The sequence below is a fragment of the Anolis carolinensis genome, chromosome 6 (genome assembly GCF_035594765.1).
Source record: "Anolis carolinensis isolate JA03-04 chromosome 6, rAnoCar3.1.pri, whole genome shotgun sequence".
Taxonomy (NCBI): Eukaryota; Metazoa; Chordata; class Lepidosauria; order Squamata; family Dactyloidae; genus Anolis; species Anolis carolinensis.
In genome coordinates this window covers 104,385,841-104,457,929 of record NC_085846.1, presented here as the reverse complement: position 1 = coordinate 104,457,929, position 72,089 = coordinate 104,385,841, and the positions used below count along the sequence as shown (strand labels likewise).

Here is a 72,089-nt window from a genome sequence, read left to right as displayed (position 1 = left end):
TTGACCATAGAGGTGCACTGGAGTATCTAGCTATTCCTAGATCTCTTGGTTTTTTTCTTATTCATGATTTTCCCACTTTTGTGGGGTCCTGCATCATTAACCCCAGTGAATGTGGAGGGTACACTGTATATATATTAAGTATATCCAATGTCATCTGAGATGTTATCTGATGCAATTTGACTTCACAACGTACCTTCGGGTGAGTTTGCAGTTATAAGAACTAGAAACTTTTTAATGATTAGCATCTACTTACTAACCAATAGCCTCGTTTTCTTGGGTTATCAAACTGGTTCCAGCATTGTAACTTTCTTAGAAAGATTTAACAGGATAAAGTGCATGCTTGTAACTTTCAGAAACTTTTCCTTATGGTGCTGCATTTTCTCTGCTTTGGACTCAATCAATAGTAGTATCTTATTAGATAAATGGGATGGAAAAAAGAATAATACGAGAACTACCTGTAGCACCTCATTATCTGATTTTCCCCAATTGATTTTTTAAAAGTAATGAACAGGTAAGTTTGTATTATCTTATCCATTAGAATTCATCAATAGATACCATTGTTTAGGATTCTACAATATAGTTTATTATTGATTGGAAGTTTTGCTACTCTGAATATAATAAGACCCCAGCATCCACAGGGGAGGTGTTCCCAGCCAGAACACAGATTCCTGAAACCATAGATATGATTAGGCACCATTAATTAAATGACCTCACTTTCAGTCTCAGCACAACATAAAGTTGTATTGAAGGAACTAGACATTCCTATTCTATGGTAATTTCTGGAAGCATATTATAGAATCATCTGAGGGACCAAGATGAAGCCTAGAAAGACAAATTTCCCCTGGAAGTGAATAAGTGAATACACAGAAATGGGCTTCACAATTATAGGTCTCACTCTATATGCACTTTTTGTTTTGTTTGGTGTGTTTGTTGCAGGGGGAGAAAAAATGATTTTGGATAGTCAAGCCTTATAGTACAACAACTATCTCATACTGTATTATTATACGTTATGCTCAGAAGATGTTAGAAGGAAGAAATGGAAGAGATAGCAATTTTTTCCTGAGCACGCAAAATCTTTAATTGTGTGACAACATAGATTTGCAGTGGTCACATTGGGAGTGTTGGGGAGGAAGAAAAACAGAACCTTCTCTCCCAATTGCCCCACTTTCGTTCACTGCTGTTAAATATATCAGACTGGAACAAACAAAGTCAAAGATGCCTTGGGCAACAAACGGGTTGATAGTTGATTATGCTCCTGTTCTCTTTCTCTCTTGTGTTTGGCTGTCACGGATGAAATAATCAAAAGATCCTCACCTTCAAACTTGACAAGAGAAAAAGAGAGAGAAGGGAAGGGAGAAAACAAAAGGAATTAAAGAGGGCTAGGTTCTCTCTGTTCATTTTCTTGTGCTTTCTGACCTTACATCCTTGTCAATATGAGGCAGGATTCCAACTGGATGATGCCTTATTTCAGTCCTGTAGAGGAACTCAAAGATATATCTCTTCCTAGGATCCAGCTTGTTCTGCTCACTGCAAGAAAGCAATATTTTCCCCCTGTTCAGGGAAGACTTTTTGCACATTTTCAGAACTGACTTTTGCACATCAGGATAATGCCAAATCAGGATTATCTCAGACCCTGAGATTTCAGGCCAAAACCTGAAACCTAGGAACCATACTTTATGACTTCATATAGGACAGTGGTTCTCAACTTGTGGGTCCCCAGATGTTTTGGCCTTCAACTCCCAGAAATTCTAACAGCTGGTAAACTGTCTGAGATTTCTGGGAGTAGTAAGCCAAAACACCTGGGGACCCACAGGTTGAGAACCACTGATATAGGAGGTCCTGGTGGTGTCATCGCCCATCATTGAAATTTAAAAGCACCAAGTCTTAGAAAATATGACCAATCCTCTAGATTTACAATAGCCTTCTCAACCAAATTCTGAACAATGTCAAGACTTTTTGGTTGAGAGAGCTCAATATTCTGGTGAAGCAAAGCCGTTCAGCAATACACTACTCTAGTTCTTCCAAACCTGAAGCCTGCCCATCCCAGCTTCAGTTCATAGGCTGACATGGAAAATTGTTTTGACACTAAATTTATACCATCACCATATTCAGCTTGTATTAAATATTAAACTAAATTACATAAAATGAAGGCTATCTACTTTGGATATACTTCTGCTGTCCTTGTGTGAGACAGTTTTATGTTAACCACATACCAAATCATGCATTTCATCATGTTAATTCCCCACCATCACATTACATGAAAGAGCTGCCAAAGAACAAAAATTAAGTGAACTGTCTTACGAGAGAAGCATTCCTAATCCCAATAAATTCCCCTTGCCTCCTCCACTAATGTCTTTTAAACCTGATACAGGCCACATCTTTTCCCCTTCATTAACATCTCCATGCAAAAAACACACACAAAGGCGCTCCTTAAAGCTTCAGTAATCCACATGTTAGCTTTGACTGCCGCCAATTTGTCCCTGCATTTCTGTGAATGGAGGAAAGCAAGTGTTGGATTGTTTGGGAATGTCCTTGACTAATGGTTTGCCATTGCTGAGACAATAGGACTGGCTTATGATTTGCTCACTACAAAGATACTGCAGATAATGCTTTGTACATTCCATTTACTTAACTTGAATGCCCTTTGCTTGAGCAACTAATTACATGTTTCTCTCCAAAGTCTTGGCTGTAGTTTGAGAGTCAATTAAGATAAATGTTGTTTTTCAAAAAAAAAAAAGTTAGGGAAGAATAGACAAAAAGGGCAAGTTTCAATTTCAGATGCCATGGACAAGAGATCCAAGGAAAGTTTGGATTTTTTTCCCTCTTCATTTTCTCATATATCAAAATGAAACAGTATTTGATTACCTCTACTCCCATTTCCCCTTCTCTAAATCAGCTTCAGTGCTACCAAAGTTGTCTTTATAGAATATAAAAATGGCAAAAATAGGAAAGCAACATGTTATTCACAGAAAGCGTAAAAAGATTTCACACATGTTATCATTGTTGGTATATCTTCACTTGTTTAAAATAGATTCACTTCAAGTAACCTTTTTTCTACAGCCACTGTTCCACTGGGTTGTAGTGGTCATTTCATATTTAGACTTTTAACATTGCAACCTGGAGTGACCGCATTTATATTAATAGTATGATTGTCATAAAAAAGTGTGCGTATCACTTATTGACTTATGGAGAACGTATCAATTCCATGGGGTTATCTTAGGCAAGCTGTACTCAAAGAAAAGATAGAAACCTAAATATCTGATGGGATCAAATCTCATCTGATCTTGTTTGTACTGGAACAGGAGACCACCAATAAATAGAAATAGGTTTCAGAGGAAGGAACTGGCAAAACCACATTTGAGTATTCCTCAAGAAAATCGTACGAAATTAAATAGAGTAATCATATGTTAACAGACAGCTTGAAGATACACACATACATATCAATATAATAATACCACTGGGGTCCGTTACTCAGTGTTAACTAGAGTAGCCTATTGCTAAATTGTAAGCCAACTCACAACTAAATCCAGCGGATTCAATAGCCCTTCTTTACTAGCAGTACAATTTAGGCCCATATCAGTACAATAATAATCGAAACTATTCATTTCACTTCTAGTATTTTAACATGTTTGATTCATCACAAACTTGGCAATATCAGCATTATTCAGTTGATATTATTTATAATAAAACATGTTAGTGTTTTCTGTTGAATAAACTGAATTGAATCTATAAATGCAAAGTTTAAAGAGTCAATTTATTGTGTTCAGCATGTTGGTTTAACCATGAACCAAAATTTCCACTGGGATTATATACAGAGGGGGAGAGAGGCATGCACACACACATATTCTCCAAGTCAAGTAATTTTGAAACATTTTGAGTTCACTGTGATATTACTCACTAAGCCATCTGCAGCTCCCCAAACCCACAAATGCTTCAGTGATGGACAGATTGGACATAGTTTTACATAAACCCTTCACAGCTGTTCCTACATTTTTAGGGACTTAACTCCTTCCTTGCCATGATCTTTTTTATCTATCTGCATGCCCATTCTAAAGTAATGCCTGTGCTATGAGAGTGTATAAAAGGCAAATATGTTGCTGAGCACTGTGGCCACCTTGAATTAGCATCCTATACTGAACAAACTATCAGGCTCTCTGAACACTGTGTACAAAGGATACCGCTTTGGTGGTCTTGAGCCCAAATACTCATTCAAGAAAACAGATGAGTGTCTGCACTGCAGGACCTTGGGTTGGATATCTAAAATGTATCAGTTGAAGACCCATTTGCATCCATTGTGATCCTTATACTCATCTATTCATCCTGAAACCTGTTTTGCTTTCTGGAAATCTTATCCATAATAGGGCATTTGCAGGTTTAGCTTTTGTGGGTTTTATTATTCATGGGATTATTTATATCTTCCCTCTAGGAATATCTAGGTCCTCCAGGGTATCTCAATTATCAACATCCACCAGAAGTGACCATAGAGTCATCCTAGAGAACCAGGCATGTAGCGGGGGGGGGGGGGGGGGGGCTTGAGGGGCTTCCCCCCCCCCGAAATTCTCAGGGTGGTCCGCGAAAAGGCCTTACATTTATTATTTAAACTGATATGTTTATTCATATCATGATCTGATCACCATGTTCAATATATCCCATATGTATGGGGGTATTGGGATAACGATATTATGAAAGGTTTGCTAGGGTAGATCCTCTCTCACCCAGACTCAGCACCCCCTCCCCCCCCCCGAACCAAAATCCCAGCCCCACCCGAATCAAAATCCTGGCTACGGGCCTGTAGAGAACCTAAAGATTTTTAGAGATAACACTTCCCTATGAAACTCTAAAGATTTTTAAAGATAACACTTCCCTGTGAACCTCTAGTTCTCCCAGCACATTTCTATGGTCAACTTCCAGCAGAAGTTAACTATACAGTCACCCTGGAGGAGCAAAAGAATTATAGGAAGATGTTCTCTCAGGTAAAAAAAAATATTCTTTATTCATGGTTTTTCCACTTTTGCAGGGGTTCTACACCCTAATCATGGCAAGAGAGATTCTACTGCTATTCCTCACCAAATTTAGTATTATAAGAAGTAACAAATAATTTTGATAATTTTATTTTCACTATGACAAACTCTTTAAGAACTACAGTTTTCAAAAGTTATTCATTCAACACAAAATCTGCTTGGGATTTTTGTGCATAAAATAGCATTTCCTGCGCAGAAAAATCCGCTTTCTGTGCAGAACAACCATATGCAAATTTTGTGTTGAATAGGTCATAATATGGAAGGATTCTCATGAGTTCAAAATTCTTCTTGTCAGGGTAATTATGAAGGTCCAGGGGATCCAGGGAGGGGATCCTCAAACTTTGCCAGCAGAAGCTCATATTGGACTATATTTTCTTCCACAAATGGATACAAACCATTTATGCAGTCAGCCCTTTACATTCACTGGGATTAGGAGCACAACCATAAATATTTTTAAAATGCTATTTTTAACATCTGAGAATCTCGGTCATCCGGCATGATTCTATGCAGAACCCCTGCAGGAAGTTGACTGTAGAATTGCACTGGAGAACTGAGAGAGTCCCATAGAGAACATTTTTATCAAATCCATGAACAATAAAATCCACAAATGTGGAGGGCTAACTGCAAAGCTTACCAGTAATCCTCCCAAATGAATCCTCCCCTAATTATATTTAATTTCTTTAACAATATTGTTCAAATGTACAGTTGAAAATTATTCCATGGACTTCACCTTTCTAAAGCCATCCTTCAGAACTGAAGGTGCTGAGTTTGCCACCCTCATGCTCCTCCAAGTGATCTGATATCCATCTTTCAGTCCTGGAGGTCTTGTTACCCTAAGAGACCTCTGTGGGTTTCTAGCCTCCATTTCTCACTGATATTTCACAACATGTGGCAGAGTCCTTTGCTGCGGCTCTTTTTAATTCTGTCCTGGGCTGAAATTTAAGCACCAAACTCCAAGTTAAATATTTTGTTAACCTCTCAACATACACAAATTCTGTCTAGCTTACAAATGAGTTTTTGATGTTCTGGTTTTCTACAGCTGCTGTGAACTGGGCCTCCCTCCTTCTCTTATTGATAATCTCTCACTGTGAAGGAGATGATTGAATGTTGAGTTTAAAATGAAAAAGTCAACAAAAAGTGCTCACTGGAACTCCTTGTTTACACATTCTTAATGGAATTCTCTGTGCTTCATTATCTGTTGGCCTGTCTGTCTTCCAAGCCATCCATCATCTCAGTGTTGTCTAATGGATGAAGTATTGAAATGGGTCTTAAGAGGATCCAGGTTCTAGTCACCACTAAGTCGTGAACTTCACTAAGTGACCTTAGGGTAATCATTCTTTCTTAGGCTAACCTTAATCATAGGAGCATTGTTCTCAGGATAACGTGATAAGAGAGCAAAGCAAAAAGGCTGTCTTCAACTCATTGCAGAAAAGAGAATATAAATGCAACTAACACATTTAAAAATGCAAATTAGTCATCTTTGCATGTAGACTGTAGGAAGAGCTGCCATGCACTTAGTGCAGAGTGCTAACTTAAGTGTCCACAGATCTAGCAATGCAATTATTCATGCATTGGATTCCACACCACTAGAAACTCTGATGGATAAGCATGCAAACTAGGAGCTTTTTACCTTTTGTAGACTTCTTCTCTTCATATATCAATTCCAAAATACGTTTCTCCAAAACTAAAGACACCAGAACTTGTTAACAGGACCCTGATCCATTGACCATTCTGACCATGCTCAGGTTCTATCTCCTACTCCCCCTTTCATGTCTTGGCCTTGTCATTGCCTTAGCTTTCTTCTGGTGTATGAAAAGGGTTGTGGACAATCCTCTCCAGTTTGAGTCTTATGAAGATTGGGACCTGGCCCCAATCTTTGAAAGTTTTTGGATTTTTTAATTCTGGATCAGGAAGACTCAACTGTAATGACCTGAGCATTTGAAATTATTGTTCCTACCTGCCCTATCCTGTCTAAGTACATTGCCTAGTAAATTATAGAATTTGCCTTTGCAAGATATGTTGAAGGCCATTAACTTTCAGGTAATTATTTAAGAAAGCCAAACTAAATTGAATGAGCTCTGGGGCCTTTTGTTCCCAGTGAGAATTCTAATGTATTGATGGTTAGGGTTCTGGTTAGTAACTTGGAAAAGTTACTTTTATTGAAAATTCCAGAATCCCACAGCTACCACAAACTGTTTACCTGAAAACTTTTACTTTATGAAATATTTTTGCATGAACAAGAGTGACATCATGCCATGTTGTTGTTGCTCTGATTTCATGCCACAGAATTGATGAAATGAACTGCTAATATCCCCTTGATGAAGTGAACAGAGGTTTGCCAGAATGCCATCATCAATGCCATCATCAATGAAGGGGGAAAAGAAATGTCAAAAATAGCACTGTGAATCTTGCCTCCCCCTCCCACCCCCACCCCCAACACATCCCATCACAGTTCATAAATCTCTACCTTGTTTGGGAAGAACATTTACTTTTACTGATTCAGTCATTTGTTTTCCTTTCTTCCCTTTCAGCTCGAAGTGGCTTCTGTCACCTCAGTGAACACCTGTGGGCTTTCTTATTAAATAAAAATAAAATGAACATTTACGAAGTAAAAGCTTAATAGTGAGTATGAAACCATTTTTAAAAAACAAAACTATTATTGACTTTGGAGCCAAGATTCGAGCACAGAGAAATGGCTTGAGAATATTTCCCAAACTTTATTTGAACTCCAGTTTGTAGCACTGAGCCAGTATATTCCATCTGTAGAACTCATTCACTAGAAGCAGAAGCTGTTCAAATGGCATTTAGGGATCTTGTGGTGATAGATAATATAGTGGTGTCTGGTTGAGCAAACCTTTTAGGCCTAATTCTTAGAAAGAGAAGATGAAGTGATAAACCTCTTTCTGGACCTTGCATTTGGGGAGATGTCAGCCTCACATGGCACTATAATTCATACACATAAAATCCTTCACATAGAAATAATAATGTTTCAGAAATAATACTAAGCTGGTGGACATCTGATGAATTGTTCATTTACACGACCTTCTATCCACCATTCAAAAGGAAGCACTTCTTCACACAGTACAGAATTAAATTGTGGAATTTGTTGCTACATGTTACAGTAAAGGCTTTCAACACTGGCGGATTGGATAAATTAATGGAGGCAGCTTGGCTATGTAAGACCTCCAATATCAGACATAGTGTGTTTCTGTTTATCAGCTATTGAGGAACAGAAATGTACCTATTTCAACTACAGTGTTGAGATACAGCTAACATGTTAGAATGTAATTTGATCGAAAGATTCTGGAACTAGTGGGCATGAATCATACTTTGCCCTAGAATGGCTATTTGCAATTACCTTCTTCTGAAAGCAGTAGATGTGTGGTTCTTCTTCACACATTCAGTCAGAGAATTGAATGTTGTTTTTTTGGGGGGCTAAAGGTCCAGAAAACATAACTTTCCCAAGCTCTGTAGTCAATATGTGAGAGGGATAATGCCTCTTGTTACTCATGCCTCTTGTTTCCTCAGGAGCTGTCCATTCAAAACTAATCCATTTCTTTCACCAACTGAGCTGTAGGTGTGATTAGACTCTCCCTAAAAACTCTTGTTCCTCTGCTATTCCAGAAGTATGTATGCCACTCAGTATCATGGTGATAGCTGGTATCAGGGCCATAGCCAGAAAAAAATTTCAGGGGGCGGGGTTTGAAATTTTGGGGGGGGGGGGGTTGAACCCCAAGCACCCCCACCCCTGCTACAAACCTGTCAACATCTGCTTGAGATAGTGCCTGGAGGGACTCTTAATGTTTTGCATCTCATAGATTTAGCATGGGGATTTGGTTAACCAGTTAAAATTCATGAGTAAACCAGGGTTTTTTTTATAACCTGAAAAATTTCGGTGGGGGGGTGAACTCCTAATTCCCCCCCCCCTCGCTACAGGCCTGACTGGTATATGCTGTTGAAAACCCACTTTTCCTTCTGCAGGTTGGAGATTTTGAACCCAGAAGAGTAATAGAAAAGTGATCATATTTCAAAGATAGAGGCAAGGTGGAGATCAACTAAACAGGAGCCAGTTTAAGAATGAAGTAGGTAAAGTTGGATATGAGGGACAGGCAGACTTTTCCGATTAATGAAGTTCCACTGGAGTAACACCTTAGTTCTTCCAGGAATAGAGAGGACACAAACGGAGGCTTCCAAAGCTTAGTACCCAGGTGTTCCAGAACCGGAAGAAACAAGTCCACCATCACTAGGGTATCAATGAGGTTGATGGAATCAAAAGAGATCATAGGGAGTTGAGCAGTATTCCTCTGAGAATGAGACATCAAACTCTGCATCAGACACAGCACTCCTGGATCACTCATAGCTTGGATCTTTTGCCCAAGGATCCCACTTCTTTCCCTCACATTATCATTTCCAAGGGGCATTGAGGGAAGACCTAGATTATGCACCAACTTGGTTGTTCAAAAAAGCAACCTTTTTAATTGGACAACAATGCTCACAGTTTGCAATTCTTTTAAAATTCAAATAGAGAAGCATTTACACATCATTCATATTTCCCAGCATCATGTTGTATTGACTATCTTTCAATTCCAGTGCATGTTGTCATGCTACTTTCATCCATAGTTCCCTATGTTACATCCTGCAAATCATCTTGGGAACATTTCCATGTGTGTGTAATGGGGGGGGGGAGATAAATTGTGTGAGCTGTACTGAAGGGGGACTATTAGCATTCACTGAAAGAATGGGGAGGGGGCAGAAAGGCCAAATCAATGGTAGTAAATGGATACTTGATAGGAAAAAGTCCCGGACAACTTGAAATGGCTGAAAGTGAAATCTTAAAAGTTTAAGCTTCCTAATACTTTTACTCACCAAAAAAGAGAGAGAAAGGGGCAGGGTATGTGTGAGAGTTTTTCTGCTGCTCAATGCTGTGCTTTTCTATAAGCATTTGTAGAGTCCTATTACTGGGAGAGATCTTAAATTCCATCTAAATGCAGCATTCATCTCCTTGACAGTTTGTGGTGAATTGCCGCTTCTGTTCTCTGTCAGTATGAATTATGCATGTTTGGAAAGAAGCTTCCAAATTTCAATTAGTGCATCTTAATTTTCTCCCTTAGACCAGATGGACCTTGTTAACAAAAGGACTGGGCCTATCTCATGGAACATCAAATTGTTTTAATCAATCTGAATCGAGATAAATATTTGAAGCATTAAACCTATCTACACTTTTCCCTTCCCCTCCTTCCCCCCTTGCTTTTACAAACTTGAATCCACATATCAACAGGACACTGTTAAATTTATTACTTTTTTATCCAATTAGAAAGCAGAATCCCAGAGCACTAATTGGTAGGCACATAAAAGATTCTACATGTTGCCTAAGCAGCAGAGAGGCAAGGAAGTTTAATTAAGCCATAACGGGCAATTTGTAACTAATTACAATTAGCAGGCTTTGGCCTTCAACATTGCAGTGCTTTACTGGCATGACAGGGCTGGTGTTTTTTTTTTAAAAAAATATATAGTTTATTCAACAGAAGAACCCTCAAATATGTCCCCAAAGGAAAGAATCATGGAGCTCTGACTACAGAACCTTTCTACTGTCATTTAAAATCATGCGGGGGTTGAGTCAATGAAAGAAAATGCATACCATTAATTGATTTGTGTACAATGCTGAGAACAGATAAAAGAACACAGCTATTCCCTAATTTCATAGGTTGAATCAGACTTTAAGTACCATTCTTCAAGGAAACTACTTGTTAGAATAAAGGCTGCCACTAAAAAAAAGGAAATAAAGAAAGAGAAATACTCTTCTTTTCACTAGAAAGTCTAATTCTAATTATATTGTATGGTCTTACAGAGCAGGAAATGGCAAAACAGAGGTTTCATCAGGTGACAGACCTGTAAAGAAATTTGGATGGCCCAGTTCTGCATAATGGGTAAGGTCTCCCAGTTATATTTTCCTCATCGACTAGTTTGCAGTCATGGCTGCACATGAGTAAAACTTGATAATGCAAGTTATACAGAAATGGATGAATGTGGAAGAACATTTTCTTTCAGATACTGTTCTATAAAAAGCTATAACATTTCAATATTTTGCCATATCCAGGAAACAAGTTAGGTTTCAATATATCCCTATGTGGGAAGAACTAAACTTCACATATTCCTCCAATTAGTGTTGGAATTCAAATTTGTGATCAACCATTCTTATACTGGATTGAAACTACTTCTCCTTAAAGCTGAGATGGTACCATAACCCACAACAGTTCCATTTGGCAGGGATTGTCTCAATCAATCCTCTTTCATCCCACTTTTCAGATGCTTTTAAATTGTCCCACTTTCCATCTCCTCCTTTCACAGTCCCCCTTTGCCCTCATCTTACTTCAGCCGTAACTGTAAAAGTAGTTTACATTCAACTAAGTGGGGAAAGAGAATAGGGGGTGGGGGAGATCCTAGCACTTCCCAGTAAACTCAGGCAAAGCAAATTGCTGTATCTTCTCCGAGCTTGTGCACTTTTCTCATTAATAATCTTTGCACAATCTGATGTTGCTTGGCTTGGTGTGACATGGTTTTGATCTATGAGAAGGCTATGTGGTAGGCAAGTACAACATGGTTTTAGAAGGCACAGCATGGCAGATACAACAGCCTTTTCCTCTCATTCTCATAACACTGGTGAAGGAGTTCATTCACTTAAGCTAAAAGGTTCAGGACAGATCAAAGGAAGTACTCCTTGGCACAGCTCATACTTAAATTGTAGAATCTGGTACTATAAGATTTAGTGGATGGCTTTAAAGGGAGATTAGACAAAATTGTGGAGATCAAGGCTGTGGCTGGCTAACAGTCAGGATGGTTATACATCACTTTCAGTATCAGAGGAAGTTTTCTATGGGACACAAGCCAGAGAATACAGTTGGATCCATGTCTTGCTGGCAGACATCTTATAGGCAAATGCTTGGTTTCACTGTGGACAGAATGATAACGTAGGTAAGCCTTTGGCCTGATCCATCATGGCTCCTCTTACATTCTAAACACTAGTGGTGTGCATTTGTATGGAATTGTTGTTTGTTTTGATTAGTTTCATTCATTTTGTATCAATTTTGTATTTATCCCCATTTCCAAAAATGGGGCGCCTATACGAATAGAATTTTCATCTTGCTTACGAAAAAAATGAAAGTTTTCAGACCATTGGCGGCAATGGGAGGGCCTCTGAGGCTCATCCCCCTCCACTCAGTGTTTGAGATACAGGGATGAAAATTGCCACACACTGAGGGCATTTCGACCCCTTTTAGCCCACCAACTTTTAAAACGTTTGAGTCTTCTCCAGAGTAATATTGTTATTAATAATATTATTATTAACACCCATTGGCACACATCAGCTTAGGGTCCCATAGTAACCATTGTTATTAATAGTAATATTAGCTCCCATTGGCACACATCAGCTCTCATGGGGAAGCAGACCTCTCTCAGACTCAGCTTGGGGTCCCAGAGTAACCACTGTTATTAATATTAATATTATTATTAACACCCATTGGTATATATCAGCTGTCATGGGGAAGCAGACCTCTCTCAGACCCATCTTAGCTTCCCAGAGTAACTATTGTTGTTAATATTAATATTATTATTAACACCTATTGAAACACATCAGCTGTAATGGGAAAGCAGCCCTCTGTCAGTACCTGCTTATTGTTACGTGGCGTGAAACGAAAGGAAAACTAAAGCAAGCACATCACCATGCAGCTTTCTCTTTCGTGTCACCTTTTGTTTCGTCCAAAAATGGCATCTTTCGTTTCATGCATCCAGATGGACGATACTAAAAGAATAGACGAATTAAACAGATGAAACAAATATTGCGCACATCTCTACTAAACACCATCTTCTCCATGCTATAAACAGTTGCATCTATTCAATTTGGCTACTGTAAATTAGTGTGTCTGCTGGTCCATTTTTAGATATTTCAAATTATACTCATTTCTTCATCTCTGGGATGGAAAGAATTTGAGATTCAAATGTGGGAGAAAGTATAACACACCAATTTTCCCATTCCTAGAATACATGTTAGGCATTTTTCAGAAACAAATTCATAAATTACAATCTACAGGAATCAATCGTAGTTATCTGATAACTAATTGCATAATATGTGTGCCCCAGCTTACATACATTTAGAATTTACATTACTTTTATTGCAGTCGTTGCCAATTTCACCATCCAGAACAAAGTTTTCTCTCTTTTGTGTCAGATGATCACGTGCATTGTGCATGAATTTGATCAGAATATCTCTTCATCATTAATACATTTGATCCGGATAACTCTTCATCATTAAGACAGAATGGTCTTTCCTGTAAATATTCTTGTAATTTTTTGAAAAGTTCAAATGTTAATAAAGTCCTGATAATGCTGGTTGGTGTTAGCAGTCTATAAAGGGTATTACACTGTTGAATTAATGCAGTTTTACTCCACTTTGACTGCCATGGCTCGATGCTATAGAATCAAGGGATTTGTAGTTTTAGCCTTTTCTGCCAAAGAATACTGGTACTTCACCGAACTACAAATCCCAGGATTCTATCATGTCATGACAGTTAAAATGACGTCAAAGTGCATTAATTCTATAGTGTAGATGCACTCCAAAACAACATAGACTCATTTGTACTTGTTTCAAATGTTGCGTAGATTGCGTAGACAAATGCTACCATCTTGAAACAGGCCCAAAGATATCAATGAGGTTGTCTAACCACCTCATCACATGGAAATCCACGATCTGGGCAATAATAGGGGAATTCTCAATTGCTCATGGCAAATGCATCGGAGGTGTGGGAACCTGGCACCCTGAATCATTCCTATCTTAGCCCATGGGGGAAGTGTCGCCACCTGACTTCTCCCCATTGTTTCCTATGCAACACAAGAAGCCTCTTGTATTGCCGGTGCTGCCTTTTACAGAGCCCTGCCAGAAGTAGATCAATGTGTGATGGGATCCAGCAGGCTGTGTGCCTCAAGTGAGGTCAAAGTGTTGTAGGACAGACAATTTTCCCGTCTTATGAGATCATAAATTTAGTCTCAAAAAGAAACAAGACTCTTCATTGACTAAAAAAAAAATCCTAACAGCAGCACCTAATTGTGCCAACAGCAAGATATCTTCCTAATAAGTTTAGACTGACTATAAAATATTTTAGGAGGGTAATTTAAATCATTTCTCAACACTTTCCAGCTGACAAAGAATTATATCACCTATGACACAGACTTGATTTACTTGAGCTGAAATATGCCAGGTTTCTCTCGTGGGAGTACAAATCCAGAAAGCTTAACAAAATGGGAGTCAGAAGAATAATTGTGATAGATGGTTTAATTTTTTTTCTGGCTGCATGTTTAGAATGTGTTGTATTCAGTTAAGCCCAGCTGACCTTTCCATTAGGGAGTGGTTGTGAGAGTGATAGAATGCATTGGTCGCCTCTTCATATAATACTGCCATATTGATTTAGTCAACACCAATACCTAAGAAAGAAAAGAACACAAACCATTAAGGACCAAAGTATCTGTAAAAGTAAAAAGTTAATGAAAACTTAGTTTTCTAGTCTTTGAATCTGTTGTTTGATAAATGGGCTGTTTCTTGTTTTAATTATTTATTTTAGTTTGCATTTTATTGGTTTTTGTTATTTTAATGAAGTACAGTAGAGTGAGGGCCCTTCCAGACAGGACCTATATCCCATAATTTCATCACAGTTTTTCTGTTTATCCCAGATTATCTAGCAGTGTGGACTCATATAATCCAGTTTAAAGTGGAAGATGTGTGATCATATCCTGGGACATAGGGCCTGTCTCGAAGGGCCCTTACTCTGCTTTTGCAAGGGTTAAGGAAATAGGACTCCTGTCAAATACAAATACAAATAAAAATCATTTTTTTAAAACCTGAGAGAACACATCTCTAGAGATCTCTACGTCTTCCAGCATGACCCTATGGCTAACTTCCAATCAATTGGTTTATCAGGTCCCTAATCAGATGTTTCTGAAAAAATTCCTGAGCACATGCCTCCTTACTTAAATGATCAAGATAAGAAAATTAGATATCCATAATTCAGTGGATTTCATCCAAGCCAGAAGCTTTTATGAACTCATTAGATGGCTGCCAGTGTCTCTCCACTTCATTGGGGGGGGGGGGTGTGGAGAGGGTACTCCATTCCCTGCATCACCTGGATCCAGGTGAGGGCAATCATATAGGGGAACAATGAGCGCAAGGCTTCTCCCCATGGATTCTATGGCAACACGAGAGCCCTCCCGTGTTGCCCTGGCAGTGACATGTGCGGTTCCATCTTCCTTCACTCACAGAGCCTTCATCTGATGAGACCCATCCGGCTCCATGGGTGACCTGGACTAAAATCAGCCCATACCACTGATTTTAACCCTTTGTGATGAGGTAGAAAGTCAATTTCTGTCAAAAATGGGACTAAAAGTGGATAGCTTTCTCAATAACATACTTTTCAGCCTCTTCAGATCTGCAAGCCCACATAACACCTGTTCCATGGGTTTGGTGGGGCTGTAAAGAGAGAGATTGAATAAAAATGTGTATGCACAAATGTTCTACTCATCCAGACCACAACTACTTATCCATATACAGCACAATCCCGAACCTTATTTCGATGTAAATCTAACTATCTTCTTTGGGTTGTAACTAGATTGAATAAGATTTAAATTTAAAATAGTGGGACTTCAAATAAACATTATGTATTTATTCACTAGATTTCATTGGATCTAATGTCAGCAAGGGTTATGCATCTCTTTTTGGCTAAGACTGTAATATGGGAATTAAACCTATACTTCTCAATTAACCTTCATGTTAATTGTTACATCAACACACATGCTGAAAGACGGCACACTATGCAGATTATATGACAATGTTAGAAAATATATTGGAAAAGTCATTTTTGGCTATGGTTCACAGATCTGCCCTGCCAGAATGGCCAATAGATCAGGGTCCTATTAACATTACGCCAGGCTGTAGCATAGGCTGGTGAGCAGCCAGCTGCAACAAATCACTCTGACCAAGAGGTCATGAGTTCGAGGCCAGCTCGGAGCCTGTGTTTGTCTCTGTCTGTGTTCTATGTTAAGTCATTGAATGTTTGCCTTATATGTGTGCAATGTGATCCGCCCTGAGTCCCCTTCGGGGTGAGAAGAGCAGAATATAAATACTGTAAATAAATAAATAAATAAATAAATAAACAAACATGTTCTGGTGTTCAGTAAGTTGCTGTCTCTAATTTTGGAGAAATGTGCATTTAAATGGACATATGAAGAGAAGAAGTCTACAAGAATTGAAGAACTCCTAGTTTGCATACTTTACTGCCAAAGAGAAATAGTAGTTGGAAATCTGGCCATACAGCCTGGAAAACACACAACAACCCAGTTGGAGATCTCCTCTTTGTTGTTATCATTGGTGCCACTGAAACTTTGTGAACCAAGAGTTTCCACCAAGAGGAAACCATTGCTGCCTTTTTGCCTCCCAGTCTGTGCTTGGCCTCGTCTGCTAAGGTAAAGTGGGTTGGTCTGGGGCACGTTTCCACTGGACAGTCATTCAAAGGAATTCTCAGGCAGGAAGTGTAAGGGGGAACAGGGTTGATATGCACCCTCCCTACTTCTACCTGCCCACTCTTTGTGCATTCATATTGTCCCAGTTTCTCATCATCATCACCATATGCCTCCTCCTCCTCCTTTCCTCCTTTTCCATTCATGTCATTGATCCTGCCATTCTCTCTACCAATGATAAATCAGTTTGAAGAAGGGTGAGCAGAATGGCAACTTGGTTTGCAAACCCCTGAATACTTTGGATCAAAGAGACTCAACCTGTATTCCATAGTACACAAAATGTGAATCACATGCTTTCTCAAAGTTCCACAACAGTTCCCTTCCCTTCTCTATATTTGTCCAATTTTGTCTGCATTAATGGCAATGTGGAAATGTTTGATTTGCCTGAGAGATCACTGAAAGCAAAGACTAAATCCAATTTTACCCACAACTGTAACAGAGCCATTAGAATCAATAGAATTTATCTAAGTGGTAACTTAACAAGCTTTATTCATTTCAGTTGGTCCAGTTGGGAATAAAATTGGATTTAGCCCAAAGTTTAAAGCAAGAGTTCTTATTCTTTGGAGCAATTTTAAAGCCTGATGAAAATATCTTTTAGGGAGGTTTTTCCTGTACATCCTTGGGTCTATTTATTGACTTACTGGCTGATTTTCAAAAAGTGTATATTCCAAGCTTTTGGCTCAGAAAAGGGAACTTGGAGCAGTTTGTGTTGTCACCAGAGGTTGCCTGAAGCAAAAGTCTAAATGAATTAGGAGAGTCTCTCTCAGATGAATTATCAGAGAAAAGAAAAATAGTCCCAGGAAGACTTATGTTTTCGTTTTAAAATAATAATTGAAATTTTTTACATTTATATTAACAATATTCAATATAAAGCGAATACAAAATAATGTGCATTTTACAAACGCTTTGACTTATGTTTTCAAAGAATGGTGTCATGCAATCTCTCAAGGAGCCCTGCCACCACAAACTAAGCTACAGTGTGACTTTTAAAATTTAAAGCTCTACAAAAGGTTTTCAAAATCCTGTACCATAATCATGGCCATAGGAATGGTGGTGGGAAGAGATCCATTTTACTGAAGCTCTCAAGGGGAAGAAGAAATACTTGAACTATTTACTGGAGATAAGGCAATGTTAGCAATGGCACTAACTAAGCTTCATTCTTCTTTTGATCCCATACAGTCACAATGTGTGTATGCATATACATATTAAAAGTGGAAGCAACAACTATTACATTGGTTCTCAGCCTGTGGGTCCCCAGATGTTCTGGCCTTCAACTCCCAGAAATCCTAACAGCTGGTAAACTGGCTGAAATTTCTGGGAGTTATAGGCCAAAACACCTGGGGACCCACAGGTTGAGAATCACTGAGCTATTATAAGGTTGGTAATGTGGTTACCACTTTCCGTCTCCCACACAACTTTGTATATTGTTCACTGCTCTCTGTGAATGGCTAAATCAATAAGATTGGACCTTTGTTTCTTGAAATGTCCTATGCGTACATGAACCAAGGTCTTACAAAGAAACTGTCCAGTGTATCAAAACCACTTTCCATTCTTCATCTAAACTACAGTAGAGTCTCATTATCCAACACTCACTTATCCAATGTTCTGGATTATCCAACGCATTTTTATAGTCAATGTTTTCAATACATCGTGATATTTTGGTGCTAAATTCATAAATGCAGTAATTACTACTTAGCATTACTGCATATTGAACTACTTTTTCTGTCAAATTTGTTGTATAACATGATGTTTTGGTGCTTACTTTGTAAAATCATAACCTAATTTGATGTTTAATAGGCTTTTCCTTAATCCCTCCTTATTATCCAACATATTCGCTTATCCAACGTTCTGCTGGCCCGTTTATGTTGGATAAATGAGACTCTACTGTATTGCAGTTTATGTTCAGCTGAGGTAGACTCAAATGACAAAATATTAAGACAGCACTTAATTATCAGTACCAGTCTTCATTCCAGAAATCCTTCAAAATGTTAGTTGGTCTTCTTTTTTGCCTCAACCTTGGATGTGTTTCCATTAGATCACTGTTAATGTTTCAGATTCCATATTGGAATCTGAATTTTGAAGTCAGATCACACACTGCCATGTCTTGACTCAAGAATACACTTTTTATAGCATTCTTTGAATGGAGAATGCTTCACCTGATTGTTTTCTGCAACTGTTGCATTCATTCCAATGGGGCGTGCACTTTCCATTAGACTGAGCCCGTAATGCAGAATTCCTTATGACAGAAGGTTTTTTGCTTGGAGCTAACACAGGTCATAGTATGCAGCGTCACTGAAACACAGCAAGAGTCGTTTACTTTACCTAAGTAGCCAAGGTAAATAATAGAATTAGCCAAAAGTCACAAACATAGCTCAGACTAGACTATTTGGATTTGTCAAATCACACTGCATGCCTTTTACTTAATGGTTGCATATACCATGTGCCTTTCAGAATAAAACTAATGAAAGCCCTTCCTACCTGTAGTGATTAAAGATTCCAGATTGTCCTGAACAAGAGTAGAATTATTGACTATACTGAGGAGAAGGACTCGTGATTTAAAGACCCACCACATTTTTTGAAACATTTATACGGTGGAAAATGTGTCTTAGGATCGATGAAAAACAGTATTTTTGGTTTAGCTTAGTCTGTAATATCAGTATTGTCCCAAATTCCATAGCAGCTAAAGTAGAATGATGGCACCATGACTGTATAGTGTGAAAAGCTCCTATGAGAATCTCTAACAGCAATGATTTGGGATACATCTTCTCATAGTTTCAGGATACTGATCACATGAAACAAAATTCAGCAGGGTTGTACAATTGCACCAAATTCACCGGCAAATGAATGGCTGGACAACAACATCTATAGTTTCCATGTAACATTCCAATTTGTTACATGGCTTGAGAGGGAGATCTTTCCACTGAATTATGGGAAAGAAAAGAAAACATGTGGTAAATTCAGTTTGAGCTATGAAGCATTAATCATGCAAATAACAGCATTTTAATTAAACAAATCCCCACAAAAATCTAGTAGCAACACAGCAGTTTCCAGTCAAATCTTTTATAATTACCCATAGCTAACAGCAAGTGACATTTTTGTTCCATTGCTCTCGACACCAGCAGTGAGCCTGAGGTTGGATCAGTTCAGATTTTTCTTTTGCTGCATTTTTCAAGCTCATGATCAACAATGAAACTGTATTAAAGGCTTGTCAAGATTGCAAAGAATTTAAATCCAGCCAGCAGGAAAGTTAGAAAATGGGCCGGCCGACAAGACACTTCCTTCAGTGTTTACTGATTTCTTGTTCTTTTTAATGCCAATAGGTGATTTGTTCAGTATTGTATAATGATTCTCATGATGAGGAAAACCCATGATTTCATCATCCAGTATCATCCTTTAGGATCACATTATAATTCCTTTATTTCTATGTAGGCTATGGGGTGTGGGAGAATGCGTTTCAGGTTTATTTGTTTGTTTGGCAAAAATCCACCCAGATTTGCCAAGGTCTTCAAAGCAGAAATAGAAAAAGCTTGAGAGTTTCAAGAATGATAAAACTTGGGAAGCCACTCTATATATTTTTACATAACTATCTCAAGTATAAGCTGTGGGGAGGTTTTGGGGCCAAATTTGTGATCTTGATATGAATAAGTCAAAGGTCATCCCACAAAGAGCACAATCAGAAAAATCTAGAGGGGATTGGATATTCTTTTAGGTCAGTGGTTCCCAACATTTATTTGACTAAGACCCACTAGAGACTACTTTGACCAGGGACCACTTGACCAGGGACCACTTTTACTAGGGCCCACTTGAACAGGGACCACTTTGACCAGGGACCACTTGACCAGGGACCACTTGCCAACATTAGTACCAAAAGGGTTATGAATCGGTTTTTGGTCAACTTTAGATTTGGTATGGTTATCTGGGGTGCTGATTCAGAAAACTGCATTAAATAGACCAGAACATATGCCATCTCGTAGTTGCCTTCTGCTTGCCCACAGAAAATCATATTTAATAAACTTAGAGCCAATGTGGTCTATTCAATGCAATGGTCAGCTCTGCAGAAAGAAGTAGAAATAACATTAATAAAATAAATAAGAGGAAGAAGGTTCATGGACTGGATTTTCATTCTCATGACCCACTGCTGAGCCACGGCCCACAGGTTGCGAACCACTGTTTTAGGTACTCCTAGGATGGACTAAACTCTCATCTTTCACCACTTTACTAAAAAAAAATTGGAATGGTTTTCTTTTTATATAAAAGTTAAGTTAAAGTACTTACATTGATCCATAGATAATTCAACCCAGGGGTTATTTGGGAGGGGGGTATTTTTTAAATATTTTTTAGACTTATACATGAGTATATCCAGTATCATTAAGAAAAATGAATACAATGAAAAGTTGAAGCCATTCAGAAATGCATCTTCGGAGCATTATTCTATCACTGTTTCATTATGGATGGCTTCAGCATTACATGAAGGACCATGTTCTCCCATACAAATCTATCTATGTTTTAAAAACTTCTGGTGGGTCCCTTCCTTCTTTTTTTACAGGTTATAATCACATTGTGCTTTTGATCAAATGAGCTTAAAGTAACATGCATGGTTCTGCTATAGGAATCTAGATAAATTTTGTTCTCACAAACAAGAATGAAAAATGTTATCATTGTTCACTCTCACTACAAGAAAGTAATTAAAACCTCTGCAGGTGTTGAAACTATTTACAATTTAGAACTTATTCTGTACCAGAAATGCATGTAGTTTTTCTGTAGATGAAACAAAACTTCAATATACAGCATTGTCTTGTTTTTTGCATGGATTGCAAACATTGTATTTTCTGAAGAAGTGATTGTTTTCTGCATGCATGCACACCTCAAGTGGACTTTGCACAAAGTTCACAAAGCCCAAACTGTGGAGATTCTCACTCAAAAATTCTGGGTATGTTGTAATTTCAAAACCATTTTTCAAATATTTCCTATTTTTTTTTCAAAATTTTCCACTGCTATTTTTTTTCTCTTTTTACCTCACAACTTTGTCCTTTATCCCATAGAATAGGTAAGGCTGAGAGTGAGACATTGGTCCAAGATTGCATTTCAAGTACCAAGATTAAGTGGGGACTTGAAGTCAGAACTCCTAAATGCCCTCTAACAGTATAACCCTTAAACCCACCTGCTTCCAAGATGTATACAAATTTGCTAATGTTTTTGGAAGGTAACAATTTGATGTTTAAAATATTTGAAAGTGAAGCAAACAAATGGGGTGAATTTTTGCATTATGAATTACAGGGATCACTAGCAGTGTGGTATAGTGAAGTATTAAAGTAATTTAGATCACAGAGGAGTTGCACGCATGTGCAAAAGCATGGAAGCTGCACCAAGTGAAAAAAGGTTCCCTGGATTCTAATAAGTCTTGTTACATTATATAACTTTATGTATGCCTAGTACTTACATAGTAGAGGTACTAAGAAATCCCTTTATCAAATAGCAAAGATACATAATGGGATACCAGTAAGAGTGTCTGATGTGTATTAGTACCCAATGTGTTGCAGGACCTGTGGCACACCAGCCCTGTTGTTGATCAGACACCGATGCGCATTGGGCTCTTGGCTGGCTCTGCAATGTAGTAGTATAATAGCAGTCATCTTTTAGATACGGACATTGTGCAAATGCACAATTTTATTTCTCAAATATGAAGATGTAAGTTCTCAATGGGATTGTAGCTTTAGTCTCTTCTCTTTATAACAAAATAAGAGTCAAGACATTTCACCCCTGGCTGAAAATTGTAAATGTTCTTTCTCAATATCTAGGGATTTTGTCATGGTCACGATTAGAATGCCAAACATTTACTCAGCTGCTGATCTTCTATTGCCCTTTTATATTTGAATGTTTCCTAGTTGTTGTATATGTATAAAAATCCTGGCAGAATGTTCTCTTTTGGCTGCATAATTAAATGTCAAAAAGAAAAAAACCCACAACCTTTACTGCTCAACATGTAATTCACTCACCATCGCTCGCTGTTTGAAGGAGTCAGTGTTCACAGATAGGATGGATTGAATTCTTAACAGCATCTGGCATGAGCACAGGACTTGGCCCTTTGTATAATAGCATTACAGTTATGGTAGGAATGACAGCTCCACGCAAGGAGATGGATGGGCCTTTCCTATGAACTGAGAGATTCATAGTTGCTGCTTAATGAAACAGTATGCTGTAACCTCTGGCCATGTATGTGCGGGTCTGTTGGTAGTGACAAGCCATATCAGGAGTTTCAGTGCAAATTGTATTTGTCAGGTCTAATGGAGAAAGATGCTGGCCTCTAAGTTACTAGGAAAGCTGAGTATAGTTTCCATTCCAATAATCGGGATCAAAACACTTCTTGGTCGCCTTGGTCAATTTATTTTGTCACTTAATTAAACAAAAAGCACTACCAATCTTCTCACTAGAAAAAGAGCACAGGGAGATATGTTCAGAGCAGAGCAGGCAAGCTGGCTTTGGGGGGGGGGCATCTTAGCTGTTAAGTAGAAATTGAGGTTATTTATATTGCCAGAACCATATTTTTGTGATGATTAATAGCCCCTGTTTTATCGCTGCTACTTAAAATAACTTGAATCCACATCAACAAAATCAAATTTAATAAAGTTGGGGAGGGGAACTAACTATGTCATGGAGCATGCCTCCCACTGCCAGCTTTTATGCAAACCTTTAATTTATCATTGTTATTACTGCTTTCATCTTTCTGCTGCATTAGAAGTGGGCACTGGGCATGGAGCTCAACAGGAGGGAAATGTCTCAAGGAGTTTATGATTTCAAGGCCCCTCAACTGTTGTACTTCAAACAGGAACATGCCCTCCAACTTTCACGGATGAAAACTGGGACATTAGTGGCCAAACAACTTTTGAATTGGTTAAGGTGGCAAAGGTCATTAAAAGAACCTCAGGGTAAGCTGCTGTTTGCGTTTGCCTAAGCCTACTGGGAAGCCCAAGATTGCATCCTCCACTGAGTTATTTGATGACAAATTGTAAGCTAAGGACTAAAGGAAAATGTGGTGGGAGGAGGAGAGAGAAACTAAAACCAGTTGAACCAATAAGGTGGTAAAAGATTAAGCTGGACTGCCCTTGCCAAATCAAGACAGTTGGAGGCTATGAAGTACATAAATCAAGCCACCCAAGGTCAAAAGAGGCAAAGTCTTCTATGCAAAGAAAGAGAGCACACCCCACAACTGATGTTACATAGGACATAAATATGTACCAGAGATGTGACAGTGGTGACACCCTCTTGCCAAACTCTTTCCATGGATGCAGCAAATGTATTGTGAAGTTTGTCCACCATCCACAACTACACTGCATTTGCATCACCCCTGATCTTGACACAATGAAAGGTCTGAACTGGGCCTGTTTTGCATAAGCAATTCTACATGTCAAGATGTTGAGTATGACTAGGGGGCATAGTTTAGAGTTTCTGATCATATGGAAGAACAATGTGCATGTATCTCTAAGTGCTTTTATATAAGGGTGTGTCAAAAAGTTTTACCTCCTGTGTCATAAAAACATTATGAATGAACATGTAACAGCAGAAGTTGCTGCAGATCATAGCCTGAACTATCCTCTACACAAAGACTACCATTTAACATAGTCACCATCAATTTGTACACAGCTGCACCATCGTTTAACACAGGCATTGTTTAACCCAGACCTGGGTTAAATGATGGTGCAGATATGTATAAATTGATTGGAAAAAATCAGAATTTAGCTTTCTGACCCATGATTTTAAAGCTGTTTTAACATCATTCAGGTCATTGAATCTGAAACCATGCAGATTGTCTTTTTGGACCTCTGAAAGACAACCGATGTGATTTCAGATTAAATGACATTAAAACAGCTTTAAAAACATAGGTCATAAAGCAAAACCCTGAATTTTTCCAAAATGATTTTGATGCTTGTGTTAAATGATGGCACAAATGTGTACAAATTGATGGTGACTATGTTGAATGATAGTTTTGTGTAGAGGATAGTTCGGGCTATGATCTGTAGCAACTTCTGCTGTTACATGTTCATTCATAATGTTTTTATGACAAAGGAGGCAAAATGTTTTGACACACCCTTGTATCCCCTTTTAGGAACATTGGCTTTTTATATTGAGTTCCAGGGCCTTTGAAAAGTTCTCATCCTGCTCTTAGAAAAAGCCCATTCACAGTCTGCCCATTACTGGCTCTTCTGTGAGCATGGCTGTGTTCCAAAGTGCTTGTTCTTTATAGATGGGTCCCATACATCTGTATGTGATTTCTGGAACTATGTTCCATAGTACATTCCCACCTGACTGCAAAAATGAAGGTATTCATTGAAAAGGCAGGTGACAGGATAAAACCAGAGATGACTTGCGGTTATATGTGGGAGCAATTAGTATAATAATTTGTTTAAGTCACAGCAGAGGTTCCTGAGATGAAAGCATCACACAACAGAAATAAGAAATAAATAATGACTTTCAGAGAAAGGACAACACAAAGAATCTGGATCAAAGAGTCTGGTGCAGTTTTCTTTGACATGGGAAAATTTATAACATGCAAAATGAGTTACTATTAATCCTGTCTTCCATGAGGTCTCTAGCTGAAACATGCTATGTTTCCATAGATTTAGCAGCTTAGCTGAAAGATTCAGAAAGAAAATAGTTACTTGTTCCAAGCAGTAAGTTCCCAAAGATGCTAGTGATGTCTGAAAAGTTAGATGTGAAAAATTTTCCAAGGAGACATTGGAGGAATAAATGTAATTACTGAAGTCTCAGCTTCAAAAGAGGAAAATAATAAAATAAAATGAACCTTCTCCAAATTTTGTCCTGATTTGACATATGTGAAGAAACATTGAAGAGCACAATCCACGAACTACTGCTATTCGGCCATTAGGAGGATTTAAAAAGTTATTTTGAGTCCAACAGCCCACCCTTCTTAATCACTATGGTGGATTATTGTAATATTTTGTTGAACTGAGTCCCAGATTTTGTTAATTGAAAACCTGAATTTATAGAAAATGCCACTCCTAAAAAATTGCAGTGATTAAAGCTGGGGAACATATTAATCCACTTCTTAAAGGCTTACCTAAGTGAGCAGGGAGATTTCAAAATGTCAGTTCTATTAAACTGCAAAGACCATCTACTGTATGCTGCATTCTTTTATCAGCAACCTCCTTGGTTTAGACCTGTTCTGGAGGATTTGCTTGTATGGTTATGTAACTCTTACACATGAAAGAATCCTATTCACTTCTGAGTAAAACAACATGCCAACACCAAGATGTATCAATAAGGAGGTCCTTTGAAGTAAGCAAAGTAACCAAGTTTGCCATAGATGAAACACTATTATAGTTAGGCTGATGAAACACTATTACAATGGCAGGTGGTCATCTTAGAGAAAGTTTGAAAAAGACTGGCAACAGAAGTAAGATGGTCCAGAATCATCTGGAAATCTCACACAATGAGTATCCAACCTGAGAGTGAGACAAAAGATGGAGCCGAATCTTCTCAGAACATAGAAACATTAGCTCCTTGAACTGCAGCATCACTCACCCAACCAGTTTCATCCCAGCTCAACCTTCTCCAATCACATCTTACCAAAAGAGAACAGATTTGTGTATCACACACTAAGCTAGATTCTAAAAGAAGTATTCAACTCTGAGAACCACCTATAGATATGTATAAAATTCACCATTTGGTCAAGATGGACCATTTCAGCACTGATAGACAACCTTTTAGGGATTCATCCACAGTAGTAAAAGTTCTTACCTCCAGCATATGATATGCCATTGCTGGTTTCCTTGCATCATTTTCAGCAGCACGACTATTGCTATTGTTATTTGCAATCAGGTCAATTTCAATTTATGGTGATCCTATGATTAAGTGACCTCCAGGATTGGATTTTGCGGGACTGGGTATTTCACAAATGTCAGCTTCAAGAAAATGTGTTTTTCAACACAAGCGCCCTTATTCATATCTTATGAACTCTCCCCTTTTTCTTTGTTTTATTTTTCCTTTTCTGATTTTCATTTGTCCTTTTTATTCTAGCTCTGAAAATCATTTATTTAAAAAAGATATAACATGTTACACTTTCCCGTTTTGTAAAATATGGCGAACCACTCCAGTATTGGGGGAGGGGGGGGAATCAATGTCTCATGATGAGAAGAAAAGCAGGCATTGTCCCATTTATCCTCCAGCAATGTTCATCCTTATTATGAACATCTTCCAAATGGTAAGTGGCATTCATAGTGAAGCATGCTTAGATTTTGTCTCACATTTTAACCTGAACATCAACTAGTTTCGCTAATGCTTTATTGCTGCCACCCCCAGCACATCCAAAAAATACTCCAGGACTTGTTTCTTAAGCAATTGCTTCCTGATGCAGAATGTTCTGATTTAATTTGGAGTGGCATCTTTTCTTTTAGTGCCAGCAACAATTTAAAATTAAAGGGAGTGTGTGCAGAGAGCGGGAGGATAAAGTATTGTTGTGATTAATTGAAAATTACAGAAGAAGAAGAAGAAACATGCTTTACAATGGAATCTGTGCCTCTTGGAAGAAAGTTTGCATTGTCAGTGGTTGCGAATTTCTCTTGAAGACAAAATGAACAGAGATGGTTACAAATGTCTCTTTTGAAGAGGTCAAGAATTCCTCTAATTATGGAAATGTGCTATTAAGATTGGGGGGAGGTAGGAAAAATCAGATGTAGAACAACTCGCCTTGGTATATTTTCACAAACAGGAAACTATAAAGAAATGTTGTATACATACTTCCATTTTTACTTCTCTCATATGTACATAGACCTTGTTGTAAATGCTCTCCTTTTCATTTTTTGTAGCCATTTTCTGTTTTCTTCTGGAATTGTTGCCTTATTTCTGCTTACCTAGATGGACAAGAACTTGAGAAAAATTCTTATAGCCATGTTGGCGTTGTAACTCAAAATGTGATTTATACTGCACATAATCTGAATTAGTATGTGAAAGTTTCCTATGTTTCTTTCACATTCCTATGAAGAGAAAGGAAAGAAGTGGGAAAGGTGTATGAGGGAAAGAAAGGGAAGAAGGGGTCCTTCCACACAGTCATATAACCAAGAATTTAAAGGTAGATAATCCACAGTATCTGCTTTGAACTGGATTATCTGAGTCCACACCACCATGTCATCCAGTTCAATGTGGATTTTATACAGCTGAGCATTGTCATAGACACTAGAGGTGTGCAATTCACCCAAAAGGCATGCTGTTTCAGGTTCCATTATTGGCTGGCCCCTCATTCTGTTTACCGGGAAGCTACTTGAAAGGAGAGGGGTGTTTCTGTTTTCATTTGGCAGAGATTCAGCCCATTGGCTGCAATGGGAAACTTTAAAGGCTCAGTCCTCAGCCATTTTACGGCCTATCTGCATGAAAAATACATCAGTTTTAGACCCTATTTACAACTGCTGGCCTGCAAAGTTTCAAAATAATTCACCAATATACTGATTTTTTAGAATTATTTTAAGTTTTAACCATAACATTTTTTAAAATAACACAAACCGCAAGAGAGGGTTCTGGGAATTGTAGTTGCCGGTTGTGTCCATTCTCAGCCAATCAGGGCATGGATACCACCAGGCTTTTTATTGGCTGAGAAACAGAGAGAAAAAAACTTCAACTCCCATCATGCTCTGAGAGGAACTTTCAATGGCCACCCTATGCAAGTGTTGCTGGGAAAGCGAGTTCCCAGGGTCCTCTATGGAGGAGGAGGGAATTTTCCAGAAAAAATGGACAGAGGGTACTTCTGCCAGGGAGAGAAAAAAGATGTGGCAAATCCCTGCCTCAGGTATATTGTGGACTTAGCTCTTTCCTCTCCACAACCAAAAAAAAAAATCGGGCTCTTTGAATCCATTTTGCTGGGCTTTTCATCTCCCTCCTTTCCATTCTGTTTCTGTATATTATATAAAACGGCCCACCGAAAAGTAATTTTTTTTTGTTAAATGCAGTTTCGGCCCAAGCCTAATGGAGACATTGTGAAGTAGGCCTTTTCAGAGCCTTGACACAGCTGGAGAAGGGAGAAAGCAGGCAGGCTTGGCTGATCCAATACCCAAGCAACACTGGGTATACAGTATTACTATAACTATATAACTAATATAAAATATAAATTAAACAGGAAACAGACAATTTGAGATAATCAAGGGGAAAGGAGGAGAATCCCATCCTTGATTTCACTCTACTGCTGATATGCTAGCACAGAAGTGGAAGAGGCCCATCACATCGAGGTAAACAATGGTAATATTGTGGCATTGGGAGCTATTGGTGGGTTTTACCCATCAATAGTAAGAGGCAAGACAAACACAGGGAGGAAGCAGATCAGCAGCAGAATACATACAGTGTTGTACAATAGGGATCTTTGGTAACTGTCCAGCTGCAATGCCAATTTGCATGCTTTATGCAATAAAGTCTCATATTTGAGGGCATTTTATGGATGGATTTTTCCTGAAATTTAAAAGAGATGGAAGTTTGGAAGTCCAGGTGGACTTGGATAATTAAGGCTATGTGCATTCCACAGGTGATATTCCCCCCTCTCCATATGGATAGATGATTCAACTAGCCAAACTGAGTTGTCTTTTAATCAATTCCTGACCCCGTCAGTCTCAATGAGTATATCATCAGCCAACTATTTATTTAAAACTGCTAAGAAATCTTCCACATTTCAGAGTCCAGCCATACTTTTAGACCAGCTGTTGTTACTTATAAAGTTTTTTGGTGGGCCGCAGGGAGATTTGATTTATATAGGGAACAAGTATATTTTGATAGCAGGAAGAACTGGAAAATATTTTAAGCTCTCAGATTCCCAGTGTGGTGTCTCTCAAAAGGACTGACACATGCAAAGTTCCTTCCAATCCTAATCTCTTAAACACCCCCCAGTTTCAAAAGGAAACCCTCAGCCCTGTTCAACATTGCCAGGGAGAAATGGAATTCAGAATCATATGCTTGCAAAAGTCTCCACTTAATGATTACACCATGTGTCAAAACAGCAATCAGGCTATTTTGATTTCACATTTTTCTGACACTCTGAGGAATTTCTCTTTTACATCGGTGAAAGCTATTGTATGGCGAGGTTCTCATAGGTTGGAAAATCATAAGACTGGAAAATGTACCTAAAAATAGGAGTGGGTAAAGTTTTCTAATTCCTTTATTTGGATGGGAAACTAGCAAAATGTGCACATTTTCTCATAAACAGGAACAAAAAGTTGAAAATTTTAGAACTTCTTAATATGCTGGAAAGTGAAACTGCAAAACCCAAATGTTGAATGCTGATCATCTACATTTTAATCCTTGTGTATTCAACCATGTTTATCATGCTGAATTAGGGTTGTAGCCTCATTTTATTTAAACACTCTCCTCCACTTTGAGAGCTACTTGGCTGGCAGGCACAACATAGTCCTCTTCACCAGCATGGTGAATACATTAATGACTAAAACACACTTTTCTACAGAGCACCATTTTTATATTAACACCTAGCTCACACCAACATTTTTTACTTCCTAGCCAGAAGCCATATGATCTCATAAACTTAAGAATTCAAAGTCTAAAAAAAATGACTCCTTGATAAAGACAATTATTTTCTTTACCCCAGAAATTATGTCCCTGTCCTGACAGTCCCTGGTGTAGTTTCATGACAATTAGTTCCTCAACAATTAATGTGTTTCTTCAGAACACATGGGAGAGAATTCTGTTAGGAACATATAAGTCTAAAACTGTCCCTTATGGAAGTGGGTGTCCTTTTTCAGTTAGCAAAGTTGTCCCACTGTATTATTTACTTTATTTATGTATTGTCTTTATACAGAGACAAAGGTGGTCTCCATAGATTCTGCATCCATGGATTCAACCACACACAGCTTGAAACAATCCCAAAAGTAGTCAATTTTGCCATTTTATATAAGGCAGTGGTTCTCAACCTGTGGCTCCCCAGTTGCTTTGGCCTTCAACTCCCAGAAATCCAAAAGCTGGTAAATTGGCTGGGAGTTGTAGGCCAAAACACCTGGGACTCACAGGTTGAGAACCACTGATCTAAAGGATACCATTTTACTATGGCTTCATTTACACTACAGAATTAATGCAGTCTGACACCACTTAACCTGCTCAATGCTATGTAATTCTGAGAATTGTAGTTTGGTGAGGCACCAGCACTCTTTGGCAGAGAAGGCTAAAGACCTTGTAAAACTACAAGTTCCATGATTCCATAGCATTGACCCTTGCCATTTAAAGTGATATCAAACAGCAGTAATTCTACAGTTTGGACCCTTAGCCATTGTATATAATGCAGCCTGAGTATCTACATATTTTGTTATCTGTGGAGATGTCCTGGAACTGAACCCCAGCAGATAGTGGAAGAATGGTGAAGGAAGGCTAATGAAACACAAGCTTTTGGTGTTGCATGGTAGGATTATGTCTGCAATAAAGAATGTAATAAAGCTTGACCTGGAAGAAAGTGAGATTCGAACCTAGTTCATACTCTGCCAGTGTGTGTCTGCATCCAAAAGGCAAGGAAAAAAACAGTCATCTCAAGATCCCTTACTGAGCAATGTATGTGGAGAACAACAGAACAGAGAAAAAGGAGAAAGCCAAAACTCTTCCTCATCTACTCCACACAACATAGTAAAAAAAAAAAAGGTTCTGTAAGCCTGGCCTCCAAAATGGAAACCATAAGAAAAATGGAAGGAAAAAGTCATATCAGGTTGCATTTTTGAAGAAGCCTGCAAGTGGTCTCTAGAAGGTGCAATTTTTTTGGGTTGTTGTATGTTTTCCAGGCTGTATGGCCATGTTCCAGAAGTATTCTCTCCTGACTTTTCGCCCACATCTATGGCAGACATCCTCAGAGGTTGTGAGGTATGTGTAATTTTTTGTTTTGTTTAGAGATTCAAGGGATGTGTGACATGGTTGTTTCATTTAATAGGCATACATGATTAATATTGGACTACTTTTGGTGATCCCCCATCCATGTTAATTCTGCCTCTGGTACCATGTTTTCAATTAAAATAACAATGGCCAAGAACACATCTACTTCATTAATTAATGTATACTTGTATAACTAATCCTATTGACTGTCTCTGAGCTACTTTCTACTTTGAAGTTTTAATTTTTTCTAGGCAGGATCTTCCAAGCTCAAATCCAGTACAACAAATACAAAAACTTTATTATCGTCACTGACCAGCACCAGTATCACTACCAACGTTCCTGTTTGTAAATCCAGTACTACTTCAAATCAAGTCACAATGGCCACACTGAGTGGCTGTCATATAAACCAGAATATCAAAGCAGACAATCCACATTATCTGCAGTGTGGACTCAGCTGGGTTATCTGAGTCCACACTGCTATATAATCCAGTTCAATGTGGATTTTATACAGATGTGTGGAAGGGGCCTGGGAGACTGACCAAGCATGGATTAGAATGAGACCTCACTGCTCCACTTTTTAGGTCTCAATTTTATATATTGCTAACATTCGCCAGCATTTTGTTTCTGCCATCTCAGCTCCTGAAATGTAAATGCATGGCTTATTCAATTAAAATGCTATTTGCTATTATCAGATGATGAAACTGTAATTAAGGGCTCCCCCGTCCCCTGTTCTATTGCTTTCCAACCGCCCCTGATTTTACAACTCACCAAATGATTAACAAAGAACAAAGATGCTTTTCTTTTACATTCCTTATATGATTTATTGACCATTATGCTCTGAATACTTCCCAATTACTTCCAAAGGCAATAAAGTAGCAGGCAAAACAGTAAAGAAACAAATGCACGATTTAAAATAGCAAAAGGCAGTTGTTGACTCTCAAAACAGAAAAAAGCAATATTAATACTGTATTTCTTCATGACATTTTAAGGTTCTCAGACTTTGTGCCAAAAAAGGGCCTTTCTTGATATACATTAGTCTAAAGGGATTTGCTTGATACACGAGGGGATATGTATATGGTGAAAAGAATAAAATAGCCTTTTAGTCATTCCAAGCTTGGGCTGGTGTTGCACACTTTTTCCCCTATTTACTTTTACAGTCTCATTGACCGAGTCAAAATATGTGAACTTACTGACTCATTACCTACAGCAGAATGTGCTACTATGGCTGCTTAAATGGTGCAGTCAGTATGCCTTTTCTCGAAATGTGGGCCATGCTTGTCAGCTGCTTTTGATTTGCCTGCTGCATCTCAGCATTAGACTAAGGGCAACTGAGCATGCAAAAGGTTGAAAGACATGTCTCTGTAGCATTTACACCAGAACTGAGATGGAGTTTTGAGTCAGATCTGACAGGTGGGCCAGCAAATTTTAAAATGTCAAGTGACATAAAGGTTATAGGAAAGACTCAGTCTAGATGAAGAGTTCATTGTAGGCCTTCATCTCAACTGTGGAGTCTGTGTAAATGTGGGGACAGAAATGCAAGCTAACTGCTACCAAATAGTAAACTTGGGGACTGTGGTTCAACTACCCTGCCATATAATCCAGTTTCTTATCCCAGATTTGAACTGGGTTATATGTCGGTGTAGACTCATATAATCCAGTTCAAAGCAGATAATCTGGGATCAGAAACTGGATTAGATGGCCGTGTAGATTGAATCTGTAAGAGAAGAACGATAAAATATAAACAGATTGGCTGACAGAGCCATGGAAGAGAGCAGAGTCATGCAAAGGTCAGGTTTACAAGTTACTACAGATCAGGTTGTGGTTGGCTGGATTTGGGACTCATGAATTAGAATCCATCCCCACAAACCAATACAAGATTTGTTACAGCACCTGTCAGCTGCAATTAGAAGCAATAGTTCGTTGTATTGTCAAAGGCTTTCATGGCCGGATTCACTGGGTTGCTGTGGGTCTTTCAGGCTGTATAGCCATGTTCCAGAAGCTTTCTCTCCTGATGTTTTGCCCACATCTATGGCAGGCATCCTCAGAGGTTTGTTGCTCACTTGTTTAAACTATGGATTATCTTTAAATCTGAATGCAGAACTTTGCCTCTGGCTCCTTACCTTTAAACAAGAACCAACAGAAGGGAGTGAGGTTTAGTCAACCGCAGGGCAATTTGCAACTGAACAACAGAACAATGGCTAATTATCAAAATGGACAAAGGCTTTGCTTAAGCAAACAGGTTTGGTTTGGCTTGGTTTTGAAAAAATCATTTGGGGATTTATAGGTGCTAACCTGCAAATAGTGACATCATTTTATTGAGGTAGTCATGTGTCCTACTTTATCAATAGTGATCCTTTCTTCAAAGGGCTTGTAGCCCTCTACTTGAAGACATCATATGTTTGAAAAGCTGTCTGGCCCATGTCTCATTTAAAGAATAACATGAAGGGAAGGCAGGGGTCCTGAGATCTCCTATCAACGATTTTCATGTAGACAGGCAAAATCTTCCCTACAATAATTGCAGTCTTTTTGAATGTATACTTACACCTATAACACCAGTTGGTGTCTCCTCTTTTTTGATGATACATTCCTTTCCCCTCCTTCCTCCCCTCACCCTAAAATGTGTAAGCACTGTCATCCTATTATCACCCCCAAATTGCATAATGTGTTCTGCAAATTGTCTGCCTCCTCACTGCCAAAGTCTCCCCATGCATGGTTATTCTTGTATAAGTGAAGAAGATATCTGACAACCATGTCTGGTGTTCACCTATTTCAGTGGCTAGGGTTGAGCCCCTTGGATTGCTCCTTTAAATTTCAAACTGAAATAAATTGTCCACAGAATACAGAAGCCACCCGGCTGCTACTGATATCTGATCATTTATGTTTGTTCTTTTGGCTGGTAATATACTGCTTTTCTCTGAAATAGGATGGTGGCATTTTCAAGCTATCTGGAAGAGGGGGGAAAGATATCTGATAACTATAAGCCTTCACTTACAAAGTTTTGTGCATACGTAAGCTGCATATATACCTTTGTCTGCACTTGCCTGCTGTTTGCCCTAATCAACTTTTCCTAAGCAAAGAATCTTGCATGAGCATTCCATCCATTAAAATCAGATTTGGATTAAAAACCCTTAGTATTAAAATAGCCCATGCCAAATTTGACGTGGCTGTAGCTTAACAAACTTTCTCCTGCACTTATCTTTCCTCTTTCAAACAAACAAACAAAAACCTTATTCATTTTAAATTACCACTGCAAAATTGATTGGACTGCACTTTCTGCATTTCACTTAATTAACAATTGCCGGAAAAAAATATCATTGCCATCATAGGCTGAGCAATGCTGATGGTATCAATGTCCCAGCCACCTGTCACATCTGCCAAAAAGGCAGAGTGAAAGTTAAGTCTGAAATATCCAGATCCGTTATAATGAAGACTTAGGGGAGACAGAAAAAGATGAGTGCTGCCACTTCTAAACTTTCTATTTCAGCCATTGTAAAATTGATGCCTATAAGTAGGTGTAGCTGTCAAGTAGTATTCTGCAGATAACTTTATTACCTGGGGAATTTGTGAGCTCTAACCAAAAATATATCTATATTTAATTTTCTGTCTTTCCTGAAAAACATCTGAATTTGGAGCAACTAAAACTGATGCGAATCATCAGCCCTCCTGGTGTTGTTGAGCTACAATTCCCAGCATTCTGTGCCATTGCTTATGTTGACTACATTTGCAGGGAGCTACAGTCCAAGATCTGGAAAGCCATATATCTTCCACTGTTCCAATGTAAAAGATGTTGACAGCAAGGTAGGAATGTGCATGGGAATGTGACTATAAAATGGGTTTCTACCCCGTTTTCCAGCTAGTGTCTCCTAACTTGCAATTCTTTGTCCCCTAATTCCCTCCTAATTCCATAGAATTGGGTCAATGGGGTCACTATGCAGCCTGTGAGCAACAAGTGGCCTTGGATCCCACTTTTATGAAACCCTCAGTCCTCATTAGTCCCCAAATGCTCCCTAACCCCATCATTTGGGTATGATTTTCAGACATTTTTACTACCAAATCCAGAAAAAGACCATCCCCAAATGTGTGGAAACATACAAAAATATCCCTTCCTGGCCCATACAAGCATCCCAGAACCCTGTACAATCCATTTTAGACTGTTCAATCAACATTTTAACTACCACCACATTTTTATTTTAATCAACTGGTGATAAGTTTAAGTGCCATATATTAGATGTGTGCAATTTTTTTCTTTGTTTCCTTCATGCTATCATTTCATTTTGACTGTTTGTCTACACAAAACAAATGATGACATTTTTGTAGGAAACGAGAGGTGACACAAAAATTAAAGCCACACAGTCATTGTGCTAGCTTTTGTTTTCCTTTCATTTCAACCCCATAACAATAAGCAGGTACTGACAGGGGGCTGTTCCCCATGACAGCTGATGTGTAACAGTGGGTGTTAATAATAATTTCGAATCCCACCCAGGGAGAGCGCGGATGAGCTCCCTCTATCAGCTCCAGCTCCTTGCGGGGACATGAGAGAAGCCTCCCACAAGGATGGTAAAAACATCAAAAACATCCCCTGGGCAACATCTTTGCAGAGGGCCAATTCTCTCACTCCAGAAGCAACTCAAGTTGCTCTTGACATGAAAATAATAATAATAATAATAATAATAATAATAATAATAATAATAATAATAGCCCAAATGTGTTAAAAGTTGGTGGGCTAAAGGGGTCGAAATGCCCTCCATGTGTGGTGATTTTCACCCCTCTAGCGCAAAAACTGAGCGGGGGGGGGGGGGGGTGAGCCTCGGAAGCCCTCCCATTGCAGCCAATTGTCCAAAATTTTTCAATTTTTTTCGTAAGCCAGATGAAAATTCTGTTCATATGGGCGCCCCATTTTCGTTAGCGGGAACAAAATACGAAAATGCAACAAATGAATAAAACTACACAAAATAAACAGCAATTCCATACAAAAGCACAACACTATCGTATATACTCATGAATAAGTCAACCTCATATATAGGTTGAGAGCAGATTTGGAAACCAAAATTATGGATTTTAACATGACCCATGGATAAATTGAGGGACATTCCATGGAGAGGGGAAAGCACCACTGCTATCTCAGGCAGAGAGTAATTCCTGGTCACTGGCACTATTTCCCACCCAAGCATGCAAAAAGCAAACCCCAGAAGCAGCGCCATGACAGGAAGAGTAGAGAGGGTTAGCAATTCTTTCAAGCTCTCCAAGGATGGACTAAGCTCTTCCCTTTTGCCACTCTCCTCAGAGAAGGTGATGGTTCCTTCTTTGATAAGATTTAAGGTACAATAGTCACATTAATTAAATGTATAAATCGACCCAATTTTGGGGGAGATGGTTTTTGGCAAACATTTTTAAGCTCATACATGTGTATCTGGGTAGTTTCATTTTGCAAATCTCTCTATTAAATACATATTTTAAATTAATCCAGAATAAACTTGTCAAAGGTCCTGTTTGGTTTTACATCACAAACACACAAAATGATATATGGGTCATATTTTGTGTGATCAACCTTGCAAAAATTCCATATCATTACCACTTTAGATGCACACTATTAAGACTCTGCTGCTGAACAGATCAGATCCAAGAGGAGTGGTGATAGCCCTTTAAGCCAAACCCAGTGGGTCATTCAAAAGCCTCTCAACTGTGGGTAGCTGTGGGGCCAATAACAGTGTCTGGAATGTGTGTGCTTTAACAGCTATGTTTCCAACTAGCACTTGTGCTTCTCACACCAATTTATAGTATTGAGCTGCCAGTTTGAGTGGTTCTTTATTCCACTTTTATTGCTCTCATTAATCAAAGAGTCCTTTCCTCAAAAATATAGGGCTCCCAAAGGAATGCAGCTCTCCTGTGTAATCGTGGTGGAAGGAGTCTGGTTTGAGACTATATTAATCACTATCTTTGGTGCTATATTACTTTCCCTTTCATGGCTCTTCTTTTCTGCAGTCCCTGAAAATCTGGGCCTTGTTTTTATATTTCCTCTGTGCAGCTAAAGGCAAAAGAAATATGTAATAATTTTACCATATGGATTCCCCATGGTCCACCCTAGGTAAATGAGCTGCACAAAATGATACATCTACCTTATTCATATTCCTTCTGTTTAAATTCCAGACTACTTTTTTCCCTTCCACTATCGAGGCTTGTGACTTTTCTATCACCCTTTGATTTTTTAAAGAGTTGGTCATAATCTGAATCTGAATGTAGATAGCTGGCAAAAACTCTTTCTTTACTCATTGTAGATCCTAAGGCAGTAGGAGTATACATTTTTGTTGACGATGGAATGGCTAAAAAATAGAGGATTTCTAGAACATATTGGAAGTTTGGAAAAGTTCCATTACCATAAATCTCCACTCACTTGTGAAAACAATAGAGTAGAGTAATAGGGAATATCTTTCTCCTGAGTTTATAACAACAATTTAGAATGGTCTTATATTTTTAACAGAAGGATCATTCTAGGTAAAGGTTTTCCCCTGACATTAAGTCTAGTTGTGTCCCACTCTGGCGGTTGGTGCTCATCTCAATTTCTAAGCCGAAGAGCCGGCGTTGTCCATAGACACCTCCATGGCCAGCATGACTGCACCATTACCTTCCCACCAGACCTATTGTTCTACTCACATTTGCATGTTTTCGAACTGCTAGATTGGCAGAAGCTGGGGCTAACAGAAGGAACTCATCCCGCTCCCCAGATTCAAAACGCCAACCTTTCGGTCAGCAAGTTCAGCAGTTCAGCGGTTTATCACGCTCCAAGAATCATTCTGGAATGCACAAAATCGTATCAAGTTTCCCAGTTCTAATACAACAAAATACAGAGGTAATTCCCACTAACTGTCTTTTTTTCCTGATCGCAAATGTTACTAGCAGTATTTATTAGTTTTTCTAACTGCGTTCAAAATTTTTGTAGATTTTGTTTTATTGTACAAAGTGTTTCATAAATGTTGTTGGTCAAAACAAATAAAATGAATCAACCTCAGTATAAGTTGTGAAAGCCTAGCAGCAATCACAACCCTGCAAGCTTATGAATATGATTATGATTATTATGTTTTTTGTAGCCTGCTTTTTCTCTCTACAAAGGAGACAGGAAACAGCTTACAACTAATTTAATACAATTTGAAACCCAAAAATATACAAACATTAAAATAGAATTAAACATTAATATTACTAAGAATAAACAGTTAAAATCCTTAAAATATATTCAAAGTTAAAAACCACAGCTTCCTCTGACTTGATCTTAAAAACCTTCTGCTTTAAAAGCCTGCCTGAATAAAAAGGTTTTAGCCTGCCGCCAGAAAGACAGCAGGGAGGGGCCCATTCTGGCTTCCCTGGGCAGGGAGTTCCACTGTTGAGGAGCAGCACTGAGAAGGACAGCCTGCTGACTCGCTTCCACCAACTGAGCTTGAGATGCGGGTGGGACCAAGAAGAGGGCCTTCTCTTGAAGATCTTAGTGCCTGGGCAGGCTTGTTCCGTGGAACACTGTAGGCATTGATAAATACTTATGTGCTGGGTTGCTGTGAGTTTTTCAGGATGTATGGCCATGATCTAGAAGCATTATCTTCTGACGTTTCACCCACATCTATGGCAGGCATCCTCAGAGATTGAGAGGTATATTGAAAACTAGATAAGGGAGGTTTATATATCTGGATATATCTGTGTCTATATAGGGACCACCAAACGCAGTGTTGCCCAAACATGAATCAAGGAACATGAAAGGTACTGCAGATTAACTCAAACAGAGAAGTCAGCCATAGCAGAGCACTTGATGAACCAACCTAGACACAGCAAATTATTTGAGAACAGAGAAATGCTGGACCACTCTAACAACTATCATGCCACAGAAATCCACAAGCATGTGGACAATTCCAACAAAAAGGAGGAAATCATGAAAATAAACAAAATCTGGTTACCAGTATTTTTTTAAAAAAACTCTAAAAATTAGGACAGTAAATAAAGAACAACACTCTGAGTTCCAGACACTCATTCTTTATATATTGAGGTCCCTTTCTATTCATGGAAATCTTTCCATCAAGAGGATTATAGACTTACACAATTGAAAGTGCACACTGTCACTTTCAGGGGGAAAGCCCAACTGGTTCTCTGTGCCTTATAGAAGGAAATAATATAATGTTTTCAAGTTGGTCTAGAAGCTAGATGAAGAGTTTTTGGTCTATATCAGTTCCTCAGAGGCTATGGGCACATCCACATTGTATAATTACTGCACTTTGAGATCACCTTAACTACCATGGCTCAATGCTATACAATCTTGGGAGTTGTAGTTTAACAAAGTCTTTAGCCGTCTTGGCCAAATAGTGCTGGCACTCCAACAAACTACAGCTCCCAGCATTCCATGGCATTGAGCCATGGCCATTAAATTGCTACAAAGCTGCATTAATTTTACAGCGCAAATGCACCCTAGGACAATCTGGTGTCTTGTCAGTCAAGTTTGTATTCTTCAATAATTACTATGTGCTCCAGGAAGTTTTCAACAAATAATTTTAGTTGTAGATATATCTATCTACTGCTGCTTCTAATATACCAAAAATTAGCTGCACAAACATATAGAACATACATATACAGGTCATTACTAAGTGTCTTGAGGAAGGAAGCAATCTATATCGAAATTCCCCAGTCATTTTATTTCAGTTAGTAATATTCACTATAAAAGGAGTCCCACTGAATCTATGGGTACTTGGTAAACTAGCTTTCAATTGATTTTGTGGTTTTGCAAAAAGATTTAGGCAGAGAGTGGGAGAAGAGAAAAACTGGGACAATTAAAATGAAAGCTTAAAAGTGAGATGGCATAGAGTCAACCAGGACTGTCTGTCAAACCAGCTGGAAGGTATGTGAGAAAAATATAAATAAAGGAACCAAACCTGTAAGCCAATGCTCCCATGGCTTAATACATTCTATAATGTTTTTCTTGGCATCGAAGGACAATGTCATTCACATTCTTGATTCATGGCAGAAAAGAAGAGGAAGAAGGCAGAAACCTGAAATGTGTCATTAAAATCATCTTTGGTTAATACGAACAATTTTGTTTCTCTTAGAAAGATTCACATATCACATTATACATTTTGATTGAGATCCCAGTAAAGGTTTTGTTCTTGTTGGCTTTTTTTCCTCTAAGAATAGACTGACAGCTTTTGGAAGTTAAATTTCAGGTGTTTTTTTTCCTTCCAAACTTGCATAAGCAACACATTACGCTGCTCTGAATGGAGTCTTGAGATACTTTCTGTACCCAGACAATTCTGCGTATCTGATTACAGCATTAGGGTAAAAAGGGTTCAGCTGTCCAGAAGGTTTTGCAATTGGATGATATCATAACCAGGGTGTTATTAAATCTCGCAGCAGCTGGAGTTTTGATTCCAGGCTAGCAGTGATCCCACTGAGATATTTGGTAAGGATGGATTTCCGGCATGTCTCCAATTTGTACTTTTTTCAAAAAGAACATTGTTCATGAAGTTTGAGTGTCAGTGTAATTTTACTATGACTTTTAAAAGGAGCGTGCATTTTGGAGTTGAGTATGAAGGACTGTTCCATAAAACTAAACCCAGACATGTATTGTAAATTAATTTACTTTGCAATGTGTTTCTTTTTGCTTTCTTTAGCTATAGTATGTTTCAAGCAGTAAAGTAGGATCATGATTTATTACTTGCTTTTTATTAAAATTACACAAATGTGGGTGGAAAATAATAAGAGTGAAGACCATGAAAATGTTGTACTACACATTAGGGATGTCATTCTTCATCATATTGTTTCTTGAAGGAAGTCACAAATAATTTTAATATTTTCTTCCTGCTGAAAAAAAATGGTCAAAAGCCAGTTTTCAAAGCCTAATTCCAATTAGAAAATTATTCTGGGCAAAGATCACTCATGGTTGGTTTGCACAGAAAACAGAACTTCCTGTGCAGAAAACAATATTTTCTGTATAGAAAAGAATATTTTTTTAAAAAAAAAAAAATCTTGTACACAGAAAATGTTGTTTCCTATTGAGAAATTGTTGCTTTCTGTTTAAATCAACCACATGCATATTCTCCGCAGAACAAAGTTCTATTGTAGCATTTCCTGCATGAGAAATAATATTTCTGCAGAGAAGTAATATTTTCTGTGCAGAAAATATTTTCTATAGAAAACAGCCACAAAATAAGTCACCAATGCAAATATTCTTTTCACTTCAGGATTCTTCATAGCAAGGCTTCTCAATATGGTTTTTTATACCATTTTCAGAATATAATATTTCCTCTCCTCGGCAAACACACAAAACAAAACAAAATGTGTATTCAGAGTACAACCCATTAATTGTGGACCCCATTTTTGTGGTTTCACTTACTTGCACCCAAGGGGAAATGGCCTCCCCAGGAATTTCTTAGGTTCTCCGGGTGATTCTATGGTACACTTTCCCTGGAAGTTACAATAGAACTGTGCTTAGGAATCTCTGGGTCCTCCAGTGCAAATCTATGGTATGCTGGGACCAGAAGTCGGGTAATTTAATAGCATTGGGTCATATCTACAATTTCAAGTAAACATGCTCCAGCCAGGAACTTCCCAAGGACATAGAATCTACTGAACCCAAACCCAGAATACTTTATGAATTTTAAGCATACAGAATCTTAGTATATTTCAACAGAAAGAGCAGATCAATGTTACAAAAAAGCATACATATATTAGTATTTTATAGTGAAATTAATTTGTTAATAATCACATGTATATCGGAGTGGGTAGTACAATAGTTATTTATTGTACCTTCACAAAAGCACAGGTTTGTATCTACAACATGTCTGGATAGCTTAAGGGAGTGGTATCTTGTGTCGAGCCTTAGGGATAAGAACATTGTTTGAGACACAAAAGCCTTTTGCAGTGAATACACAGGAGCCATTGTATTCAGCTTGCTGCACAGCAAGTTCTCCTGCGTTTTTTTTTTAAATAAGAACATTTCAAAATTTAGAAACATCTTTATTACCATGCCAGAAAGAACATCAGCGTAGTTTTTTGTTTTTTTTTTAAAGTATGATCCCTGCTCACTGGCCATGCTGGCTTGGGAATTCAAAGAACTGAAATATTACAAAGTAACTTTTCCAAGGAGTGGCCTAAGTATACACATCACCTGGCATATATTTGAATGCATTACAAGTGATGGGGAAAACGTTCACAAATGTTTGAAGAGTGGTTTGAGGGGTTGTTTTTTTTTAAAAAAAAAACTTGCTATCAGCAACAATAAATAATATTTCACATGGTTATTTTACAGGCTGGGATTTACTTGCATTAGAACCAAGAAGCAAGTGGAATTTAAGTTTATGCAGGTACAATAAATCATGACCTCAAATTTTGAAAATATACAAACCCCCAGGAACAAGGTGATAAGAAAAGAGTATCTAAAAACATTAAATGTGGAACAAAACACCCATACATCTGCTTTCTGGGGTTGTTGGATTGCACTACATATTACATGGTCTGTGATAGAGATGGATATGCTTTATAAAGCTTTTTTATCAGAAAATATGGCTTAATTTAATGATTCTTGAAGCTGTGATAGGCTTGCTTCAGCTATGAACACTGCTGTCTTACACATGAGTCCAGCTCAGATTTTGTAAAGTGGGAGAAAAACCAGGTGCTTACTGAACACTGACATAAATAAAATACAGTACTGAATAACTGATATGAATAATAATTTTCTTCCATCATTAATGCAGAAGTCATCACAAGGTTGTACCGATTAAACTTGGTCCTTCTGAATCACATGAGGGTAACTTATGTTACATATTGATCTTCAAGCATATGGTCTATTGAAGAAAAATCATTGCAAGAAGAAAGTAGGAAAACAACAAGAAAAGAACAAACAGATAGCAAACATGGAAACTAACAATAAGTGTGTGTATTTGCCTACTGCAAAAGTTTCACCAGTAACTTCCTATAGGCAACTGACTGGCCACTCCAAGAACAGAATGCCAGACTTGATAGATGTTTGGTCTGATCTGGAATGACAGTCCTTCTGCTCTTTTTTCCTTGGGCTACTACATTCTGTCTTCTACCAGCAATTTATGTTTCTTTTTTAATTGCCTTTGGGTCTGGGCTTGAAAGCTGTAGACTTCAAACAGTTTCAGCTTGATCCAGCTTAGAGATCACAAACAAGGTAAGTGAGGGATTTGTTCAGAAAGGAGGAGGATATATATATATACTGTCTGACTTGTGGGCAGAGTGCTTTCACAGCAGCCTTCCAACTCAAGGGTTGACCAATCCTACTGTTGCTGGGGCCATTTCATGCCTTGCCATGCTTTTTGTTAGGCTGTCAGTGAGAGGATAGAGCTTCTGATGAAGGTATGCTCTGCCTACTCTTTCCCTTTTAAAACCACATCTCTCCAGCAAACATAGGTCTATTATGCACCAAGTTTGGGTACATACCCATACACAAAGGATTGCCAGGGTGAGTACTGTAGCATACTTTCAGGTCATGAAATGTGGCACGGTGCTACTCATGGTGCAGTTTTACCCATATCCCACACAGTGTAGCCATTCTGTTATTCTTTCTACTTCTTTGCTTATAAGTTTAGAAGACAATATATACAGAAAGCAATAGATACTAGCCCTAACAAAAATATGCTAAAATTAAGGGCATAATTTTTCACTTGAGTTTTGTTCTCCTAGAAGAATGAATCATTTTTAAAGTTTGCACCAAAAGATTGAGATTATGTTTCGAGGATTTTTTCCTGCATGGCCGTTCAGTGATCTTTCATATTTCAAGTATTTATGAAAAGTTCACTTGAACAAAAATGGGTAGTTTAGGGGATTTTTTTTGTGCAATCGGTTTTGTTCAGAAAATGTCCCACTAATTATTGCACAAGCAATTTTTCTCAAAAAAGCTCTGAAATGCACATATATAGACACAAACATACATAAAGTAGACTCTATATCTGTGGCGGACTTACCATGGAAATGAGACACAACAGAACTCTATTGAAATTAAACTCCCAGTGGACGCATACTGTGCAATTACAGTGGAGGATCTAGAAATTGCCTAGAGAAAACATTTCTCTAGCATTTCTATGTTCTCCAAGATTATTTGATGGTCAACATCTGACAGAAATATCCATAGAATCATGCTGGAAGACCTAGGAAATGGAGATAACTTTTGTTTTGAATGCATGTTAGTGAAATCAAAAATACTGGTTCCACAGATACAGGGGTCATACTATATATTGTGTATTTATGGGTGGTTAAATGTCTAAATGTGTTGAGACACCATTTCTCAATGAGGATGAGAAAGATTAACATCAATTAGGTGACATGTATATTCAAAAGCCATACAATGTTTACAAAGTGCATTAGTGAAAAAGGCCAGGATGGTTAGGCCAAACACCTAACAAACATATACTTTGGCTGAAGCAAAATTGAGTGTCATCTGACTGATTCAGATGTAATGTGGAAAAGGATATCTGTCTATTTAGCTGTCTTCTGTCTGTCTATCTGCCTATCTATTAATCTATCTGCCTAGTCAGAGTTCCAGCCAGATCTCTATGCAGTAGGCTGCTTGGTAGTTATTTGTTTTAAACTTATAGTTAATGGTAAAAATACAATTTTAACTCCCATCAATCGAAGTTCCATAACAGAGACTGTAGTGTGAGTGGCTTCCTGATAGGTAAATAAAGATTAATACACAATGCTTAAAGAGCCCAATATTCTAAATCAAGCAAGAAACCTATATTTTTATGTCAGACTCCTCTCTTCAGGCCTTCACCCTTCAACCAGATATTAGAAATGTTAACTTTTTGAACTGCAGCTCTCTCAATGCCCTAACCAACACAGAAAGTAATAATTATGAAATGTGCTTTGCTGAATTCTCTGATGGAAGGATGGTTTCTGAATGGCTTGCATTTTTGACCTCCTATTTGGGGTAGGGTGGGGGCCATAGATATGAGGAATGTCATGAAGAGCACCTCCACTTCTAGATTTTACCACATTAATTCCAACTGCTAAAGAGGATACCTGAAGAAGGAGGCCTGTTGACTATGGAGGAAGGCATCTTTAGACTTTCCAAGTGATTCAACAAGAAAGTCCTGTCCTACATTTATAGTCTGCAATTTTAATCCAAACCTGCAACACCACTCATTATGAAAGCAAAAAATAAACTGACTTACATGTCTTATTTATCTTCATGCCCTGGTTATTTATCTTCTTCTTCTTTTGCTCATTGCAATGGCAGGCAAAACCTCTGTGTTTTCTCACCAGTATTGGATTGCGTGGCTGCAGCCAAATTTTACAGTTGCAGAAGGCATTAGCAGCCTAGGCCAGCAGGAGCTCAGGCTTCAATTCAAGATGATTTTTTTTTTCATTACAACCCAGCTATTTCCATCATTATAGTAATTACTTGATATGCTATGGTTTTCACACTGACTAGAATGTCTGCCTTTCTTTCCCCCATTCTTCCTCCTCCCCCGCCCTTCTCTTTCCATGCTGAAAAACACTACAGTCTGGTATAAACAGAACATATTTCTCAGACCCAGGGAGAGCCATCATTCAACAACATGCCCTCATATGATACAGTATTAATAGCAGCATTTTCCAAAGCTGCACTGTAGAGACATCAAGTCTGATCTACTCATTGTTTCTTGTCAGTGTCTTTCTATTCTTTCTTTTTCGTTAATCTGCCTGATTTCTCTCCCCCCTTCCCTACCCCCAAAGTGATTAGGTTTGTTTGGTTATTTTGAGAAATGCCACAGACATCTAGATTAAGCAATGGCAGATTCCCATCTGATAAACAGATGGGTAGTGTATAACACTATTTGAAGAGTTTTCCTGAAACTATTCTCTGCAATAGTTACCAAGCCATCCATTGACTACTGAGAATACAAGTCTTGAACTGCAGTGATAGATTTTGAATGAGACTAGGCTTTGCTTCTTAGGTGTCCACATGTATACATCTGCACTAGACCATTATAGCTACCCTGTTTCCCAAAAATAAGACAGGGTCTTATATTATTATTTTTTTGTTCCAAAAGATGCATTAGGGCTTGTTTTCAGGAGCAATCCTATTTTTCCAAATTGGCTTTTTAAATGAACTATTTTGAAATAGGGCTTATATTGCAAGCATTCCCAGAAATGCTGAAAAATCATGATAGGTCTTATTTTCGGGATAGGTCTTATTTTGGAGAAAACAGGGTAGGTGATTCCAGTTAAACGTACTTGGTTCTACTTTATGGAATCCTATTTTAGAAAGTACATAGCATTCACTACTGTAGATTGGGGGAGTTGGCAATTCTCTGATACAGCATTCTAAATATTGCACCAAATTACAAATCCCAAGATTTTTTAGAATACAGCCAGGACTGTTAAAGTGTTATAATGCTACAGCTGTACTGTGTAGCTAGAATCAGGCTGAAATGAGCTGTCTCTTAGAACCTGAGAAATAACCAGAAGTGGAATACAAAGGAATCATTCAGTCAACAATTCTCGCTATTGCAAGCATGAGCCAATGACAGCATTCTTACAACCTCGGATTGAACTCAGGTCATTAAAAATTCCAGACTTTTGACAGTAGAAGTAAAAAGTCAATCATAGGAAATCTAACTGAAAAAAATACAAGCAGTATTCAAAAGATAGAAAACTGGAAAACAGTAATGAAGATATCCTTAATATTCTCCTTCAGAACTTCTATGTTATTGATGAAAGAGAAAGAATCATAATGTCATAGAACTTTAGATGGATCTTACAGTTGGAAGGGGTCACAAGATCCATCTAGTCCAACCCCCTGGGAATGAAGGAATACATAATTCAAGCTCTCCTAAAAGATGGCCACCCAACCTCTGCTTAAAGATCTCCAAAGATGGAAAATCCATCACATCCTGAGGCAGTTTGTTTTACCATCAAATAGGTTATATAGTTTTAAAAAAGTTCTTTCTTTTGTTTAGATGGGATCTCTTTTCTGTTAATCTTCCTCTTTATAAGGCCTCTTATCATATCAAACCTTATTGTCTTTTCTAAACAGTCATTTTTTCATGATATGCGTAAAGTGCAATGGTCTCAGTTTAGTCATTTTTGTTCTTAAGACTCTCTGAAAATCTAAACTCAGCCTTCTGTTTAACTAAGTGTAGGCCTATGTATAGCATCTTCATTGTCCCATAATCTCAGACCTCGCCTCAAATTGCTTCATGCTCCTATAGCTAAGCTCCTCACGCAAAAGTCTTGTTTAGGGAATTCAGGACCCTTCCCGACAGGCCCTATATCGCAGGATCTGATCCCAGGCTTTCTGCTTTAAACTGGGTTATATGAATCTGCACTGCCAGATAATCTGGGTTAAACAGAAAACCTTGGATCAGATCCTGGGATATAGGGCCTGTCTGGAAGGTCCCACAGTGTTCACTCTGTTCTGTCATATATGTTTCCCATAGAACTCCCTATTATCCTTGAATTAATATATTTTATACAATTTTTCATATGATTTGTGGACAGAACATATCTTACAAACACATTTTAGACAAGCAAGTATTCCCTTATTTCATTTTCACTGGCAAAAATGGAAAGATCATATTTCTACTGGCTAAGATTACAAGAGGGTTTATACATTTCTTGTTTGTTTTTTGCATTTCTAAATTTTGTGATATTTTTCACACAAAAACTTGTTTAAAACACAATGTTTTGCAAAAAAAAAACCTTTGCATTTTTGCAAAAAAAAAAAATCTTAACTGTGGCGCAGCTGGCTAGTAACCAGCTGCTATAAATCACTACTGACCGAGAGGTCATGAGTTCGAAGCCCGGGTCGGGTTAAGCCTCCGACCATAAAAAAAATATATAGCCCTGGCTTGCTGTTGACCTAGCAGCCCCGAAAGACAGTTGCATCTGTCAAGTAGGGAAAATTTAGGTACGCTTTATGCGGGAGGCTAATTTAACTAATCTACAACACCATAAAACTGCTCACGAGGAAAAGAAGAGGAAGAAAAGCCACCAATGGATGGTGAAGCAACAGCTCCCCCTGTGGCCGGAATCATGAAGCTGGAAAGATGTTAAAAATGCCTCTGTGTCTGTCTAAAACTGAATGTTGTTTGTCTGTTGGCATTGAATGTTTGCCATATATGTGTTCTTTGTAATCCGCCCTGAGTCCCCTTCGGGATGAGAAGGGCGGAATATAAATACTGTAAATAAATAATAATAAATTAAGGGAAACACATTTATGAAATTCTTTCAAAAGGTCCTGAAATAAGAACAATCTCATGACAATTGAAAAAGGCTTGTTGTTGTTGTTTGAAAAAGGATGTCTTTTTTGATTGTGATTTTTTAATGCCTTTTAAATTTATTTGTGTGTTTTTGTATTTGATATTACTGTATGCTGGTTTTATATCTGTAAGCCGCCCCGAGTCCCTCTGGGGAGATGGTGGCGGGGTACAAAAATAAAATAATAATAATTATTATTATTATTATTATTATTATTATTATTATTATTATTATTGCCTTACTAGGTAAAAAAACAGCTTTTTTGTCCAAAATAAGAAATTCTTCCATATGTTCTTCTCTAATATATTTTCCTAGAATATGGTTAGTTAAATAAAATTCTCTTGAGAAAGAATTTATTGAAAATATGTGTTCTTCTGACCAGACTAAGCAATTTTGTTGCCAAATGTCAAATATATATATCAGCATGTATACAAATGTGTACATGTGTCTACAGAATAACCTCGGAATTCCCCCTTCCTATTTTTGCAGCATAACACTGACAGGAAGCAGATCAACATTCTCTCTCATTGGGGAGTGTCTTAAGCCCTGGAAGGAAAGGGGTTCATAATGTTGACAACAATTCTGCAGACTAAGTAATTGTGTCATTCCAATTGTTGGTGTTTTCCTTGGCATTTGGTCATGTCTAGAAACATAACGCTCTAACCATCCCGACATTATGATGCATAGAAAACCAAGAAGTCAAATCTTACCTCTGTCTACCTCTATATCTTATCACTAAATAGTGCAGTTGTATCCAACAAACCTTAGAATATGTCTTTCTGCAACAACAGAAGCACACATGATTGAATCTCAGATAAATTCTGTATCAAAAATGCAGTTTGAACAAACATGCATTTGAAATACTAAAGACTTTTCTAATGAAAAAACGAACAGGTTGTAATACACCAGATCACTGAACATGTTCACATCATATGCCACAGCAAAACATTATCTTCTCTCCGTCATCAACATCTAGTTCAAGTAGACAGAAGTATGTTTTTTCTAAAAAGATGGACAGTTTTTGCTAGACCAAATGTGATTTTGGATCTAAGAAGAAGACCAAATGTGATTTTGGATCTTAGATACTGAAGCTAGGACAGTTTTCCATTGGTTAATTGGTACAGGGTAACCTAACTCTACATTACTAAGGCTTTTAGTGCAATGACTAAGTTCCATGGTGGAAATATATATAGAAACAAAGTAGAAAGGAAGGAATAAAAGTGAAAGAACTGGTGGTGGTGGTGGAGAGAAGACAGAGTACTGAAATGAAGATAATACTGATATGTTTTTAACCTGGATGAGGTTTTTTTTCTAGCAGAATCAGCATTGAAGTAACTACTCTTATCCTGAATCTAAAGACTAGAAAATCCACACATTAATGACTGAAGGTCCCAATGTGCTCCCTCCAGCAAGCTTCTGGCTATAACAGCCAGTCCCTAGCTTTCAATAAATAATTTAGAACCCAGAGTTATGCCACTGAGGATGTCAGAAAGGTGGACAATAGCAACAAAAAAACTGATGGGCAGTAGAGATAGGTGAGTTGAATGAATGCCCATGAGTCCTGACAGGCAAGAGCCATCCCTGGGATTAATGATGTAAAAAATGACTGACATGTTCTTCCCAAGCCTTGTTTTTGAGCCATTTTCAGAGTTATGGCATCGCGTGACACCCATTTGTCAAAGATGAGGTATCAGAAAAGAATAGAAAAGTTGTGATTGAAAGGATGTCTTGGTTGGAAAGAACAGGGATTCATATTCGTACCAAAAGGACATCTGCCTGAGGTGCAGTTCAAACTATTGTAAACATGTGAGATCTCTAGAAACAAAAAGTAATTTGTTAATGGTTTTTTCCTTGCAAAAAATAAATCCATATGATCCACTCCAAACAGAATGGAAGAGAGGGAGGCTGTAGGAAATTGGTTATGCAGTTTGGGTAAGAACCATTCAGTTTACATAATGTTATAGACACTTGGTCAGTCATAGATCTCTTTTGTGTATTTTCTCACTATTGGCTCTGGAGTCCCAGATGGATATGCCTTCTTTATTAAAGGTACAGTGTTGGCCAAGAAGGCCAGTCTCAATGGTGATTGTTTTGGTCCCATTAGAAAATATGCAAATCTTGGTGAGTCTGTGATTACCGTATATTGCCGAAATAGACAAAACAAAAACTGTTGTGGTTTTCATCTTAATTCCAGTTAAAGACAAAATGTTATAGCAGAAACTGAGCTAGAACTCAGAACAGATATTTCTAATAATTTTCCTCTAATAAATTTCCATTTTTTCAACATTTATATAACTACAAAAGATTATGTGGCAACATTTTGGCATAACTTTTCATATTTCTATTATTTTTTTCCCATCAGCATTATCACTCTAAAACAAAATCCAGTTGAATCTGGTACATTCTGACATTATCCTGTGTGAACCCTCTTGGATGGGAGCAATCCTGTGACTAAACCAGAAAAAAGAAGATACAGTAAAGTCTCACTTATCCAATATAAACAGGCCGGCAGAACGTTGGATAAGTGAATATGTTGGACAATAAGGAGAGATTAAGGAGAAGCCTATTAAACATCAAATTAGGTTATGATTTTACACATTAAACACCAAAACATCATGTTTAACAACAAATTTGACAGAAAAAGTAGTTCAATACGCAGCAATACTATGTAGTAATCTCTGTATTTACGAATTTAGCACCAAAATATCACAATGTATTGAAAACATTGACTACAAAAATGTGTTGGATAATCCAGAACGTTGGATAAATGAATGTTGGATAAGTGAGACTCTACTGTAAATATAATATAAATATTAGCCACCTTGACTGGGAGAAAGGCACCACTCTAGTATCTTAATAATTAGAGATGCAAATGGAATGTGGCTTTTTCAACATCTTCCATAGTTCTAAAGCTCTGTAATGTGGGGCATGTATTTTCTGATTGCATGGTGAGAAGTTAGTATACAGCACCAACTCTTCGAATATATTTCCAGGAAATGATTGTTGATATTTTGATAAACATGCATGCCATGCTAACACAAAAGATGAATTATTTGCCATTTGACACCATACATATTCTGCCAACAGCAGCAGCAGCACATTCAACAACGTTGGCCATCACACTTGTACACTGCAGAATATTCATTGTGTACTGTGCATTGCTGTCAATGACATGTGTTGTACTATGTTGTTATTCAGTATGGGGTTTGCATACCATATCTCCATATGCAAGTAGTTAGTTACACTTGTAGCCCTCATTGTTTCATTGCTTAAAAAAATTAACCAACCCTAGATTTAGTTGGCCAAACAGAACTGTTGGGGTGTGTGTAAGATCATTCCAGTTAGGATTTTGTATTCCTTTGAAAAACACATACTCTTCTATATAGATACCAAATGAAAATAAATCATGCACTCTTGCTTAGTACTGAAATCTACAACAAACAGTCTGAGATGTGTGTGTGTGTGTGTGTGTGTGTGTGTGACACCCCAAACTGTTTGTACTAGATGAATACATATATTTCTTTCACTTCTCTCTCAAATTAACTTATCATAGAACTCATCCAGCTCATTCAGCAGAGAAATGGCAACCAGACTTGTTAGCTAAATTTATTTATGATGGCAAAAAATGGTGAAAAAAACCCACATTGCAAATGGTAATTTATTCCTGATAAGTAATAAATCAGCAGGATTTCACTGCCCACATGGGGACTGCACTTAAATAATTAATGATAAATAACGAGCCTTGGTTTGGGGTGAGGTTTTTTTTAAAGATTTGCAGTGGTTTTGGAGATGTTATTTATACATGAGCTCATCTGACAAACTTGCGTGCTGTTTATATTAATGATAACGTAGTGTCCTTGCTGGGTTACAAAATATGGGCTGATCATCCTGGCCATTCCTGTGGTTAATGTTCAGGATAACCGCAGTCAGACTGAAATAATTATTAATTAGTTTTGCTTCATATTTTAAGTTGATTTATCATTGCGTATGACCAACTCAACCGGGAGTGCTGGATCCAGATTTACACTTGAGAATGTCAGACTATTGAAATTAATGATACTTAAGATACCTCCAGCTGTACAGCTAACTATAATTACAGTGAGGCCATCTACTCACTGATTTTATAGTTATTAATACTTATTTGATATAAGATCAATAATTAATTCCAACTAGTAATGGAAACTTGGTAAATCAATATTTATGTCAATTCTATTGATTCAGCAGGTCTAATTTAGCTGAGAATTTCACTTAAGCCAATACAACTAAGTTTGGATCCCATAAGTTATCCAAGGGAGGGGAGAATCTGCCAGTTTCATGTCTCTCAGTCTACCATTATTTCCAACTTCTTTGTATCCATTTGGAATTTTCCCACCAAGTCAGAATAAAATTCAAAGCTATTTTTATGCATATTTCTCCTAATCGTCAGTTTTGCAAATAGTAAAGTTGACGTCATTCCTAGATATATGCTGTGCACATTCCTTAATGCACATATTTTAATGCATTTTAACTGGACAACTACATCACAGAATCCAAAGATGACTATACAAGTTCAACTACATTTTTATTTTTTTAAGTATGTTTTACATTGTGAACAAAACAACCTTATCCCCCATACCTAAATTACAGTTTCACAAATAGAATATGCCTGGATTCCACAAGCAGCTAAATGATACTGTAGGAACTGAAGGAACTCATTGCAATGCTGGATGCATCTACATTGTAGAATTTATGCAGTTTGAACACCACTTTAAGTGTCATGGCTCAATGCTATAGAGTTATGACAGCTGGAGTTTGATGAGAAACCCCTTCTTCAGGAGTTGTTAAACTCAGCAACAATGAATTTCTATATAGTGCTAAATGCTTTCACTGAGTGACTCTGCTTGTGGTGATTTCCTGAAGAAGGGTTTTTTCCCTGAAACAGGGTCAAAAATACCCGGGACCCCTGTAGACTTGGGACTTTATTTGGACTTTACTTTTGAAGACTTTTTTGAGAGCGGTGCTCCATCATTATTTTCTTCAATCCAGTATACAGCAACACGACCAACCATCTGTTTGGAAGATATTTTCATTGACTGTATCCCTGAAGCCTATATGTATTGGAACCAATACCAGACTTGAACAACTTTTGTGTTAGAGCTGTTGCTCCTTTTCATTTTGTCGGGTACGGCCAAATTGAGCTTTGTACGGGGAACTGTAACAATATATGTCATTTGGACACATTTTCTTTGTACATAGACAATCGTTTGTGTGTATAGATACTTTACAAGTATTCTGGGATTTTGTATAGTAGATACTTGAAGGGCATTTGTCAATTCATCCCTCATTGGTCTTGTCACCATAATATACGGCTTCTAGCACCCTGATGTAGCATCATGCTGAAGCAAAGCTGTATCAGGCTAAGCAGAGGAAGTACTTTGATTGTGTATTCCCTACAAGACAGGGGGTTGGACTGGATGGGCCTTACAATCTCTTCCAACTCTATGATTATAGGTCCCATGGGCCATAAGGCAATTAAAATTTGGGTGTCCATCACAGCTACCCAGACTCCAGCTTGGTGGAGGGCAGCTCGGCCCTGGAAACTGTAACAAATATTGTGAGTTGCAAGTAGCGTAGAAAAAGAACCACCTAATGGTTTACCTTGTGGACTTAGTAGAGGGTGGATTTTCCTCAATTGCTTCAGAATGAGGCACATATTCTCTAGCTTGGTTCACAAACCACCTCTGTGGCCTCTTTTCTATTGCATGTATATTCCTCTCACCGTGTCATATGTGGTCAGGGATTTTAGAGGGGAAATTGATTGCCAAGGAATGATTAATAATTTAGCAAAGCTTGGTTGCTGTTCTTTTAAAACTGAGCAGTCCTTGGAATGGCTAGGAGTAGTTTGAAAAAGATGCAGGTGAAAAATATATATCTGTTGTCCTATGAGAGTTGAAAAAATGGTGTGAACATACACACACACACACACACAGTTTCTTAGCCAGAGTGGGTTTATTTTTTCCAGGCATTAAGTTATGCTATTAGTCTGACAGATGGGACCTGAACTGGAAGTAGAGAGAGGAGTTCTAGGCCCATCTTTTGGCTCACTGCCCGAAAGTGTTTCAGCATTTCCAACTCTGTAGCTCGCCTGCCAGCAGGATGCAAAGCAGGGGTCCAGCCAAGCCTCTCTCTCCCTTCACATCTGCCTCTCGTGCTTCCAGCTATGAGTGCACAGCTGTAGGATGAATTTTGAACGGATGCAAGGGAAAAGGAGAAGCCTTATGCTGTTCCACGTGGCTTCTGTTCACAGTAAGGGTACAAGACATCACCGCTGGCATGAACAAACCTTTGCATGTTTGATTAGGTAGCTGTCGAAAGGAGACATGCTGGCTGGGAGCTGTGTCTTTCCTGTCCTTGCAGGTCTTTTGTTTGCAAGGAGAGTAAACAGGTAAATAGAGGATGCACTGTTTTCTCTACTAGTACTTAATCCCTGCCCACCTAACAGGCAAGAAAAAAAGAGGCATGTGGAAAAAAAGAGTATTTAAGGAAAAGTGGCAGACTTCTTTTCTTGTTTCCAAGAACAGTAGAAAAACTTGAAAACTAAGTATACATGTAAATATAGATATAGAGATAAATAATATTCTTAAAATGGCATTCCTGTGCATATTGTGAGCCGGTATGGTTTAGTTATTGAGTATTGGGCTACAACTACAGGTTGGAATCTGCTCAGCTGTGGAAACCTACTGGGTGTTCTTGGACAAGTGAGACTTTTTCAGCCTCAAAAGTAGACAATGGCAAACATCTTCTGAATGAATATTGCCTAGAAAGCTTTATGATAAGTTTGCTTTAGGGTTGCCATTAGCCAAAAATGACAACAATAACTGTAAAACACAGGCAATACTTAGATATCTTTTCGTACCTAGATAAAGCATACAGGAGTGATAATACAGCATTGATGCATTCGGTATTTTCAGTGTTGCATTAATTTTCAAACATGCTGAGGGCTTAGTTCATAAGATTATACCTGTATAAGATGACTTTTATAATAAATTAAACTCTTTTATTCATCCAATAAAATAGTTTAGTTTATTATAAAATTCTGGTGCATCTCAATGGTAACTCTACTCCTTGCCCCCTGTGGAAAATTTCATCAAACCTCCGTCCACACCAAAAGACTACCAATGAATACTAGGTGCTTTAGGATATAATGTAGACAAAAACCATTATAAGAATTCCTTGCCTAAGAAAACCCTATTACATCCATAGGGTCACCATCAACAGCAACCTGAACATACAGATTTGTTCTTGTTTTTGTTTTTTACAATATTTTTATTGTTTCAACTTTACGCTATCTTGCTTACACTCAGTTTCCATTGGTGCTTGTATTTACACACACTCCATTTCCATGTAGCATTGCTTCTGTCTGCACCCTCTCTTTTTATACATCCTTCTCTTGGAAAAAATGAAAAAATAAAAATAGGGGGGGGGGGGGGAGGGGAAGATAGGTGACCACTGATCTATCTCAATCTAGTCACAAAGAAAGCTAATATCATACGGTCCTCCTCTTGCTCCCACCACCATCACAAGCACACTTGGTGGGGGTGAGGGAAAGGGCTTTCTCGGTCGTGGCTCCCTAACTTTGGAACTCCCTTCCCAGAGAGATCATACAAGCTCCTATACTGTCCTTCTTCTGTAGAGACTTGAAAATCTGGTGGTTCCAACAGGTTTTCTAGCATGATTAGTCCTTAGACCCCTCCTCCTTGGTTGCTAGCCAGGACCCTGCTCTGCACTTTATCCACCTTCCCGGCCCTATGATACTCTGTCACATTAGCCTTTGCCTAGCCCTTCATAGTTGGCCATGTTCATCCTGAAATTGGCATCTTGAATCCATCTGATGGAGTAGATTGAAACTGTATTTTATAGTTTGGGTTGTTTAAGCAGGTGTGTATGTTTTTGTTCGTTGATGTTACTTTTGTTGTATGGTCTCCTATTGGCAATTGAATGTTGGAAACTACCTTGAATCCTCTGGGGGAGATATGGTGGTATATAAATATATTATTATTATTATTATTATTATTATTATTATTATTATTTATTTGTTTCACCCTCTAGACCTCTCTATACTAACTCTTTTCTCATATTACAACATCAACAAAAAAAACTTTAATTTATTCTTCAAAACTCAGAATTGGCAAACCCTTCTCTTTTTCATGCAAAAAGTGAATAAAAGTTTTCCAGTCTTTTAAAAACTTTTCCATGTCCCTTCTTTTAGTAGACATGTTAATTTGTCCATTTTGGCCAAGTCCATTCCTCTGTTGCTGAGCATATAGTAGTTCTGATTAAACGACAGATCTGTAAATCCTGTAAGATTCAGTTTTTACACTTAAAGAGGTATCAAACTGCTACAGCTGGGAAAGGTAAATACAATTTCAATGCCATGTAGAGGCCCAGCATTTCTGAAAAAGGGTGGAGAATCACAAATATATTTGGGTATATTCGGGCAGAGGAAATGGGTGCCAACATGATCTCAGAAAGAAGGAACAGACCCGTGAAGCCACCACAATTTCATTCATTCTGTGGATCCTAACTTCTTGTGCTCTTCTTGCATGTTTCATGTGTCTGTTTCACCCAGTTACCTCTCTTTCTTTGCCCAGGCAAAGCAAACATGCACTGCACACAGGAAGACATCCTTTGGCTCATCCTGCTAATCCCCAAAGTCTCCCCCACTCATCGTACCAATGTCACCAAGAGAAATTTCACAGAGCAGATATGAAAAGCAGTCACACTTTTCTCCAAAAGAAATGCCATTCTGTTCGGTTTATTTTGCTTTCTCCAAACATTACTGCTCTTTATGACTTGAAAGGTAACTTGGGCTGATCTCAAAGTGTTATGGTTTGATGCCATCATTGTCTATAAAATTAGGAAAAGAAATAAAACTGCCTTCTTTTTTTAAAAAAACGACACCTTACAATGATATGCTTCTTCCTTCAGAGCCCAAGATCTAGTCACTTGCCTCAAAGAAAGAAGTAAAAAGGCAGACATTATGAAAAACACACAGCGACATAAGGTACATAACTGTCATCTGGCAAAGCTTTTTTTCTGGTGTTATTGATTCTGGATGAGAGGGAGATGTGTGTGAGAGAGAAAGAGAACATGTGTGTTTGTGTGTGTGTGTGTGTTTCCCCTGAAACAATCTTTCCTTTTGGGAATAAGAATTAAATTAAAATGCCACATCCTTGCCTTCGTTAGACAAACTGGCAGCAGCAACCCTGTCTTTCTTTTTCTTTTTCTTTTTTTGCAGTCATTAACTATGAAACAAACATAAAAGAGAGTTTGAGTACAGAATTCTTCAGAATAAAAATAGCAGTGAAATCCACACTTTTGTCACTGTTGCACTTTCCATATCAAGCCAAACAGGTTGAAGAACAGGGACACATTTGCAGCCAGCCTTGGATGGAGACATGCCATGTCCAAAAGGCAAAATGTAGCTGCATATTTTCCCTGATACTGGTAGGACCAGACCAGGGTTTAGGTAGGCAATTTAAGCTTGTTCCACCTCTACCCAACGTACTTGGCATAGTATTAGCACTAGTCATGTGCATTTGTATGGAATCGTTGTTCGTTTTGTTTCATTCATTTTGTCTTGTTTTCATATTTGTCCCCACTTCTGAAAATAATAATATAATAATAATAATAAAACTTTATTTATACCCCGCCACCATCTCCCCAATGGGGACTCGGGGTGGCTTACATGGGCCACGCCCAAAACAATACAATGTAAACAGCATATAAAAGAGCAGCACAACACAATACAATAAACAATACAGTAAATAATATCCATTACAAAATAAAACAAGGAGACAATAAAAACAAGGGCAGACCACATGAACATTAAGTTAAAACTCGGGGTGAGAAAGACATAAAAATAAAAACCACAGCGAACAGGGTCATAAGGGAGTGGGGTATTCTGGAGGATAGATATTAGGGGGAGCAACGGAAAAGAAATATAAAATGGTTACTCTCCAAAAGCGCAGCAAAAGAGCCATGTTTTCAAGTCTTTCTTGAAGGCTGCTAGTGTGGGGGCTTGCCTAATCTCCGCGGGCAGAGAATTCCACAATCGGGGGGCCACAGCAGAAAAGGCCTTCTCCCTTGTTCCCACAAGGCGGGTCTGGGATATCGGGAGTGGGGACAGGAGAGCTTCCCCTGATGAGCGAAGGGATCGTGTAGGCTTGTGATAGGAGATACGGTCACGAAGGTAGGTGGGTCCCAAACCGTTTAGGGCTTTATATGTGATGGTGTACACCTTGAATTGGGACCGGAAAATAAAAGGCAGCCAGTGGAGCTCCTTGAACAGAGGAGTAGATCTCTCCCTGTAACTCGCCCCCGTAATTAACCTGGCAGCCGAGCGCTGGACCAATTGTAGTTTCCGGGCCGTCTTCAAGGGAAGCCCCACGTAGAGCGCATTACAGTAGTCCAGTCTAGAGGTAACTAAGGCATGCACCACCGTGGTCAAGTCAGACTTCACGAGGTATGGTCGCAGTTGGTGCACAAGTTTGAGTTGTGCGAAGGCCCTCCCGGCCACCGCCGACACCTGCGCCTCAAGCGTCAACGCTGAATCCAGGAGGGCCCCCAAACTGCGGACCTGTGATTTCAGGGGGAGTGCGACCCCGTCCAGCACAGGTTGCCACCCAATACCCCAATCCAGGAGGGCCTCTGTCTTGTCAGGATTGATCCTCAGTTTGTTCCTCCTCATCCAGTCCGCCACAGCGGCCAGGCACTGGTTCAGCATCCGAGGGGCTTCCTTGGAGTCAGATGGGAACGAGTAGTGGATTTGTGTGTCATCTGCGTAGAGATGGCAACGCCCTCCAAAACTCCGGATGACCTCTCCCAGCGGTTTCATGTAGATGTTGAATAGCATGGGGGATAGAATAGACCCTTGCGGGACCCCACAGGTCAATGGCCAGGGGTCCGAGCAGGTGTCCCCCAGCTTCACCATCTGGGAACGACCCTCCAGGAAGGACTGGAGCCACAGCAGAACCGTGCCACCGAGCCCCATCCCAGAGAGCCTCCCCAGAAGGATACCATGGTCGATGGTATCGAAAGCCGCTGAGATGTCCAAGAGAACCAGCAGGGTCACACTCCCCCTGTCCAGTTCCCTGCGGAGGTCATCCACCAAGGCGACCAAAGCCGTCTCAGTATTGTGCCCAGGCCTGAAGCCAGACTGCGAGCGGTCCAGAAAATCAGTGTCATCGAGGAACTCCTGGAGCTGCGTGGCAACCACCCGCTCCAGAACCTTGCCCAAAAATGGGAGGTTGGAAATTGGTCTGTAGTTGTTACATACAGATGGGTCTAAAGAGGTCTTTTTTAGTAATGGTTTTACTACTGCCTGCTTAAAGCAGGATGGAACTGACCCCTGACCCAAGGAGGCATTTATAATAGCCACAAACCAATCCAACAACCCATCTTTGGCCAGCTTAACCAGCCAAGAAGGACAAGGATCCAGAGCGCAAGTGGTCGCCCTCACAGACCCAAGAATCCCCTCCACGTCATCAGGAAGAACAAGCCGGAAAGAATCCCACAAGATCGAACAGACAGGTACCTCGGTTACCTCCGCTGGAACTACAGTTAAGCTGGAGTCCAACTCACGACGTATCTGAGCAACTTTGCCTGCAAAATGGTGCACGAAATCGCTGCACTGAGTCGCAAAGCCACGGAGTAAGCCTTAATAGCGGCTTTAGCCCGTGCTTGGTCAGACACATCCTGAGATTTCCTCCAGATGCACTCTAGTCCCCTCCTCGCACACTTCATCACAGCTAGCTCCTCAGTGAACCAAGGAGTCGACGTGACTCTACGCAGCGAGAGGGGACATTCGGGAGCGATCGTGTCAAGTGCCCTTGTCAGCTCACTATTATAGCGATCAGCCAGGACATCGACAGGATTGCCAGTCTCCAGAACAGGAAGATCCCCAAGAGACCTCAGAAGTCCATCCGGATCCATCAGCCTCCTGGGGCGGACCATCTTAGTGGGTCCACCACCCCTGCGGAGGTTAGAAGACACGGCGAAACTTAAACAGATCAGATGATGGTCAGACCATGACAATGGAAGGATGTTTTGCTCTTCCACTCTGACTGTCCCACCATCCACAATAAAGACAAGGTCCAGCGTGTGTCCTGCCTGATGTGTGGGCCCAGATATAACTTGAGTCAGCCCCATGGTCGTCATGGCAACCATGAAATCCTGAGCTGCACCTGTCAATGTGGTCTCGGCATGGATGTTAAAGTCTCCCAAATCTATTAGTTGTTGGGAGACCAGGGCCGAATTGGAGACCACTTCTGCTAGCTCGGACAGAGAAACTGCTGGGTCGCGGGGTGGACGGTACACCAGCAGAATCCCCAAGCTGTCTCGGACTCCCACCTTCAGGAAGACAAACTCGAACCTCGAAGATTGAGGAACGGCGCATCTGATCAGGGCGATGGACTGCCAAAAGATCACCGCGACTCCTCCTCCCCGCCCCCCAGCCCTGGCCTGCTGATGCACCCCGAAACCCGGTGGACACAGCTGGGTGAGATTCACTCCACCCAGCTCGTCCAACCACGTCTCGGTGATGCATGCCAGATCCGCCCCCTCATCCAGGATCAAATCCTGAATGACAGCTGTCTTACCGTTGACGGATCTGGCATTCAAAAGCAGAACCTTAAGACCGGGGGGTCTGTCCTGGAGACTACCACACCTATTCCTCTCCAGGGTCGCAAGAACTCTGTTGCGCTTCTCCCTGGGCAGCAAGTGACCAATCTTCCTCCTCCCCACACCACCTCGATGGTGCCCCACCCATGTGAACCCTCTTCCCCCTGGTGGATTGGCTGATTGAGGTTGCCTTCTGAAGGGATTAGTCAGCTGTCCAAAGATGGAGAGCCTCCAAATGTATTTGTTTGTCTAGGGAAAGAGCCCATCTCCACTGGTAGGAGAGAGAAGGAGTCATCTGACATGGAGTCATCTGACATGGAGAGGGGACTGAACAAGGGTAGCGTTTGTGGGCAGGATTGGGAGTTGAAGCAGGCAGGACTTGAAATTAGGGAGGGAGTCTCGAAATGGAACTCTGAGAGGGGGGCCAACACCGGCAAACATTCAACCCCATTGTTGGAAATTATTGAATCTTGTGTATCAGATTTCAGCCCGGTGACCAAAGGGCGGATCAATGGGTCTACTAATACCCTTCTAAGAGTGATGCCCCACTGTTGTAATTTGGGTCCAAGTGCGAACAAATCCTCCACTAACAATCTGTCTTCCAGTCCAATAAGAAGACACGAGGAGCGGTTCCGGGATTGATAATCTCTATGAAGCCAGTCCTGATCTTCATTTCGACCAGCTTACAGATAGAATTTGCGATAGAGATATCTGGACCGCTCTCTTAGATGTCCATCTGCCTCTGTTCAGTAGTGAGTCTGAAACTTCCACTGCCACATTGTTTGTTCGTAGCAGATGTTGAAAATTGCAGGGAGTGTCCAGAGATTGTCCAAACAATTCAGATGTTAAAGAGTTGTTTGTCCTCTGCAAGACTCTGCTGGTCTCCTTCCAACCATCCCTCCCCTTTCCCTCTCCCCCAGGCACAAACCCCTCCCCTCCCTTAGTAGCTTCAGATCCTATCCTATTGACTACCTTCTGCCCCTCCAGCCTCTTCCTTCCCTGGCCTTCCAAAGCACTTGTTTCCTCATCAATATTAACAAAACTGGTTGGTACAGTTGTTGAAATGTCTATAGGAGTAAAGTTTTTCACAATTAGGGAAATTCCTTTAAAAAGATGGTCAATTTTCTTGTTCAGTATCTCCATCTGATGCAGAACCGTACTGAATGATTTCCCCAAAAGATCACATAGGTAAGGAAGATCATTATTCCTCCGAGTTTCCTGCATATTCATTTCCTATAACCTTCCAGAAAGCCTTCCTATAGTAAACCACTCTTGACCTTCAAAATTCAAAGTTGACACACCGTTCCTACTGACTATTTCAGTCAAACTTTCAATCAGCAATATATCAACAAACAATACACAAACCATCAATCACATTCCAAAACCATCAGTTCAACAATCAATTAAACTCAAGGTACTCTCAATTCCTATGTGATCACTTCCTATGACCTTTAATACCAGTCTTGCAAACCCACTTCCTATCACAGTCAAATATCTCCTCCCCTGTTAGATTAAATTAAAACTTTCTCACTCCCACATTTAAAAAAAAAAAGGATAGGGGGCTAAGATGGCAAGCTGCAATGCAATCGGATGGTAAACTGCATCAGCCATGGACTGCTCAAAGATCTCAATCCCTCATACAGAGAAGGAAAAAACTGCAACTGACCTCAAGTTTATTTTTCAAGAAGCAAAGCCAGGCCACTCCTACATGGTAAGCACAGTGTGTGGTCAATTTCTCTCATCACTTAAAAAATAATGTGGAAATATTTTCTCATTTTAACGGTAGCTATATCAAGCTATTTGAATGAGCCGACCAAAATATTTCCTGAAGGGGTTAGGATAACATGTCCAGTTTGGGGCATCATAATTTGAGAAAGACATCGACAAACTGTAATATGTCCAGAGAAGGGTGGGCAAGATGATCTGGAAACCAATGCTTTTGAGGGACCTAGGGAACTGGTTATGTTTAGTTTGGAGAAAACAAGGCTGAAAGGTGACAAGATAGCTAGCTTTAAGTATCTAATGTGAAAGAAGGGTTTTTCTAGTGCTTCAGAAACTAGAAGATGAACCAAAGTATTCAGATTACATTTTTAAAAAGAGAGAAATTCCAGCTAAATATTAGGAAGAACCTATTTCCTGAAATATCTGTCCAATAGTAGAACAAACTGTCTTAAAGGGTGGTGGAATCTCCATCTCTGGAAGTCTATAAACAAAGCTTTAAAGTAGCTTTCAGGATTGCTTTAATTGCATATTCCTGTATAATGGGAAGTTGGACTAGTTAGCCCTTGCATTTCCTTCCAATGTTATGATTCTATCAGCCTATCATCCTGATTTTCAGCCCTCAATGGGACAAGGATAAGAGGTATAAGCAGATGTCACCACTTTCCTCCTCAGATAACTCTAAACATGTACAGAAGACTGCTACTTCTGAATAGGGCTTTAAAGCAGTACTTTTTGGACCATTCACATTGTTAAACCTAACCAATCCATGACCTTGTAGTGCAAATGATATCACTGAAAGCAAGATTAGGATATTTAGCAAGATTATTTTGAACCAATTTTCTTTTTCTCCTTCATCATGACAATTGTTGAGCAATCCAAAGATGAGTAGGTACCTTTTTAGACTCCTCCTAAAAGTCTCCTCCCCTTTTGGTTCAGGATATTCAATATCTAAGTGCAGACAATTATCATGTTACAATTGTATCTTTGTTTGTCATGTGAACAATTTAAGCAAATGATAAGCAGATAGGCCAGGCATTCAAAACTTGCTGTTCTACAAAAGTTGCAAGAAGAGGAAGCTATTAAAAAGACTACTATCTGTGGATTATCTCACTGGACATCATAACATGGCAAAAGACTATTAATTATCCTTTCATGCTATAAATGTCTGGGTCAATTTGTAAATGTTTTCATTTGCCAAAGATAAACATTTGTGCAGTGTCTTTGCTGTCATTAATCATTTTTAAAAATGTTGACTGCCTTTTTATCTATTTTTTTCCCAATGAGAACCATTTTAGGAAATACCCAGGGCTGAAATTCCTGCAAAGCACTACAAACATATAATGGATGGAGGGTCTTTTGTTGGGTGATAGTATTCTCTCCCTCCATTAAAAATCAGTTGTGCTGTAAATGTAAATTGCAAGAAAGAATCAACACTGATTGCATTTTGGACTCAATCAAAACCTCCTGTTGTAACTTCAAAAATTTGCCTTTGTGCACTTTAGTTTCCAGAATCCCACAGCTGACATGGCCACTGCTCATTCTGCCTGGAGAATTCTAGAAGGATTACTCCAATAAGTAATGCTTCCGAGATCTGGTGGTCCCGTTTTAGCTGGCCAACATCTGGATGAATGGTCAGTCAAGATATCCAAAGGAACCAAGCAAACAGGACTAGAATCAGGAATTCAGAAAACAATAGAACTATAATCAAGAATTCATGAACTTTGGACTACTGTCCTATTGCCTGAGCCAGTAAGGATATGTCTTCTTAGACACCAGAAAAGTCTCCAATAAAAGCAGTTTAACCAACTCAGAGTCAGCCTTGCAGAAGTACTTTGCCCTCCTGCTGTCTTGTTTCCATGGCAGCATGAAGTCAGCACACAGGTTAATTCTTTTTCCTTCCACCTTTGTGTAAATCTTGCTACACAGGAGGAGCAGGAGTAAAGAAGAAGTCTGTGTGACTTAATGGAACCAGAATATCAGGAAACAGACCTGTTCTTTACAAAACACTAACCTTCTTTAATAATGTTTCAAATGTCCATGATTGCATTGCCTATGACCCAACTCCTCATAAACTACCTAAAAACAATAGGGAGAAGTTAAGTAACATATTGAGTTTGGAGAACATTTAACCTTTTGTGTAAGACACATTTTGTAGTTGGAGTAAAAAAAATTGAACGTTTCCCCCACCCCAGGTGCATACACAAAGTCATGTGCATTATTTTGGCTCTTGGGTCAGAAAAAAAAACATAAGTACATCTTCCTGTACCAAGCAGTTTAAAAATATAAGATATTAAACCACAAACTACTTCCTGCCCCTTCATGACACCCAAAGTCTGCTGCCTGAGCAGTTACTTGAAGCTTGGTCAGCTTAATGGTTGGGTCAGTTCTGTCAATAGAGGGTTATAGGCCTTTGTGACATCAGCAGTCAGTTGACTGACCTCTGCTCCCCCTCTCTTTTATGTAAGTTTGAAGATTCCTATTAAATGTTACCAATTTTGGCTAGAACTTCCAGAATCCCTCAACTACCATGAGAAGTCATGACACCTCCCACCCAAATCCCAATGGTCAAGCTTGGGAACCAACCATGCAGCACAGTTCAGAATCAAATGGATGGCAATTTTGCAGCATTAAAACTTGCCAGTTTAATGGTAACCCACATCATCATAATTGGCAAGCTAATATAAAAATATATCCATAGAATGACAATGAAAAAGACTCATCTGTTAGACAGTTCTCTACAGAAGTTCTACCATATAAACTACATTGGAACAAATCCTTCTTTAGACTAGAAGAAAACGTGACAGATGACCACTACTGAGACATCCAGTTGAAGGAAAGTTGCAACTGAACTCAAGACTGTTATGGCTTGAGAAATGTCTCCTAATCAGTCTACATTGTATAAATGCCTGAGTTATCATTTACTCCCGTTAGCCAAGTCAGCCATTATTCATAACACTGTCTGGCATTTGTCAGTTCCTGTTGTTTATTGTTATTGGAACTTGGAACAAACACCCAACAGTTTTCAAAGAAACTTAGAAAATGTGAGAACAAATACACAGCACTAGAGAAAATGAAGACAAAAGGACCTTCTTAGGAACAAGAGACTGATTCCTCAGAAGTCGAGAAGATAACACACAGCTCTTCCCACATGTCTGACAGATATGAATACTTGGACACTGCTGGAATTCCCAAACATCCAAAGTTCCCATAAAGTAGTTTGAAAAAGGTTTATGCAAGATGTTTTGCTGCCTGTGTATAAAATAACAATTTCCCTCCACCCCAATGTATTCCATACACTAAAGCCAATTGGATTAGCAGTTAAAATCTTATTTCACCCCTGTTTTCCATTACCTGACTAGTTTAGAGAGTATGGGAAAGGCTGTGGAAAGACTCAGTTTCAGAGTGGAAAACACCTGAGCTAAACACCTCCCTGATTCAAGTAGTACAGCTACCCTTGTTCATGAAAGCCTTGTGACTCATTCCTACCCACACATAAATCCTGGAAACTTTCTGAAGATGCTGAAATTTCCTTGGTAGACTCAGCTCACTGGTGAAGCATATGCTTCATGTGCCCAAAGTCCCAGTTTCAACTGCTGCCTGACACCTCTGCTTGAAAGAAGGGCAATTGATGGATCAACCTCTGTCTGGAGCACTGCAGAAAGGTTCATCAATAATTTACATGCTTACAAAATTAGATTAGATGAACAAATGCATAAAGTAACCATCTCTTCCTCCTTTCTTGAAAGAGTTAACATTAAGTATAAATCAAATTTACCTACTTAAAATCTCAGACCTTGACCTGAGATGGGATTAACCAAATAACTTATGGGAGGAATTCTACAGTCTAGAAGCAGCTGCTGAGAAGGCTCTCTCTCATGTCATTACTGTGAAGGTGGTGGGACTGAGAGAAAACCCTCCGTAGAATAATTTTGGCCGGCTCAAATGAGGAGATAGTCTGGACCCAAGCTGCGTAGGGCTCTCAAGGATGTATTTAATCCTTTCTGGTCCCTTCCACACAGCTGAATAAAATACATTTTCTGCTTTAAACTTGAACATATGGCAGTGTGGAATCAGATAATCCAGTTCAAACTCAGTTCGGGATTATATATTTGTGCATAATGGTCTTCTGTGAATCAGTACAATTTCAATTTTCTTGATAGCATTGTCACGTCAATAGCATGTTCTTTGACTGGAATGAAATTGTGTAGACATGTACATTTCATTGTTGTTTTTATGTGTCCAAGTTATTTCCAATTAATGGCCACCCTAAGGCAGATCTATCATGGGTTTTCTTTGGGGTTTTTTTTTGGGAAGATTTGTTCAGAACAGAGCTAGAACGTCACTTTCCAAAGGTCACCAAGTGGGTTTCCATGGCCAAATGGGGATTCAGCCTTGGTCTCTAGAGTCTTAGTCCAACTTGCAAACCCTAGGTGTTACTACTACTGTTATTTATTGGTTTCACAGTCCACCAGGTGTTGCCAGCTGGAGTTTTGAACCACTGATGATTTTGATTCTATCAAACAATCAAGGAAACAGTGACTCATTGACTGAAGTGGCAAATGTTATTATTGAAAAAAATCTTTTCAATCTGGAAATTTAACCAATTCATTTGCACTTTAGAACTATGGGCCAGTTTCTTCACACTGAAAAGCAAATATAAATGCTGAAAAGTTAGAGATGTCAGATCCTTACATTTCCTGGAAAGGGAGGGAGTACATTTTTTCCCTTTCCTCACCAAAAGAGATAACAGTTAGCAAGCATTTCGTGCTGTTTGATGTTCTCTGTGCTAGTGTTTTCAGTGACAACTGATGGCTGCAATTTCCAGTGCATTTTGAGATGTAGCGTGAGGGGTCTATTATGATGTCTGGCCTTATTAAGACTCCTCAGAGAAAAATCGAGCATGGATAGATGTCTTCATAATGGGCCTAAATGGGCTATAATTCTATAAGGCCTTGATGTGGAGACCACAAGAAGCGAGCGAACTCATTTCAACTGCTCATAAAGAAGAGATGGTGGTGTGTAATAACCTCTACAGGAAAGGATGGTAGATAATTAATTGTGGCCCATAAAGTGGCTGAAAGCTATTTGCAGTTTACTTCCCTCATAAAAGGAAGCAAACTACAAATAGTAAAAGCTACAGAATAACAGCTTGCAGACCAGACCAATGGCCATTATTTACCGAAGGCGAGAGATGGGAAAATATCTCTGACTCATTTGCATTGAATTTTTCACAATTCCATTCAGCTTGTAAGACACTTCCCTCTCCTCCACCCCACAGCATTTAAATCTAGGCATATTGTTATGTATTTTTTCTACATTTAATGCAGTTGTGTACACATCCTCACTAAACAAAATAGTTGTGCATTTTTCAAATGTACGTGCAGTTTTATGAATCTTTTTTCACCAAAGCACATAAAATCACAGCATTGGAAGAGAACACAAAGCCAATCAAATCCAATCATATGCTATGCAGGAATACCCATCAAAGAACTCCTGGTAGATGGCCATCAAGCCTCTGTTTAAAAAATCTCTAAAGATGTCACCTCTTAACCTTCTCTTCTCCATGCAAAACATACCCAACTACCTAAGTCACTTCTAATATGACATAGTTTCAAAATCTTTTACCATGTTAGGATTGTGCATGCCATTGTAGTTCATATTTCTATGTATGGTTGTGAAAACTGAACAGAAAAGAAAGCTGATGGGAAGAAAATCAGCTCATTTGAATGCAGCACTGAAAAAGAGTTCTACAGATACCATGGACTGCTGTATTCTAGAGAAAATCCAGTTCAAACTCTCCATAGAAGTCAAGATGCCTAAACTGGAACTGTTCTACTTTGACCATCCCATAAAAAGACAGAACTCACCAGTAAAGTGAGTTATGCTTGCTAAGGGAGAAGGTAGCAGGAAAAAGGAAAGACCACATTCCAGATGGATAGACTCAGTCAAAGAAGCCACGGCAGAGCAGTGCTGTTGATAACAGAGTAACAGAGTAGCGCCGCCCTGAGTCCCTCCGGGTGAGAAGGGCGGGATAGAAATATTTGAAATAAATAAAGAAATAAATAAACTTGGAGGTCTTTTATTCATAGGGTCACCATGAGTACAAGTTGACTTGACAACCAATAACAACAACCTATCATTGGGAAGCCAGACACATATGGAAACCATATGGAAAACATAGTAATGAGTCTGCAAGAACTGAGCAGAGCTGTCAATGACAGGGTGACTTGGAGGTCTCTCATTCATATGGTTTCCATAAGTTGATGTCAACTTGACAGCAGTTAGTAACGACAATTAGCAGCCTAGAATTTTTCAGTCTAGTCCCGCATATTCACATACATACATACACTGAGATCTCTCACAACTAGATTTTTCAATAATAGCTGGATACACCTTCACTCTAATCCCAGCAAAATCTCATTGTCTCCTATCAAGAGCAATGGGATTCAGATTAATAAAATCTCCAGACTTCAGATCAGTGTTTGGCCTCAGGGAACTCTGACACTTGGTTCTGATGACTGAAAATAGTTAAGGTAAATATTCGAGTTTGCTTCCCTTATCTTGCTGGTGCATTAGTTTAAAAAGCAAAAGGCTGCCAAACAAACAATTCCAGTGAGCTCTTTGTTGAGCACCAGGCATTCCAGTCACTGTTGGGTAAATATAAGCATGACTAGTCCAGACAATAATCCGTGCATAATAGAAACAATTTGAACATTCCTGTGGATATTACAAAACACAATGGAGGGGATATTTTAGTCTTGAATCAATAGCTTTTCACAGGTAAAATATAGTCTTTTCTTTTTTTTACAAATGCTAGTGAAGCCAGAGGATTTTTTTTGTTGCTGTTTTTCTCACATGCCTACTCTTTCAAAGAAAACACCAGAGCTAATCATCACCTTTAATTGCTTTTTATAATTAAGTATGGTTCACTTGTGAGTAAAATGTCCATTCTTTAAAGTCCTTTAATGGCTAACTGTAATGGGAAATGTCTTGCTTCCTTATTTATTTCTAAAAGTGATAGCCTGCTTTAATACAATAAAGGCAACAAACCATTTAAACAAAATAATAGTGATTTAAAACAGAATATTATAATATGAAGCCATTGTGAAATTGCTAAATGTTGTCATAGGATATGGGTCTTAGTGCTAATTGAAATTCAAAACACACTTTTTAAGGAAAATGTCCCATTTAAGGTGGCAGGTCTTGCTATAAATAAGACTCCATGGGCTTGTTCTGTAATTTTAATCTTCCTTTGTGGCAAATGTGGTGATGCTCCTATTAAAGTAAATTTGATTGTTTTCCATTTAATGCATTATCCATGGTCCATAAGTATCAGAAAAATTAAATACACCAATCTTACCAAATGTGAAAGGCAGTAAAAACTGAAACAGTTCAACATCAAGACATTTCAAAATACAATAGAGTCTCGCTTATCTAACATAAAAGGGCCGGCAGAACGTTGGATAATCGAAAATATTGGATAATAATAAGGGATTAAGGAAAAGCGTATTAAATGTCAAATTACATTATGATTTTACAAATTAAGCACCAAAACATCATGTTTTACAACAAATCAACAGGAAAAAGCAGTTCAAGTACAAAGTAACATTATCTAGTAATTACTGTATTTATGAATTTAGCACCAAAACATTGTAATGTATTGAAAACATTGACTACAAAAACACTGACTACTAAAAGGCAGACTGCATTGGATAATACAGAACGTTGGATAAGCGAAGGCTGGATAAGCGAGACTCTACTGTATATGCAACTCAAGAGCGTTTATAAAACTGTCACTCAAGTATGACACTCTAAAAAGGTCCAAGCAATTATTTCCTATTAATTGGATGCTTAAGTCCCATTATATACAATGTTGCAACAAAATTACATCCTTATATAAAATGACAAAACAAAGGTTGCTTTCTGTAAATTATTTTTGAATATTTGTAAACTATAGGTGGTTGAATTCATGGATGCAGAATCCTTGGATCCTGAGGACCCATTGGGGTTGCCCTAAAAATGTCTATAAAGTATATGCATTTTGAGGAGTTCCCCCTCATAGTTATAGCGGACCAAATCGAATACTTCCCGGATATCATTCCCAAATCCCTGTAGTGTATTTGTACATTGGTTTCAAGGTAATTTGCATCATGCAACATGTAGGAGAGTCAAACGTAGCAAGACAAGTTTACTTTGATTCACCTATGGTGGAATTTGTTATTTGCTGTTGCTGTTGCTGCAATTGTCAATGAATAATTTCTGTAGCATAAGGTGCTTTACCAGCCGTATCGCCTTCAGTTTCTCTAAACCTTCTGGAGGTAAATCATTACCTGTACAGTTTTATGGAAAATCAAGGTTGAGGAACCGTAGCCGCCTGCAGAGAGACCACCTGCAGAGTGTGCAGCTGAGCAAGGTAATTCACTGGATGCCCTGGAACAACCCGCGATCAACTGTTGCATACGTTGCCATAGAAATGTGAACATTGTGGATGCTGTGGATGCTGCAATAGTAATGTGCAAAAGACCAGAACCACACAGTCAAGTCTAGCCTGTGAGACCTACATCCTGTTTATTAGTTCTATCTAGGCTAGAGCCATTCAGTCAATAAACTTATAGTTTAAATTCTTTTAAACAGATTTAAATTAGCACTGCTTTTAATAGAACTAGTTATTTTATTATTTTTAATTCTTTTAATTCATAGCATTGAGCCATGGCAGTTAAGGTGGTGTCAAACTATATTAATTCTACAGTGTAGAAGCAGTGTGGATTTAGGCATGAAAGTCCTTCTCGCTTTGTTGCATTATGATCTCATGGGAAGAATTCACATCACAACCTCGGTCAACATGCCTTCTATGCATTATCATCTCTGTAAACTAAAAAAGTCATTTCTGAGTCACTTATAGCGTGGGAAATATGGTAGTCTTCATTCTGGACTTGCTATAGGATTCTCTCTATGTGGTTTTCTTGTCTCCCTATTTCCATCTGTGAATATAGCTAATTTACGAGAAACAACTACAGTAGAGTCTCACTTATCCAACAT

The 72,089-nt window shown here is 38.8% G+C and overlaps 1 long non-coding RNA gene across 1 annotated transcript; it reads right to left on the bottom strand.

Annotated features, from left to right (window-relative positions):
* Positions 1-14,328: 14,328 nt before the first annotated feature.
* Positions 14,329-45,888, bottom strand: LOC134300028 (uncharacterized). The gene is made up of 5 exons (XR_010007290.1): positions 45,599-45,888; positions 40,340-40,456; positions 18,737-18,872; positions 15,476-15,534; positions 14,329-14,495 (listed from the first exon to the last, which is right to left on the bottom strand). It is a non-coding gene; the product is annotated as an uncharacterized LOC134300028 (long non-coding RNA).
* Positions 45,889-72,089: the final 26,201 nt, after the last annotated feature.